Source organism: Neomonachus schauinslandi, chromosome 2, assembly GCF_002201575.2.
Source record: "Neomonachus schauinslandi chromosome 2, ASM220157v2, whole genome shotgun sequence".
Classification (NCBI taxonomy): Eukaryota; Metazoa; Chordata; class Mammalia; order Carnivora; family Phocidae; genus Neomonachus; species Neomonachus schauinslandi.
Window position 1 is genome coordinate 114375763 of NC_058404.1, and position 72089 is coordinate 114447851.

General features: G+C 42.8%; 2 protein-coding genes across 4 annotated transcripts in view; one reads left to right on the forward strand and one right to left on the reverse strand.

Moving 5' to 3' along the window:
* Positions 1-10397: 10397 nt before the first annotated feature.
* On the forward strand, positions 10398-29310 carry ETNPPL (ethanolamine-phosphate phospho-lyase). Of its 2 annotated transcripts, none has more exons than XM_021684501.1 (13): positions 10398-10663; positions 13733-13851; positions 14118-14277; positions 16069-16143; positions 18827-18917; positions 19870-19986; positions 22135-22217; positions 22819-23044; positions 23951-24105; positions 24960-25049; positions 25482-25612; positions 27804-27871; positions 29010-29310. In XM_021684501.1, the coding sequence occupies exons 1-13, from the start codon at positions 10608-10610 to the stop codon at positions 29136-29138; spliced, it is 1500 nt and encodes a 499-aa protein (XP_021540176.1). In that variant the 5' UTR covers positions 10398-10607; the 3' UTR covers positions 29139-29310. The 2 variants fall into 2 exon arrangements, with proteins under 2 accessions (XP_021540176.1, XP_021540177.1); XM_021684502.2 differs by having other exon boundaries at positions 10608-10663; positions 14136-14277.
* A 42137-nt stretch (positions 29311-71447) lies between these two features.
* The window catches only part of OSTC (oligosaccharyltransferase complex non-catalytic subunit), an 11090-nt gene continuing 10448 nt past the window's right edge, over positions 71448-72089 (reverse strand). For both annotated transcript variants that reach the window (XM_044912644.1, XM_021684503.2), the window contains one exon: positions 71448-72025. In XM_044912644.1, coding sequence (XP_044768579.1) covers positions 72007-72025 — 19 coding nt within the window. In that variant the 3' untranslated portion in view covers positions 71448-72006. The remainder of the gene's footprint in view (positions 72026-72089) is intronic.

Genomic DNA, 72089 nt, shown 5'->3' on the forward strand with positions numbered 1-72089 from the left:
TGGCTAAATCTCAAAAACATAACGCTGAGGAAAAGCAGAAATTACAGAATTATATGTATTGGATGGTGGCATTGATGTATAGTTGAACACAAAGCAATACTACATTGTTATGGATGAGGAATAAAGCAAATATAAAAGCTGGGCTGTAAAGACAGTCTTGGAGTTCAGGATAGGAGTTACTTCCGGGGGTGAGAGAAAGGAATGGGGGGAGCGGGATTGGAACAAAGGAAGCTTCGACTGTATGGTAACAATACAAGGAAGGAAGGAAGGAAAGATGGATAGACAGAAGGAAGGAAGGAAGGAAGGAGGGAAGGAGGGAAGAAAAAGACAGGAAGAAGAAAGGGATGGCAATACCTTACTGTCAGACATTGTACCACCAGAGCAGGGACCTGTCCGGGAACGGACTGGAGTCCTAGGGCTGGTCTCTGAAACCATGGGTGGCTCTGGGCCCTGGTGACCCCCAAAGTCAGAAGAATTTGAAAGGAGTTTTCCCAGCAAATGGAACATCTAATAGTTCTGCTCAGACTTACAAACACTCCAGGACAAGAGTATAGTTAAACTAAGGCAAAGAGCATGTACTTTCTCCCTCAACCTCAACTAATTATTAGCTGTGTTTACTAAGGTACAAAAGAGAAAGTGGATCGAGAATTCAGAAAAAAAAAAAAAAACAACAACCCAGACATTTGGAAATAAAGGAAAGTGTATTTGCATTCATTTCTGAGCTTGAAATCAAGGATCTATAATATGTTGCCTATATGAAGTCCCTTCTACACTCTCCAAAGTCATCCAAATTAAAGCACATGGATAGTTTAACTTCACATCATAATCCCCCCCAAAATCTCTGTTTTTCTCCTTCAGATCATTTACTGTGGCTAATAATTAGCAAAATTTGACTAATATGCATTTTATAGCCTTTCTTGTATCTAGGACCTTGCCCGAACGTCACAACACTGTAAAAGGAAAAGATGAGGTGCCTAAAATCACCTGCATCATTCCCAAGGGAAGAAAAACAAGTTCTAGGCAAGCCTGAGTATTTATTTCTATAAACATCTGTATCAACTTATTACAAAATAACATATCTTTGTAATATTTCCCAATTTAAAAATCATTTCACATCAATTATGTCAGCTGAATTTTACAGAAGCAATAAAAACAAGCTCAGGAAAGTGAACCCTTGGCTCTAAGTCGCTACTAGAAAGTGAGAGGTAGGGACTGGAATCCAACTCCAGGCAGAGGGATTTCAGATGTCTGACGAGATCCTTCCCCAAGCTGCAGCTGTCTGCTGGGGAGTCGGGAGTCCCAGCACTACTATCAGGGGATTCAGAACCATCAAATTCAAGATCACAACAGGGTGCAGGGTGGCAACTTTTCATGGCTGTGGAATACAACCAGCCCCTTGCGCTCAACCCTTCCCAGTAATTCAGCACGGGGGACTGGATTAATTATTTCCTGAACGAGGGGTGAGAAAGAGTCTGATTTGGAGCCTAAAATCATTCCCTAAAGTATCCTAGCAAGTAAGCAGTAAGAACCAGCACTTACAGAGCATTTACTGTATTGTCAGGACGATATAGGTAATTTACCCACCCTCCTCCCAGAATCAGCTGCTCTATTCCAAATGAGGAAACCAAAGAGAAAAATTAAGTGATTTGCCTGTGATCATATGCATAAGCTCAGAGCCAGGACTTGACCCCAGATCCCCTGCCATCAAAGCCCTAACTCTCCCACCAAGCTGTGCCTGTGCTCTGCCGTGGGAGGGGGGTCTCAAAGTCAGCACTAAACAGTTCTGCTCCACAGGGACAAGGGGTAGAAAGATTACTTTTCCAGAACCTGCCTTTTTTTTAGCTTGTTTCAATTTATTTATTTATTTATTTATTTTAGAGATGTATTTATTTATTTGAGAGAGGGAGAGAGCACAGATGGACAGTGAGAGGGAGAAGACGACTCCCTGCTGAGCAGAGAGCCCAACGTGGGTCTCGATCCCAGGACCCCAGGATCATGACCCAAACCGAAGGCAGACGCTTAACTGACTGAGGCACCCAGGTGCCCCTTCATTTATTTTTTTAAAAAGACTTGAGAGAGAGAGAGCGTGTGAGTAGGGTGGCGGGCAGAAGGAGAGAGAAAAGCAGAGAAGCAGACTCCCCACTGAGTAGGGAGCCCCATGTTGGGCTCAATCTCACAACCCTGAGATCATGACCTGAGCTGAAATCAAGAGTCAGATGCTTGACCACTGAGCCATCCAGGCACCCCCATTTTATTTTTTTATTATTAGTTTCAGAGGTAGAACTTAGTGATTCATCAGTTGCCTATAACACGTGCTCATTACATCAAGTGCCCTCCTTAATGCCTGTCACCCAACTACCCCATTCCCCACCCACCTCCCCTCCAGCAACCCTGTTTGTTTCCTATAGTTAAGGGTCTCTTATGGTCTGCCTCCCTCTCTGTTTTCATCTTGTTTTATTTTTCCTTCCCTTCCCCTAGGTTCATCTGTTTTGTCTCTTAAATTTTTAAATTCCACATATCAGTGAAATCATATGGTATTTGTCTTTCTCTGACTAACTTATTTCACTTAGCATAATACCTTCTAGTTCCATCCACATCATTGCAAATGGCAAGATTTCATTCTTTTTGATGGCTGAGTAATATTCCAGTGTGTGTGTGTGTGTGTGTGTGTATACACACACCACATCTTCTTTATGCATTCATACAAAGATAAAGAGAAAATCCTGAAAGCAGCTCGGGGATAAGAGGTCCTTAACCTACAAGGGTAGACACATAAGGGGGCAGCAGACCTGTCCACAGAGACCTGGCAGGCCAGAAGGGACTGGCATGACATATTCAACATGCTAAATGGGAAAACATGCAGCCAAGAATACTTTATCCAGCAAGCCTGTCATTCAGAATAGAAGGAGAGATCAAGAGTTTCCAGGACAAACAAAAACTAAAGGAATTTGTGATCATGAAACCAGCACTGCAAGAAATATTTAAGGGGGTCCTTTGAGCAGAGAGAGCCCGCAAACAACAAAGACCAGAAAGGAACAATCTATAGGAACAGCGACTTTACAGAACCTGCATTTTAAACCCCTTTATTTAGTATGGCATTCAAAATTCTGGCATGTGGATGTATACTGCAAATAACAATGGAAAGTCGTTAACAATCAACCTAAAGCAATACTAAGAAAATGAATGTACATGGGAGGAAACTGAGGAGCATTAAGTCAGAGCATCCTCTCGCAGGGAGAGGCTGAACACTGGCCATTCAATTTACAAGGAGATTGTTGAAGTTCAAGGAAAAACAAAGTATATTTCTTAGAACTGATGGCATTTTTTTGCAGGTAAAATATACTTATATATCAACAGCATTTAAAATCTCTATAGTCAGAAGTCTTTATACAGGATAAAGTAAGGGGAGAGAGGTTTAAGGCTTCTATGAACCTTCATCACTGATGTTCACAATCATTTGGTTCTCTTTTAGTTAACACTTCTGGGGAAAAGAGGTGTTGGTAGCATAGGAATTCCCAGATCTTTATTTCTATAAAATTAACAGCAGAAGTCAGCAATTAATATTCTACCAAGACCAGACATTTTATATATGTAATAATAATAACAATAGTAATGGAGTTAGCACTTACTAAACATTTGCTGTAATGTCAGGCACTGGTCTAAATGCTTTACTGTATTATCTCATTTGATCTTCCCAACGACCTACTATTTGCCCTATTTTCCACAAGAGGAAGTTGAATAACTCACCCAGACCTCATGCAGCCAACAAATGGTGGAATCAAGCAATCTGACTCCAGGCCCTGAGCTCTAACCCAAGCCATTTAATTTGAGCATCTCCAGGGCGCCTGGGTGGCTCAGTCCATTAAGTGTCTGACTCTTGATCTCGGCTCAGGTCTTGATCTCAGGGCCATAAGTTGAAGCCCCACAGTGGGCTCCATGCTGGGTGGGCGTGGAGCCTACTTAATAAAAAGAGAGATATGATCATTTGAATGGCCCCATAATCCTGTATCCTGTAAGATCCTTTTTACGGCTAACAAAATTGCCCCTCAAGTGGGTTAAGCAGTTGAAACAGAGCTCAGCTTCAAATGCGGGTCAGTCTATCTCCAAAACCTTCTACCCCAGTTTTCCTAAAAAGAAATGAGGTGTCAAAGGCGGAGACAAGAAGAGATAGGTCTGGGGAACAAGCTCTATGAACGCCTCCCAGAGGTCAGTGGGGTTTCTCCCGCCCCTCGAAATCTAGACAACTGTGTCTACAAACCCCTCTGCACATCTTGGGAGGAGCCCCAGGAGTGGTCAGGGGTGCTGTTCCGTCCCAGCCACCTTGGCCTCCAGTGTCCTGTCTCTGCTGACCGCTAATCCCGTTCTCCCCTGTGGGCCCGGTTCTGGAATCCAGCCCTGTCCCCACGAGATCCACAGTGGTCCCAGGTACATGTACCGAGAGCCCTGTTCTTCTGTTTAAAAATAGAAAGGTTCGCAGACCTTTTCTCCCACCGCAGCTTCCCATCAGGATGTTCATCTCTTCTTCACCCCCCTGTCCTCTCTCCTTGAGCCCCCATCTCCGGGGCAAGGATTCCTTCCCCTTTTCCAAGTACAGCCATTCAGTCTCAGGGCCCCGTCTATTTAAGATGCCCTCCTGAGGGCTGTAATGTCATATCTAGAAACCTTCTCAAGGGGTTTTTCCTTCCCCAGCGGAGGCACAACTCTGGCTTTGACAGTGGCAATCACACCCAGCTGCCAAGCCGACCGCAGGACTTGATCATCGGGAAAACTATCATGGGGAGTAATGTCAAGGCTACAGACATTGCATGTCAGGAAAGCCTCAGGATACTTCACTTTTTACAAGTTTATAATGTCAAACATCTAACATCCACTTCGACACTGCTTTATCTCCATTGCTAAAATTAAACATACATCTTATATAACTTTGGCTGCAACTGACCTGCCCCCATCTCTCAGTCTCAGAGGTAAGTCAGGAAGAAAGGAATCTTGTTGGCCAAGCACTTGGCAGCCACATGGCTCCCGGGCCTGCCAGTTTCCAGGGACGCCGATCCTGGCAGCCCGCCTGGAAGCCTCGGGGCTCCTGGGTCCCATGCCTAATCTTGCAGGGTCACCCGAATGGCGACTCAAGAGGCTTACTGACATTTCTGGACTTTTTTCACATCAGGGCGAGCTAACACATGGCCGAATGCTGCCTCAGGGATGACCTTAATGATTGTCTTTCGGTGTCACTGTGACCCCCCAACATAGACTTTCTCCAGGAAACACAGCTGATGCTATCAGGCTCCGTCAACCCTGCCAGGAGCCATGTTAACCCTCTATCAGCAGACCAGACTGGCAGTGTGAAGAATCCTGTCCTCACTCTACCCCAAAGCAGCCCTGTGGCCTGGAGCCGAGCCTATGACCTGAGCCTCCATTCCTTTCTCTGATAATGGAGATAAGAATTTGTTAGCTGTAACTGCTGTTACACAGGTAAGCAAATACGATCTTTACTTTAAAAGTATTTATTGAGTACCCTGGACTAGACACAAGGGATACAGCGGGAGAAGGTCAGACCCAGGCTCCAGCCCATGCAACTTTCATTTTAAGGAGGAAAAATAGACCTTCAACACAATGATACAGCTCATTTATTAATTAGTTACGATTGTGACCAGTTCTCCCGAGGGCAAGTATGGGATCCTGTGGAAATACCAGAGATGGGCTGGCTGGAGTAGATTTCCCAAGGGGTTGGAGGGGGTGGGGCGGTGGCTGATGGCGAGCATCGCTGAGGCTGAGGCCTGAGTGAAGGGGGACCCCCACCTCTTGCTCCCTCCCTCATTTGCTATAATATTTTCAACATTCAGATTACCTATATTGGTGTTTTTTAAAATGTGTTCCTTGAAACAGGAGTTTTTGGAGCACCGATAGATACACAGCTGCCAAGAGAAGCGAGAAGCAGGCACTCTTTGACTGCAGAAGCTTCCAAGGGCAGCTGGAACGGAGAGCAACGGAATGGAACATTGGTTTTGTTCTACATTCTGGAAGCGTCCCGCAGAGCAATGCACCTCCCCAGCCCAGAAGTAATTGAACTTGGGACTTTGTCACTTGCCCCCAACTCTTGCCAGCTCTTTGGAGGAAAACAGCAAGACTTCACATAGATTATGTCCTTGGAAAACTCTTTTCGGTCCTGGCATAGTTGCATATTATCCAGTTGGAGTGAGGAGGAACCTGTTTGCAGTCTGTCCAGTTATCCTCTCTATCAATTCGCCCAAGACACATTTGTATTCATTTATGGGGAAGCACACAGGAAAATGTGACTCAACGGGGCAGTTAGAATCTGGAACTTAAATACCATCTTTTCTTTTTTTTTAAAGATTTTATTTATTTATTTGAGAGAGAGATAAAGATAGTGAGAGAGAGCATGAGCAGAGGCAGGGGAGAGGGAGAGGTGTGGGGCTCGATCCCAGGACCCTGGGATCATGACCCGAGCCAAAGTTAGACACTTAACCGACTGAGCCACCCAGGCACCCGTACCATCTTTTTAAAATAAGATTTATTTATTTATCTGAGAGAGAGAGAGAAGGTGGAGGGGCAGAGGGAGAGGGAGAAAGAGTCTTAAGCAGACTCTTTTTTTTTTTTTAAGATTTTATTTATTTATTTGAGAGAGACTGAGAGAGAGAGCACATGAGAGGGGGGAGGGTCAGAGGGAGAAGCAGACTCCCTGCCGAGCAGGGAGCCCGATGCGGGACTCGATCCAGGGACTCCAGGATCATGACCTGAGCCGAAGGCAGTCGCTTAACCAACTGAGCCACCCAGGTGCCCTTAAGCAGACTCCTCATTGAGCATGGAGCCCGGTCCCACAACCTTGAGATCACAACCTGAGTCAAAACCAAGAGCCGGTCACTTAACCAACTGTGCCACCCAGGTGCCCCAGAGCTTATATACCATCTTAATGGGAGAAAGGGAAGGGGAGAAAGAGTATTTATGGGAAAACAAATGACATTTAGGAAAGCTAAATGGGCCCCTAGGAGAAAAATGTATGATACATTCCACGTTGTGAAATAAGTAAAACAATGGGGAAGTCATTTTTTTTGGCAATAGTAACTTGCTTTCCCATAGAAGATAATGAATCTGAGCATTTTTCTCCTAAAGAAATGGTTAAAATGTAAGTTGGCCATCAACTGGCAAATAGAGGGAACAGTTTCAAGGGCTATATGGCCAGTAAGAACTTTCATCTTCAAAATAAGGTATTAAGTCTTTAAATAAGTCTTTGCTGTTTCAGTCAGTCAGTCAGTTAACAAATATTTATCAGTCTACCATAGGTCAAGCGCTGTGATAGGGCTGAGGTACACTGACGAACAAGGCAGATAAAGACCAAAGAGGGGATTCAGACAGAGGAACAGGGCCAAGATTCGTGTTTTCAACTCACTGAGAATTATGTGAGGCAGAGTAGTCAAGAATGACCTCTCTGATGCAGTCTTTGAAGTCATTAAGGACAAGGAATACCGGTGGGGGCCTGGGGGAGGCAAAAATGAACCTGGAGAGGAACGCTGGAAGTCACTGCTGGGTTTTAAGAAGGGAAAGGACAGAATCGTGCCCGCACAGGGTGGGAAGTGGGAAGCAAGGGAATGCGTCTGCATATACCTTGGAGGAGATGCAGAAGGCTTCCCTGCGGTGGTAGTAGATAGGGTGGTAGCAGATAGATTTAGCATATATTTTGAAGTGGAGTCAACAGGGCTTAAAAATAATTTAACATGGGGATGGGGTTGAGAAAAAGAGAGGAATTATCCAGGACGCCTAGGTTTCTGGCTTAGGATCATTTCCCTTAGTTTCCTTCAAGGCCCTTACCACAATTCAGGCAACTTAAGCCTTCACCTTGTTAATTTATTTGTTTATGTGTTTATTCTGTCCATCTAGAATAATCCTGTCCAATAGAAAAGTAATGCAAGGGGCGCCTGGGTGGCTCAGTCGTTAAGTGTCTGCCTTCGGCTCAGGTCATGATCCCAGGGTCCTGGGATCGAGCCCTGCATCGGGCTCCCTGCTCAGTGGGAAGCCTGCTTCTCCCTCTCCCTCTCCCCCTGCTTGTGTTCCTGCTCTCGCTGCATCTCTCTCTGTCAAATAAATAAATAAAATCTTTAAAAAAAAGAAAAAAAAAAGAAAAGTAATGCAAGCCACATATGTAATTTGCTAGTAGTTACATTTAAAAAAGAGGTGAAATTAATATTAATGATATATTTTGCTTAATTCAATATATCTAGAATATTTTTTCCAACAAATAGCCAATATAACACCTAATGAGAAATTTTACAGGTTTTTTTTGTATTAAGTCATCAAAATACAGTGTTGATTTTACACTGAGAACACATCTCAATTCAGATTACCACATTTTAAGTCCTTAAGAATCAGCCGTGGCTAGTGGCCATATGCTGGACAGTGCATATCTAAAATGAGCCACCGAGGGTGCATCCATTCAGTCTAGTTCACTGTTATCTCCTGCAACTGAAACATTCAGGGGCATACAGTGAGCATTTGATATACTTTGAATGAGTCCATAAATGCCTGGTTGGGGGGGCCCTATCGGAGGCAGTCATTTTGGGGGTGGGGATCAAAGCTTTCATTTTGGATTTGTTCAGTGGGAGATATCTATGAAGCATCTAAGTAGAGAAGTCAAAAAAAGAAGTAGATATGAGAGTCTGGGACTGAGAAGATCTGGGAGGAGAGGTAAATTTGGCACCTTGATGGGTCCTCAATCCAAAGGAATCATGGTGGATTACCTTGGGAAAGAGTGCAGAGAAAAGAAAGGGCCTAAGACCTTACCCTCAGAGATACCAACATTTCAATGTTAAGCGACAGAAGAAGAAAATCAGGGAAGTGTGGTGTTGCCAAGAAATCGGAAGAGTAAGTGCTTTAAGGAGAGAGGAGTGGTCAACTGCTGAGAGATCAGGTATTTTAAAAAAAAAAAAAAAAAGGTAGGAGCATCGAGATCCTAACAATGATCCTGCCACACATTCCACAATCATGATCTCTTTTCAGCCCTCCTTATAATGCTTTGAGTCAAAGAGAGTTTTTTGGGTTTTTTTGTTTTTTTAGTACAAAGAAATTTGGCCTCCAAAAGGTCAAGAAGCCCAACTAATTTACGGAAGAACCAGATCTAGGCCCTAAGACTCGGTCCAGCAATATTTACAGAACATATTTTAAAGCACTGGGAATAACAAGAAACCATGAAGGTTTATAGAAAAAGCGTGACTTATCTGTGACTTCACCAGGTTTAGGTGTTTTGAGAATAAATGTACATTTGGCATCATCTTTCAAATATGGAACTAGACGAAGATTACATGATCCGGGTTTCTTGTAAGTTTCCAAGTGCCTTCTGCCCTTCATTCATAACACCTAGAATTTTTACCACACTGTTCCTCATAGGACTCAGTTTCTCAATTTATCTTAGGCAATGCAGTAATACTGCTGCTGCAGTGCATTAATGTAAATTAATAACTTCAGTCAGGAGAAAGATAGTCTGCATACAGTTTTCAAGTGTGTTGTTGTAAGTAAATTAAGCTTTCTTCGCTGCCTTTCAAAACACAGAAAGAATGAAATGATCTAGTTTAAACTCTATGGCTAAGTAGTTGCCTGACCTTGAATAAGACTACCTTTCTTGTGCCTCACTGTTCTTATCTACAGAACAGGGGAGTTTAGTCAGAGGATGTCTAGTTCTTAAAATAACATGCTTAATGTTATAGTTAATTAGGGTTAACTCTGTCCAGATATTGAACTTCCAATTTAATCAGTGTGTGAAGATCATCCCAAAGGAAGTCAAGAAACCTAGAAATGAATTCCAAGGGCACCACCAGGTAGACATGTAATCATGGGACAGGGAATAACCTCACTTTCCCCATATGTTAATGGCATGATAAATCTGATCATCTCTCAGCATTGTTTCAAGGACTGAACCAGGTAAGGTATGCTTTATCATCTCTGAAGTAGAGAAATAAGCAGTGTAAGTACTGTTAAAGTGGATCTTTGAAACACTGTATACATTATCACTCCCAGCAAGTACCAGACTCAGTCCCCTGTTACTTATCCTTTGTTGAGTTATAGGTTATGGTATTGAAATAAGCTCAGTGTGAGAAAGGAGAAAACTGCAGAGTCTGGGTATCTCCAGAGAGCGCCTGTCTCTGAACGGTTACAAGAACATAATGGGATACACCAAAAAGAAACGAGAAAGAAAGGGGGAAGGAAGGAATTCGCGGGCAGAAGAGAAAGAAAGGCAAGGCCACGTTAGGGAAATAAAAGGCGAGTCCGGAGAGGTAGCAAGGATTAGGAGGGGAAATGGGAAGGGCAGGGCAGGAACGGGAGCCAGTCAGACCAAGGACAAGGGTGGTGGCGAATGAGTGGCTAGTCCGGCGACTTGCCAAAGCAGGCACCCGGCGGAGGAGGGGAACGGGAGGGTGGGGCTTGGCGAAGGGCAATGGCAGGGCAAGACTTAAAAGGGGATGACCCCAGCTAGTTGATGCCACCGGTGACTTCCAACGCCCAGGGCAAGGGGACCCCACGAGGGATCACGGCGGAGGCAGCCCGCGGGCTCGCGAGGGAGGCGCGCACACGCGAAAGGGAGCCCCGGCAGCCGCGCCACCATGTGCGAGCTGTACAGCAAGCAGGACACCCTGGCGCTGAGGAGGAAGCACATCGGGTGAGGGCTCCGAAGCCGCGAGGAAAGGCGCAGAGGGGGAAATAACTAGCGCAGGGGACGGGGAGCTGAAGCGCGGCAGGTGACCGGCGAGGCTGAACGCGCCAGGGCTGTGGCCGGCGGGGCCCGGGCGAGACGCCGCCGCCCACCCGCGCCGCACCTGCGCACGCGCGCCGCCGCCCGCCCGCTGCGCCTCCGCCCGCGCTGTCCTGGCGCTCAGCCGCCGGCGGTCGAGTGGGGGCTGCGGGCGGCGGGAGGAGCTGACCCACGAGGGGTCCCCAGCAGGGCAACTCCAGTCCAGGGACGGGCGCTGCGAGGGAAGATGGGTAGCTCTCCGCCGAATCCCACCAACTCGAACGTTTCTCCAAACCATGAACTCAAAAATATTTTTGACAATGGCTATGAAAACGAACTAATTTTGACAGCTTTTGCTTAAAGTGAACTTTTTCTTCTTGCATGCTTGGTTAGATAAAGGGTTAATCCAGGCTGTAAAAAAAAAAAAAAAAAAAAAAAAATCCTTAAAACCCCTTTCGTGGGGCGCCTGGGTGGCTCAGTCGGTTGGATGTCTGCCTTCAGCTCGGGTCATGATCCCAGCCCGGCATCGCATGGGGCTCCCTGCTCAGCGGGGAGCCTGCTTCTCCCTCTGCCTCTGCCTGTCACTCCCCCTGCTTGTGCTCTCTCTCTCTTTCTTTCTCTCGCTCTCTCTCTCTGTCAAATAAATAAAATCTTAAAAAACAAAAACAAAACACTTTCTTAAGGGTAAAATGCCACTTACCCACCTCGGTCTCCCAAGCTGTGCCCTCATTACAATTAAAAAGTGCAGTGTTCTCTCCTGTCTACTTTTGTTTTGCCCGTGTTATAAAAGACTGGGTGAAATACTGGTAAGCCTACAGGACTGAACCTTAAGTCTGACCTGGGCTCTGGTCCTAGTACATTGTCTCGTTACCTGTGTGACCTCTGTCAAATTACTTTAATTTCTTCTTCTGTGGAAGTAGGAATAGTTTTCTGCTTCACAGGAGCGAGCAAATGAGATTAGTAAGCGGCATCTGGTTTTTAAAAAGGCACATCTAAGTATCAGTGATGATTGTGGCCACTGTCAAAGGCCTGCAATAGTCACACGTAATTAACAAACAGTGTCGCGGGTGAACAGAGAGAGGACTGGGCGGGGGCGCATAAGAAAGAAAATAACTGGTATCCTCTCCTGAGAAATGCTGGGCGGCTCCTCCTACTCATCTCCTGGTCTCAACCGGGAAGGTTTCTAGATGGCCTTTTAGGAGACCGGTATTTATCCCACCCCGGGTGGGATAAATAAAATCTTTAAATAATAATAATATATTCCATTTTAGTTTCTACATGTCCATAGGGCCAACATCAGAACATCTCTCATCCCTGCGTAGGGAAAGCCAAAATGATCCGATTCCTCCCTCATTACCCAGTCACCCGCTTGTTCTTTTCTAATCACCACTCCTTTCTGTTAGTTTTCAATCCGATGTAGTTAGATTCCAATGCAAACCCAATGACTTCTAACGTGAACTGAAGAAATTCTGTGAAAGGAGGAATGTAGCCATGGACAGCCTGAAAGAATTTTACCTGAAGTCTGAGTGGCGAGGTGGAAAGTACCGTTAACAAGGGAAGGTGAAGTCTGCAGTTAACAGCCCACATTCATGACGAAGGTTTTCTTTGGCTTTTAACTCAGGGGTATAAACTAACAGCTGGGATTGAGCCAATAAGAAATTCTCACTAAATATTGTTTTCATTTTAACTGATGATGCTTAATCTGAGGCATTTAATTTAAATTTTAAATTAAGATTGCCTATACACAAAATACTTTCTAAACAGTTGCGTATCAATTTAATATACAAGCATCCAGTTACCTTCCAATGCATGTGGCATTTTTTGTGTGTGTGCATGCAAAATCACCAAAATAAAAATAATATATTCCAGGGATGCCTGGGTGGCTCAGTGGGTTAAGCATCTGCCTTCCGCTCAGGTCATGATCCTCGGGTCCTGGGATCGAGCTCCTCATTAGGCTCCTTGCTCAGTGGGGAGCCTGCTTCTCCCTCTCCCTGCCGCTCCCCCTACTTGTGCTCTCTCTCTCTCTCACAAATAAATAAAATCTTTAAATAATAATAATATATTCCATTTTAGTTTCTACATGTCCATAGGGCCAACATCAGAAAACTTTGTGATGTTTCTATGTCGCTAAAATTTATATTCCAGACATTCATCCAAATAACCAAAAATATGGATGACTTTTTATTATGTTCAAAGTAATGGGTTAAGAGGTTAGAAGAATAATTGGATTTCATTATTTGAGAATGGAAAATCCATTTGATACAGGACAAATACCACTCAAAAGACTTGAAAATGGTCTCCTATAAAATCTTTTGTAGTATTTATTACCCATTTATTTGTATTTAGCTTTCAGTGCTATTCATTTCTTTATCAATTAGGTTAGAAGGGGAGAGAGAGGAAGCAAGCAAGCAAGCACTGTCCTGGGCTGTGGTATAGGACCGTCTATTTTCAAATTCTGTTTTTTTCATTTACTGGCTGTGTAATCTTGAACAAGTTTCTTGATTTTTCTGTGTCTCAGTTTCCTCACCTATAAAAATGAGAATGATAATAACCCCTGTTTCATAAGATTATTGGGAGGACTAAATGAAATGATTTTGTAATATTTGTCAGTTCCTGACACATAGTAAACCTCGGGAAAAAAAAGTTTGTTTGTTTGTTTTGTTTTCTGGTAGAACAAAACTTCCCAGAAGAAAATTAGTTATTGGTTTGTGTAATTAGAGTTGTCAGAGTTGATTCATGTGCCTCTAAACAGAGTTGTCAAATCATGGCAAATTTAATATAACAAACATATGAAATGTGAGCAGTGTCACCAATGGGGGGTTAAGGTAAAAGGTTCCAGGCTAATATGAAATTTAAAAAAAATAACGTATGTCACCCAGGTTGTGTTTTCCCTTTCCTTTATGTAACTGTAATTTTCCACTGATCATGACCCTCCTTGAGAAGGAAAAACACTGAGCAGTCCTTCCAGACCAAAGTGTTTCCTTTCATTATTTCTAGACCCTCATGCAAAGTTTTCTTTGCTGCGGATCCCATCAAAATAGTGCGAGCCCAGCGGCAGTACATGTTTGACGAGACAGGTGAACAGTACCTCGACTGCATCAACAACGTTGCCCACGGTAAATGTCCTGTCTCTGTAGTGCTGGGAAGGGTACATTTGTGGAGTAGGGCAGACACGGCGCCACTGATATTTGCCCCAGGAGGTGCAGTAGCTGCTGTTCCTTGGCTGGATGGGCCAGTAGTCCTAGCCGGGAAAAGTTACAGCGCAGCGTGGGACAGAAAGCAGCTCAGCCTTTTTTTTTTTCCCCCTTGCTTCAGAATCCCCATCACTCCAGGAATTTAGAATTGTAATTCCTTTTTTGGGTTTTTGTCTTCTGAATCTTAGTGGGACACTGCCACCCAGAAGTGGTCAAGGCTGCCCTGAAACAGATGGAACTGCTAAACACAAATTCTCGATTCCTCCACGACAATATTGTGGAGTACGCCAGGCGCCTTGCAGCAACCCTGCCGGAGAAACTCTCTGTTTGCTATTTTACAAATTCAGGGTATGTTTCCAGGTTTCGCCCCCACCCCCATTCCCACCAATCTGGTTTTTTTACTCTCTCACGCATACCTTTCTTCTTGATTCCTGGAGGAGCCCAGACATCTAAGGTTTCCTGAGATTTTTGCCATGTACTAAGTGACCACACGATGGGGCCCTGATGGTTCTGGTTCTTCGGCTTTACTTCATGAGATTGTGGTCGATAGGATACCCAACAGCGTTTTCTAGGGGTTTTGACCCAGCCACTGATGATTAACATGTGCATGCAACTCAACTTCTTATTACCATGGCTTCCTTGGTGAAAGATGGGGAAAGCTTACCTAGCATGCTTTAGTATCCCTGAAGGTTAGGTTCATGTGAGAAAACCTAACCGGTCAAATAGCTCTCACCTCCTCAGGAAGTAGAGTAAGTAGCTAAAGAATCAATGGGCCTACATAGTTTCTTTAAGGCATGAATGAGGGGTTTTAGCAAAGAAAGAATTCTACTAAACAAGCTATAACTTTTGTAAGACTTTTGATTGACTTGTTTCTTGGGCAATGTCCTCAACACAAATACAAAAAAGGAAGGAGTAAATTCAAAATAGGTATGTCCCAACTTTTACATTCTGTAAATTCAAGTTATATATCTATTCTGGGGAATATTATGCAGACATTAAAAATAAGTTTTTTGGAAATACACATCTAATGACATGAAAAGCTTGCAATGCAACGTTATATTGGGAGGAAAGCTGTGCATACAGTGTACACTCATATTTTTAAAATTAAGTATATGTATAAATGTATTAAAACTATTAGAAATTCTGTAAATGTTCGATTCTATGATTCTGTGATTCACTTTCATCTTTGCAATGAGATTTTAAAACCAAATTTATAAGCAGAAGATCGTCCTTTTTTCTTTGTAAAGAATTAAGGTATTTTAGGATCTAACTTATTGTTATAAAGCATTTTTGCCTTCAATAAATAAATGCCATAATATTTGACTTTCACTTCTAAAGAATCCTATACTGTCAAAGAGGGATTGCCCCAAGGAGCGCTGTCACCAGAGACTGAAGGTGATAGAGCCTGGGTTAGGACAAAGAGTAATCTTGAAGTTAAATAGACTTCAGTCTGAATGCTGGCTCTACCTCTTATTAGCTGCGAGAACTTATTCTGCCTCCTTAACCTCTCTGAGGCTCTTTCTTCATCCATATAAAGGAGATGGCAACCCTTGCCTTGCAAAGGAGTTACGAGAATAAATGCAAGCAAAACCCTCAGCATGATGTCTGGCAGATAGTAAACATCCCACAAATGATCATTTTCTTCTTCTGTGTCTGAGTTGTATATATAGACTATCTAAGCCAGATAGAAAAATTATGATCTTTATTTTTGTCGGTAAGGAGCTGATCAAATATTGAGTCAGGACAACATAGTTTAGTGGTCAAGTTGATGGGCTCTCGCGCTCCCCTTCCTCCCTTTGAGATCAGGCTTAATGCGGGCTTCCTAACATCCTCCAAGTTAGTCACCTACTCCTGTAGCTGAATTGGGCAGAAGTTTGAAATGAGCAGCGTATCCTTTGCATTGGGTTTCTTCTGTGTGTCTCATTCTTTATTGAAGACATCTGGGGAACTTGTATTAGAAGGATGAAGTGAGATTGCTGGGGCGGGAGGGGAGACTAAAGGGGAAAGAGAGGACTTGCACTTATTTCCCCCACACATTTCTGAAAAACTGGGATCTTACAACTTTTGTAATTAACATTTTGAAATATTTTTAAAAGAGCTTATGTCACCTTGTCCCCTCTCTCTGTGATCTCTTAATAGATCTGAAGCCAATGACTTAGCCTTACGTTTGGCTCGGCAATTCAGAGGCCACCAAGATGTGATTACCCTTGACCAGTAAGTTTGGGATGCAAGACTTCTAAGCAAGAAGCTCTTTCAAGAGACAAAATTGTGTTGATCCTGTCCATACTAATTCTACAAGCACACGGGGAGGAGGGCGGATATATGGCACAATGATTTTATTATGTAGTAAGGTATCAAGGTCAGCTGAGGCCTGAAGGATATGTAATTCCGTCCAAGTTCCTGCAAACGGGGGAGGCTCTCTTGGATGCTCTGTCATGGCCTCATGGGCTTTGCCTGAATCATTATTTATTGAGCCACTCTAATGAGTAACTCAGTATTTTCCAAAATAAAAATATAATTGATTTCTTCAAACTCTCTACGTTCACATCACTGTTGTGACTACCCACTGTAATCATTTTAAAAGATAATAATTTAGAGCAAATTTTAAAGAAAATAAGAAACCAAGAAAAAGATCATACTTTCTTGTTAGTCTGAGACTATTACCAGCCATTATTTAGTCTCATCTCCTTAACATGAATTTAGTACATTTTAAACAAGAAAGCTGACAACCCCCATCTTTATTAAGATTTTTTCTTTTAATTTTTTTTCTACCTCTCCACCCCACTCATCTCAGTCACAGAGGATTAAATTGAACACATACCTCATTTCTTGCCCTTTTATAGGCTTCTCTTGTTTTATGTGTCGGATCATCTCTTCATTTTCTACTGCTGCGGTAACAAATTACCACAAACGTAGTGGCTGAATTACCACAAACATAGTGGCTTAAGCAACGCAAATTTATTTCCTCACAGTTCTGTAGGTCAGAAATCCAAATGGGTCTTCACCGGGCCAAAACCAAGGTGTCAGCAGGACTGTGCTCCTTCTGGAGGCTTCTTCTGTTTGCTTGCTTTGCCCGGCTTGTAGAGGCTGCCCGCATTCCTTGCTCGGGGTCACCCCTTCATCATCAAAGCAGCCATTCTGCCGGTCCTGCCGTGGCCCCCATCCTCACCTCGCTTCCTCTGCCTCTGACCACCATCCCCCTGCCTCCTCCTTTCACTTGTAAAGACTCTTGTGATTCCACTGGACCCCGCAGGATTATCTCTCCACCTCAAGATTCTTAATTTAATCACACCTGCAAGGGCTCCTTTGCCCTGTAACATAGTCCTAGGTTCCCAGGACTAGAATGTGTATTCCTTGCCCATTTTTCTATTGGGATTCCCACCTGTTTCTTGTTGGTTTGTGTTTGCTTATATAGTCTAGATCAAAAGATCTCAACCTTGACTGTGTCTTAAAATTATCTGGGAAAAATTTATTTAAATGCCAATGCCCAGGCCCCACCCCAGACCAATTAAAGAAAATCAGTGGTGGGGGCACCTGGGTGGCTCAGCGGTTAAGCGTCTGCCTTCGGCTCAGGTCATGATCCCAGGGTCCTGGGATTGAGCCCCGCATCGGGCTCCCTGCTCCGCGGGAAGCCTGCTTCTCCCTCTCCCACTGCCCCTGCTTGTGTTCCCTCTCTCGCTGTGTCTCTCTCTGTCAAATAAATAAATAAAATCTTAAAAAAAAAAGAAAAAAGAAAATCAGTGGTGGATCCCCGGAAACAGTATATATTTTTAAGTTTCCCAAGTGATTCTACTATGCAGGCAGAGTTGAGAACCACCATTGTGAGCATTAATCCTTTTGTAGTTTGAAACATTTTAAATATCTTTTCCCATACTATCATCTATCTTTTAGCTTTGTCCATGGTATCCTTCAACCAAAATCTTTAATTTTCATCAAATCAAATAGATAAAGTTTTCATCATATGGTTTATGTGATATAAGTTTTGTGAATATCTCTCCCCCTACACCCACCACACCCCCCAGATCACAAAGATGTTTTCTCTATTTTCTTCTACTACCTCATATGAAATCCACCTAGTGTCCACTGTGTTAAATCTATGTGTGGAGGTGTCTCTGAGCTGGCCTTCTGTCCCAGTCTTCTCTTTGTTCTCATGCTGATAGATACTTACTGATACATACGTATCATTCTGATACTTACTGTGGTGCATCTTTAGTCTTGCTAAGGGAAGTCCTCTCTCTCTGTTTTATCTATTCGTGGGCTTTTTAAAATTTCTTTTCCAGATCTCCCACTTATGCCTCTGGGCAAGAAACAGAAAAGGGAATATTATAGCCACCTGTATTTTAAGCAAGCGAAAAGAATCTCATAGCCACTTGGTCATCTCTCAATCTTAGTTCTTCCTGAGGAGACCTCCTGCCCTTACCAACTTGTATTTGCCCAGCATATGCAATCCGACATCCCATAGAAACTGTTCCAGACAGAAACACAGCCCATTCTGTGATATAAAGTTGTTTTAAAATTCACTAGAATGTAACTGTCGAATACATTTAAAGCATACTTACTTGGCAAGTTTTCCATAAAGCTATAGAAAATAATTTTTGCATTTAGACAATCTAATTTAGCACATCTAATATCATCCTAAGAAATTAAGTTTTCTTTTCCTGCTTAAAAAAAAAATTGTCTATGAGGATCCATATTTGGTTTCCTATGTGTTTTATCACATGAATAAGGAGAACTGGACAAATTAAATGGCCAGTCTTGCCATGAAGAATTAGATCTTGTATAGTTAAGTCTGGCACTAAGGTTGAGATTCTCCTAGATGCTGTACACTGCTGTTTTTCATATACTACAAAAACTTCCTTCTCTGAGTGATTTTGGTTCCTGTTCTTTTTCTTTCCAGTGCTTATCATGGTCACCTATCATCTTTAATTGAGATCAGTCCATATAAATTCCGAAAGGGCAAAGATGTCAAGAAAGCATTTGTGCATGTGGTAAGTATCTTAAGAGTCCAAGAATCAGAAAGCTGGTACTGGAAGAATGCCTAATGATAATCCAGTCCAATCCTTTCATCAAAATGAAACTACGAAAAAGAAAATAAAATCTAGAGCAGTTACTTTGACTTACTAAAGTCAAAAAGCTGGTTAATGACAGGATGTGGCTTAAAATCCATCGATGAGTATCACAATTAGCAAATTAATGTGGTATTAGTGAAGGCTATTATTCACAGCTATCATTTTATTTTTCTTGCCTTTTGGTCTTTAATTACTTTTCCTATCTACTGATGCTAGCTTCAATTTGGAGTTGAATCTAGTGTGTATGAATGTCTCAAAATTATACTGCTCTATGCTAAAGTATTATGTAGAGTTATGAAGTAAAATAAATAGTGAAGAAAATAAAGAAACCAATCAAGTTATTGTTGAAATATTAAAACCCCTTTGGTTTAATTAAGGATCAGTAGACTTTCTTAAGCGAGTCATCAATTCCTTCTTTCAAAATGGTAAGACCTGATATCTGTGCTAAGGCATTCTAGTTTTCAGAATGATTACAATTTGCTATATAGTTGGTAAGTGTTGGTTTATTTTCAGTATAGAATAATTAATACAATTTTCATCCATTGAAATTTTCAAATACAATAATCACACTTGTCATGTGAATTTGCTCTTGATTCAAATAGGGATGTAGTCTTGACTTATAAAGGTCTAGGAGCAAATCCAAGCTCCTGTTCACAAATGCAAAGATCTTAGTTTTCACAGAATTCAGAAATGTTAAGGAAAAAGAACAAAAGAACCTAGAGTCACTTAAACCTACATGGTCACCTTTCCAGTATGCTCTTGTGGGGAAATGCCGTTTTGTTGTTGTTGTTGTTGTTGTTTGTTTGTTTGTTTTAAGTTCATTTGTCTGAGAGGTAAATCTTGAGAAACTCTACCTTTTGGTTGTTTCCAGGCACCAACTCCAGATACTTACAGAGGCAAATACAGAGAAGATCATGCAGACCCAGCCAGCGCTTATGCAGAGGAAGTAAAGGAAATTATTGAAGAAGCTCATAACAGTGGAAGGAAGGTGTGTATTTACAGCTTTGGAAACAGTGTAACATCTTTTATAAAGTGGATGGAAATCACTGTGACACATTGGAGAGGTGGAAAAAGATTAGATCTCCATCCCCGTTCTGTTTTTCTCTGCTTGCTTTTCACTAGATTCATATTTCAAAAAGTGTGTTATTATGATCATACCTCTAAGACTATTTTTATTTATTCTGAAAATGCAGTCATTATGCCTGTTTCAGAACTGGTGGCCTAATTTCTCACTTTCCCAGTGGGTTGCTGACTCTGGCCCAAAGGGGGAGGGGGAGTGGGGATTAGAAAAGGCCCATGGACAGACTCTTCCAAATGCAAGTAGCATTGGGGGGTGGGCTGATATATGAGGAAGGGAAGGGAAAAGGCACAGTGGCCCTGGGACCTCTGAGCCAGTGCAGGCTCCCGGGCCCAGGAAGCCATGCTGCTTCCCTCGAACTGGTCCAACTTACCCAAAGCTGCAGAGCCTGGGTTAGCCAAGGCAGGTGTTTCTCCAACCTGAGCCTGGGCTTCGAAGACAGAACCAGAATCCTCCAGAGTAAGAAAAAAGAGTTTCCATTTTCTCGGTCTTCACCCTACTCTCTTCAGCCTAACATAAATTTTCAGCCCGTTTGGGGGTTACTTATGTGGAGTTTTAAAGTGATTTGACACATGCTTTGCCTTTAAACTGGCTTATAGCATCAACAGGGCAATAAAATAAAAAAAAATCTTAAACTTTTTTTAAAGATTTTATTTATTCATTTGAGACACAGAGATACAGAGAGAGAGAGAGAGAGAGCGCGCATGAGCAGGGGCAGAGGCAGAGGGATTGGGAGAAGCAGGCTCCCCACCGAGCCAGGAGCCCGATGTGGGGCCCGATCCCAGGACCCCGGGATCATGACCTGGGCCTAAGGCAGATGCTTAACCATCTGGGCCACCCAGGCGCCCCCCAAAAAATCTTAATTGAGATAAAAATGAAGCCTTTCCTTTTTCCAATGCAAATACTTTTATCTTAGTGATTGGAGAGTCATTTGCGTTTCTTAACGGGATGTTTTCTTCCCATCCCAGTCATTTTTTGTATCTTCAGATGTGACATCTGTGCAACTAGCCCTAAGCGCTACCTGTTCTGGAGACCTTCATATGCTTTTCTTTTTCAAGGGTAGCCCATCCCTCCTTACACAAACGGTAAAGAGTGCTTCCAGAAAAAAGTTTACATTACCAAGATCACATGGTCTTTTTGCTGCCAAAAGGGTTCGGAGAACTTTTTGAGAACATTAACATTCAGTAGTTATGGACCCGATGCTGTCCTGTTAACAATGCTGAAAGCAATGAGCAAATATAAGATGGAAGCTTCAGAATATTAGATGTGCTTGAAAAGTCAGGGGATTTTAGAGAAGCAATCTCTTAGGTCCAGTGGCTTCATTTTATAGCTAATAAATGAAATATTTAAAAGTGAAGAACTTAAGCCAAGGTAATCTAGTTACTGAGATGTAGTCTGGACGGAAACTTCGGTTCTCTTGACTTCATATCTCATCTTGTCTATGCTTTCTCTTCTTGATTTAGTGTTACCTATCTTCTACTCCTCCTTTCTTCCCCTCTAGAGCATTCCCTCTGCAATTCCTCTTGTGAATTGCCTGATTCCGTTAAGTCCGGTTCAGGGTAAGAACTAGAAATACAGCACAGTAACTAACCTGTGTGGCCACCAGTCACCCTCCCCTTTCCCGAGAGCAAATTCCAGGCTCAGGCAGTCCTCATCACCCAGCTGAGGGAACAGGCACCTCGGTAATGGGGTTAGAACCTGGGTAATTTTTTTAGAAGTTGATGTCAAAGACTGATCAGCGTTCTTGCTCAGTTGATCCTAATGAAAACACTGCGTTTGAATTAATAATGGAGAACCGGAGGTTGCTCTCTCTTCCATTTCTCATGGTGGTGTCACTGGTACTCTAGAATTTCAGAAACGGATGAATTTCAGATCAGTTGCTCTTCCAGCACGGACATCTCTTCTCATCTTTGTCACCAAGTGGCCTACTTGCGACTTGCCACCTTCCACAGGCCCATTCCCAACCATTTTGAAAATAACCTGCTCTGTAAGAAGTCCTCTTTTTTAGGGGGCTCAAGGGGCACCTAATGGACTTTGACCCCATCTTCTCTTGTATAGATTGCTGCCTTTATTGCTGAATCCATGCAGAGTTGTGGCGGACAAATAATTCCTCCAGCAGGCTACTTCCAGAAAGTGGCAGAGTATGTACTTGACTTGGGCACTCTGGGTCAAACTGAAGGCTCTGTGACAGTTCTGCAAGGCCATACTGGTTAAAATATTGAAGTACTTCCAGACTAGCTGGTAAATAGCCACTTCAGCATGCCTGCCATGCCAGGACCCCGCGAAACCCTCCACCTTCCCAAGATCCAGCAAATAAAGGGTTTACACATGGTCCACCGAGGGGGGGCCTCCGGGCTCTGCCCCAGTTCCCAGCCTGACATCGTCTCTGGCTGGTGCCCATGCCTTACCAATGAGTAAACATTTGAAGATTAACCCTGCTAAACACTACTTCTTGTTCACGTCTTTCTCTTCCCACTTAAAATGCCACAGTAGAGCTTAACTGAAGCAGCACAAACCTGAATAATAAGAATATGTCTACTCTGGAAAGTATGTGATTATATTTCAAAGTCAGTGACATCACATAGGTGTCACTGGGGGTTTGAGCACAGAACTGTTTTTGACAACGATTCCAGACCTCAAATTAACAACATTTTTTTAAGTCCTCCATAATCTGTATCTTTGTGGGTGGGTTTGGGGACTCTCAGTGACCTGAAGACGTTAGACTTCCCTTTCGCTTTTCAGATACGTACACAGAGCAGGAGGTGTGTTTATAGCTGATGAAGTTCAGGTGGGCTTTGGCCGAGTTGGGAAACATTTCTGGAGCTTCCAAATGCATGGTGAAGACTTTGTTCCAGACATCGTCACAATGGGAAAACCAATGGGCAATGGCCACCCAATGGCATGCGTGGTAACAACCAAAGAAATCGCAGAAGCCTTCAGCAGTTCTGGGATGGAATATTTCAATACGGTAAATGTTGGCCTCCCGGTTTATGCTTACAGGGAAAAATACTGTGTGTTCTTACACTTCTTGCCAATGTAGTAAAGAATAAAGAATAAAGTGATTGCCAGCTAACCACCCCAGGACCTAAGCCAAATTTTGATCTAACCATATTTCATTCTATCTGGCATAATTCTCCTTGTATTTTTCCTTGTGTATCTTTCCCCTTTCTAAAATGACTAATTGTTCCAGTGATAAATGGTTGCCTTGCTAACTCTAGAGGTTATGATGTTTCATCCACAGATGATATGATCTTCTTTATTTTATATCACATTTAAATTCCCCAAACATTTCTAAAGTGTTTGGATGATACAGAACTATAAATGTTATATGACTGTCACAGAAGATACTAAATTTTCTATCTTTGGGAAATTTTATTTCCTTGGTTTTACCCCCATAAGTCGTGAACTTTAAGCTTGGAAAAATTATTATAGTTTGTGCTGTATGTGTAGTAGGACTTGTGACAACTAAAAGTAAGATTCGAATCTAAGGACATAAATTATTCGGAGAAAATGTCATTGTTTAGCTGTTTTCACACAACTGTTCAGGGGCAGAAGCCCATATCCCCCTCACTGAACCACACTCTGAAATCCTTAGTTCCCAAAGCAGTGTCTGGTTTTTGTTTGGATGAACTAACAAATTCCCTGATAGTCCTCCATACCAATTATGCAGCATAGAAAATATAATTCGGGGTGAATTTTTACTCAGTTGTAAGCAAATAGAATCACATTATATTCTGAATCTAAAAAGTTTATAGCACAAGGGAAAAACTTATTGAAATTATAGCTCTACCTGCCTATGTGTGAGCCAAATTTCTCATGGATGAAGCAATACCACTAACTCAACTATTATGCTTTTTCAATCTTTTTTCTGCAGTATGGAGGAAATCCAGTATCTTCTGCTGTTGGTTTGGCTGTCCTGAATATAATCGAAAATGAAGACCTTCAAGGAAATGCCACTAGAGTAGGGGATTATCTTACTGAGTTACTCAATAAACAGAAGGCTAAACATACTTTGATAGGAGACATCAGGTATGTTTATCATGAACTTGTCATGTGCTTATTCATTTTTCCAATGAAAATAGCTTAAATTTTATCTTACAAATTTAAAATAAATTCCATAAAACCAAATCTAGAAAACACTGAAAAACATAAAAAAAAACAAAACTCATTCTTAATCCAGAATCCTGATATCACCACTGTTAACTTTTGGGTGTATATCTTTCTCAATTTTATACTTAAAAAAAAAAAATAAAGCCAATATAATTTCAGCCCCTGAAAGATGAGAAGAAGGAACTTAAAGTAACTCTAAATGATTTGTTAAAAATTATTTAAAATGGGGCGCCTGGGTGGCTCAGTCGTTAAGCGGCTGCCTTCAGCTCAGGTCACGATCCCAGGGTCCTGGGATCAAGCCCTGCACCGGGCTCCCTGCTCCGCAAGAAGCCTGCTTCTCCCTCTCCGACTCCCCCTCCTTGTGTTCCTGCTCTCACTGTCTCTGTCAAATAAATAAATAAAAATCTTTAAAAAAAAATTATTTAAAATGACATCCTGGAAAACTTGATGTTTTTCATAGATATATGTAAACATTAAACATAATCATTAATGTCCTGAGAAACTAAATAACATAAAAGATTGTTTTTAAGATTTTTTCTCTTACAATTAAGTAAAGAAAAAAACTGGACGACAAAACCAGCTTGGTTCAAAAACTGGACAGACCTGTGACACTGAATTGATATCTTGGATTAGTTAGAATCAATAACAGTTACCCCTATGGGGAATCATATCCAGCGTTGAATTAAACTGAAGTTTGGGAACAGTGTTAATATTTTATGACAATGCGGTGTCTGATAGAGCATCTGTCAAGTTTCTTTCTTTACCTTCTTCAGAGGCATTGGCCTGTTTATTGGAATTGACTTGGTGAAGGACCGTCAGAAGAGGACCCCCGCCACAGATGAAGCTCAACATGTCATCTACGAGTAAGTGCACCCCCACACCTGACTGATGTCCCGGTTTGAAACATGCCCCTCCCCCTCCTTGAAAGCGTCTCTTATTTCTTCGCATCTCTCCAAATAAGGGAAGTTGGAGATGCATGCAATTTATAAATGTGGGCTGCTTACATGAGAATACTTAACTGGTCTATGTTCACATCATTCTTTTTTTTTTTAAGATTTTATTTCTTTATTTGAGAGAGAAAGAGAGCACAAGCGGGAGGAGGAGCAGAAGGAGAGGGAGAAGCAGGCTTCCCGCTGAGCAGGGAGCCCAATGCGCCCCAGGACCCGGGGACCATGACCTGAGTGGAAGGCAGACGCCTAACCAGCTGAGCCCCCCAGGCACCCCTCTTCACATCATTCTTACGTAACCTTAGTTACCAGTTGTATGCACTCACGCATATTTCCTGCCCAAATTAGGATGAAAGAAAAGCGAGTCCTTCTCAGTGCCGACGGACCTCATCGAAATGTGCTTAAAATAAAACCACCTATGTGCTTCACGGAAGAAGATGCGAAGTTTATGGTGGACAAACTCGATGAGATTCTAACAGGTCTGTTCAAAGACATTTCAGATGCCTCCCCATCTCACACCCGGTCATACATGATGGTGCGTGTTGTTCTTCATGACAGAATGGAAGGCGCTTGGAAATGAATGTGTAACTTTGTAGGTAGCACTAGAAAAAGCTGAAAAGTAATACCTATGTAGACTCTTAGTTAACTCTAAATTTTCTGTTTGCCCTCCCACAGCTCCAGATCTGGGTTTTTAAGGACCTGACACAGCCTTATTTTTTCCCTATTTTCACTTTTTAAAAAAACTGCATGTCTGCCTCGCACCGTGCCTACAGATGCTGCAGTGTATAGGGTTTTAGCCTTCTACCAGGGAAATTTGAGAAACATTAGTAATAAAAATTACAGGATACAGGTTAACAGTTCTTTGCTATACGCTGAATCGTTTGACTTGTGTGTATATTTCACTTATTACATTTAACTTTTGAGGCTTTTTGTTTGTCATTCAGAACTATCCCTGTCACAGGAATTTATCTTTTGCTTACCTATATTATATAATTAGGTTCATTTGGTTTTTTGTTATGAGCATAAATTGAGCTTAAAAAGTGAACTAGCAACATAAAACCCTGTTGGAAAACATAACAAACTGTCAAATGTTAGAATACTTTGGTTTTGCTTTAGTTATAGTTTTAAATTAAAACAGTAAAGAATGATTCCTTCGTATTTTAAGACACTAAGTCTCCAAAATTAAGGAACCTATTGTGCTTTGCTCTCTCATTTCAAACATTAAAACACACGAAGTAAAACTGCCAACTTCATTTTCAATTTGAAGCATAAATTTAGTAGAATAAATAAAACACTTTCAGAAATCTCAAGTCAGGAATTAACAGGCTAGAGGCTGAACTAATCATCTTGACATGGTTTGATTATCACTTGCTCCCTTCTCAGACTTTTGGGGGTTAGGGTAAGGCTGATAAGCCAGGAATCGATATAGCATACAAAATAGGTTGTCAGTGTTGGAAAACTTGGGAGTCAGCCCAAGTTATCTGTAGTATGGTCACTGTCTTTGGATCAAGATCACACCCACACCTGGCAAGCATTCCTCACACACCTGCACTTCCTCCGGTCCTCTGAAGGGCCAGGTGGAAGGAAGAGTATAGGATGAGGCAAGTCTGTCACCATTGCTTCAAAGGCATCTCAGAGCTTGGGCATTAATAACGGTGGGCCGAAGAATTTCCTTTGAATAAAGGGAACGAGGCATACCTAACCCAGGTTCAGTGCCCCTTGTAAATGACAATGATGAAATGTGGCAATAAAAGTTTAAAAGCAGCAATTCTTTTTTTTTTAATTATTCTTATGTTAATCCCCATCATTAGTTTTAGATGTAGTGTTCCATGATTCATTGTTTGTGCATAACACCCAGTGCTCCATGCAGAATGTGCCTTCCTTAATACCCATCACCGGGCTAACCCATCCCCCCACCTCCCTCCCCTCTAGAGCCCTCAGTTTGTTTTTCAGAGTCCATCGTCTCTCATGGTTCATCTACCCCTCCGATTTCCCCCGCTTCATTCTTCCCCTCCTGCTACCTTCTTCTTTTTTTTTTTCTTAACATATATTGCATTATTTGTTTCAGAGGTACAGATCTGAGATTCAACAGTCTTGCACAATTCACAGCACTTACCAGAGCACATACCCTCCCCAGTGTCTATCACCCAGTCACCCCATCCCTCCCACCCCACCCCCCACTCCAGCAACCCTCAGTTTGTTTCCTGTGATTAAGAATTCCTCATATCAGTGAGATCATATGATACATGTCTTTCTCTGTTTGACTTATTTCGCTCAACATAATACCCTCCAGTTCCATCCACGTCGTTGCAAATGGCAAGATCTCGTTCCTTTTGATGGCTGCATAATATTCCATTGTCTATATATACCACTTCTTCTTTATCCATTCATCTGTCGTTGGACATCTTGGCTCTTTCCACAGTTTGGCTATTGTAGACATTGCTGCTATAAACATCGGGGTGCACGTACCCTTTCGGATCCCTACTTTTGTATCTTTGGGGTAAATACCCAGTAGTTAAAAGCAGCAATTCTAATAGGGACATGTTTTAAACACATTACATTTACTTCTCAGTTCTTCATTAAAGGTATTTCTAAAGATACCAGAAAGGTTTTTTTTTTTTAAGATTTTTATGTTATTCTGTCTTCTCCATTGTATCTTCCTTGATGTAGTTTTAGAAGAAGCCATCGGAGTCCAAAGTGAGAGTATGATCTCTGAGAATGCTCCATGCAGAGCAAAGGTAAGAAAGAGTCTGTTACTCTGTTTTTAGGGGAAAAGTTTAAAACTTTGGAAAATTGACTAAAAGGAAGACAAATTTTAAAAAGTTGTACAATAACCTTTAGAATAAAATCCACCTTTGCTGGGGTTGGCTTACTGTGGCAATTTTGAGTGCACGATTACATTTCAAAGCAAGTGTCATACCGTTTGAAAGAAATAAAGTCAAAGAGCCATTCTTACAGGATCATTCCCATACTCCCCCCCCAAAACCCTCAGACCTGTCAAGGAAACCGGCAAAATATAGAGAGAAATGGTAACAAATGTCCTCAGCTCCTTCCTGTCTGAGGGCCACCTGACACTGGCTCGGATTCCCACACATCACTCTTTAAAATCAGCAGAATCCTTAGCAGTGTGGCTCCAGAAGGCCCGGGTTCGGTCTCAGATGGCCGCCGGGGCCTGGGAACCCTCTGGCACCGAGTGGCCTAGTTTCTGCATTTGATGTGCTTCCAGCAGAGGGCCTTTCCATTCTCTCCCCGAGCTGCCCAGGGTGTGAGAAAGCGCTCCCCGGCTCAGGAAACAGAAAGGCGAACACTCAAGAGGCTTTGTTGCATAATTTGCTATTTGTTTATGACTCCGATGCATAAAGGAACACTCAGTGCCTCGAGCCCGCCTGCACGTACGGAGCAGTCAGCAAAGCCCTTTTCCTGGTGCAAAAACATTAGGCTCTTTGAGAGCAAATGGTTTGCTAACAGGACTGCTTCTGTCTCTTGGTGGAACACAAACCAATTCTAGAAATCAATTCTTATCTGTAGTTTGAGATTCGCTTATCACGTCCCGGACAGAATCATAGCTGAGAACTGAGCACGCATTGACAAGGAGCTTACAGAAGAAGAGAGTTCATGGGAAATCGCACATTGGAGTTAGCACACATGTTCCTGAAATTTTGGCTGGGAGTCCCGGATTTTATGTTGACGTTGCATTTCAGATGTCTATGGAAGAGAGTAGCCAGGGTTCGGGAGGACGGCACAGCACTGTGGTGTTGTGTGGGGTTGAGCTGCCCCACTGGCCCGCTGAGTCAGCCCCGCGGAGGCTGGGGGGTGCGGGGGGGGGTGGGGGGCGGGGAGTCCTGGCCCGCTGCAGTCTATGCATCTGTCTTGCAGTTGCCGAATGAAGCACACTCAGAACTGCTCAGTGACGGCACCTCGGACCCCAGGGAAAATCCCAGCCCAAAGAGGAACGGACTGTGCACAGATAAACATTCCCTGCTCAGTAAGAGGCTCAAGACATGAGAGATCAACACTGTAAAGCAGGACAAATGTCCAGGGGTATAGAGAATCATTGGAAGTGTTTCTTCTCTTAGCAGCTCTATCGTACCTACTCTAACGGTAGAATTTGCGTTCCGTTTCGGTGTGTTGATAAAAAGGTAACGGAGTGAAAAGAATAAGCCAAGTGATAATCAAACCATGTCAAGATGATTAGTTCAGCCTCTAGCCTGTTAATTCCTGACTTGAGATTTCTGAAAGTGTTTTATTTATTCTACTAAATTTATGCTTCAAATTGAAAATGAAGTTGGCAGTTTTACTTCGTGTGTTTTAATGTTTGAAATGAGAGAGCAAAGCACAATAGGTTCCTTAATTTTGGAGACTTAGTGTCTTAAAATACGAAGGAATCATTCTTTACTGTTTTAATTTATATATATTTGGGGGGCTATAATAAACGATGATGTACACCAAAACATTTTTACTAGAAAAATGTACCCTTCTTTCGCAGAGAATATTAGGGCTGGTAAAATCAAAGCCATTTGGAAAAAATCACATACAGCAAGTGTTAAGAAGTAAGTGGATAAATCAGACCTCTGGCTGAGGACCAGGTTAGTCAAGATCCTGTGGAATCGTGGTGGGGGCCTGGCGGCAGCCAGGAACACAAAGAGTCAACTCAGAAGCACACAGACGTAGCTAGAACAGAGGCAGTAGCCAAAGCACCGTGTTCAGTCAGGAGACCTCAGCTCTGTCTACGTCAGATTGTGTCACCTTGACAAGTCACCAAACTGTCAGGTAGGAAGTTACCTTCCAACCAGCCATCTTCCTTTCTCATCAAGTTTATCAGTAGCCAGCACACACACCACCCTTACCCCCCGCCCCCCTGTGCACGTGCACACACACACACACACACATTTGTAACCAGACATTGGCCAAGGGAAGTGAGGAAATCTGGAACCTCAAGGGTCTCTTTGTAACATGCTGGTACCATGAGATGTTCACTTGGAGGCCAATGTACTGAACCGGAAGAAATTTGACTTTTACCATTCACTTCCCATTCTGTCCCTGTGGCCTTCCTAAGACTTATTAAACTTTGTATTTTGGTTTTTGTTCCATACAGGAGAGAGAATAATTTTGCTATGGCTGTTTCATGACAACTGAGAGGGATGTTGAGAGGAAAATTAATTGTAAAATCTTCCTTTCTGAGTTCATCATTAATTAAAATGCTATTTAAAAAAGCAGGGTCTTGTTATTAAGTACTTTTTCCTCCTAAAAATATCACTGAGTCTGTGAGTTCTGGCTGGATAATACTGAAGTTGGTGCCCAGAAGCTGGCAAAAACAAGGGAGTAGAGAGGTCTCTGTGGCTGGCTTCTAAGGGACAGCCAATCAGATCTTTCACAACACAGATCAGCACCCCCAGCACACCACTTGTGCGCAAGCTCAGACAGTACTTGTCCTCTTCTCTTTTTGGAGCGGGTATGTATGTTCAAGAGAGGAAGGAGAAAACCACCCATACCTGTGTTACAAGTTTTCCAAATATAAAATAATAGAAAATTAAGACTTTCTTCTTTGATATACTCCACTCTTCTTCGTTGCCTATAAGTTAGGTTTCCATAATAAGGAGGAGAGATCTAGAAATAAGTGACACCTTCCGGAATGCAACAGTGATTACCTGTGTGTGAGGTTCCTGGTACCTGCCGCATTTCTGTGGCGTCACAACTGAGGCTGTGTCAGTTCGGGTCCCCTGGGTCTCTAGATCGAGTCCCAAGGTAGATCTAACACCAAGATCGCCGGGCGCACAAGCGATGGACTAGGGGTAGCCCCTGTGGAAGATAAAGGAGCAAGGAAGCAGGACTTGTCAGGAAAATCTTCCGGGTCTGACACATACGAAAAGAGAAGAGCCAGAGAGGAGATCTGAGCGGGAAGAGCCTCAGACTGAGACGCAGCTCTGTGGAAAGTCTCTGCCAGTACGCTGGGGACCCATGGATGCGCATACAGAACCGCAGGCCGAGATGACAGGGCCCTGGGTGGCCCTACTGACTTCCCTCCCCGACTGGGAGTGCCCAGGGAGCACATACCCAGCTCGAATGCGGCTGTGGATCTTGAAGACGCTGTAGCTGGAGGCTGTCAGCGGACTGCACTCCTCACCACAGGCTCCCTCTTGAAGGGGAGCTGAGCAGCACACCCCCTTGGCTGCCATGGTCGGCCCCTTGTGCCGCACGGATCCACTTCCCCACACGTTTGGGAAGTAGCTCTTCAATGGTTCCTGCGCATCTCTCTTCCTCAGGGGAGACTTAGAATTCTGGGTGAGCTTAGTGGGGCAAACTGCAACTCCTGTCGCTGCCAGTAGTCTCAGGGCCACGCCTGGTACTCATTACCTCCCTTCTCCACGACTGAAATTCCACTCAGGCTCGGCCATCGCTTCTGGATGTCCTAGTAGTAGTGCATCTCAAGCCCTCCTTCCTAAGACGTGTGAGCCTCTAGAAACCATGCCTTCCTCGGGCCAGGGCTGAGGCACAGTCCATCCACAGTTACAGTTAGGTAAGGCATACCAAGAGGCCTCGAAGCGTACCACCCGAGCTCCACGCACATGTATCCTGCCTGCCCCACTGTGGAACAGTAGCCCTGCCTGCTCCTGCAGGTCAGAGTCATGAGGCCTGATGAATGTGCTCCAGCAACACCCCCACGCCTAGCATGGCACCTGCAGCTGGGGCCACTTACTGATGGGGCTACCAGTGGTGTAGAGTCTTTTCCCACTTGGCACCTCGTTTCTGTAGAAGCAAGTCAGCTAATTAAGAGGAGAGATGATAGGCACAGCCACCCCTGCATCCTTGAGATTTTCTTTAAATTTTCTTTCTTTCTTTATTTAGGTGGACATACAGTTGACTTTTGCATATTGACTTTGGTTTCAGCAAACTCACTAAGCTCACTTGCAAATTCCAAAAGTTCGTGAATTCTTTTGGATTTGTACATATGTAATCATATCACCTGAGAATAACGACAGTTTTACTTATTCCTGTGGGAGGCTTCTATGTTTTCCGTCAATGCTCCAGTCTTCTCTTTACGGAATTTCTTTAATTATGTATTCTCTTAAAGTCATTTTACATTAACCCTTGGGTTTCATTGTTAATTTCCTTGACGTCAATAAGCACTTTATATTTTGTTACATCATTTTTTTGTATTTTACATTTTATTCTACATTTTCCCCCAAGTTTTTATTTTGAAAAATTTTAAACCTTCAAGAAAGTTTCACACAGTAATGCAAATGCCATCTATCTTTCACCTGGATTCACCGATCGTAATATTTTGCCCCACTTCGTTTCCTATCTATATACTGTTACACACAAACTTTTTGGCTTTGGTTAAGCCATTTGAGATTTGTGGCTGATATCAAGGCAACTTACCCTAAATATTTCACCTTGTTTTTCCCCTAAACAAGGGCATCTTCCTACAAATCAATTATCACATTAAGAACATTTAGCATTAATTTATAATATTATCTAATATACAACTCATATGCAAATTTCCTAAATTGTGTCAATAATGTCCTTTATAGCCTTTTTTAAAAATTCAGAATCCTATCACAGATCCTGCAAAGCATTTAGTTGTCACTGCTCTTTAGTCTTTTTTTTTTTTTTTAAGATTTTATTTATTTATTTATTTGACAGAGAGAGACACAGTAAGAGATGGAACACAAGCAGAGGGAGTGGGAGAGGGAGAAGCAGGCTTTCGGCCAAGCAGGGAGCCCAATGTGGGGCTCGATCCCAGGACCCTGGGATCATGACCTGAGCCGAAGGCAGACGCTTAATGATTGAGCCACCCAGGCGCCCCCTGTTTAGTCTTTTTTAATCTAGAATATTTTTCTATTTTTTTCCTCTCATCACACTGACATTTTTGAAGAATCCAAGCCAGTTGGACATTTTGAAGAATGTCTTTCAATTTGAATTTGTATAATTTTGCTCATGATTAAATTCAAATTAAACATTTTGACCGAAAAATTAAATAGGTCATATACCCAGATTTATTTTCAAGTGTAAAACTAACCTGAAATAAACTCAACTTCATCATGATGCATTGTTTCATATAGAGAGACTATATGTAGAATTATATATATATATACTTATACATGTATTATATATTTTGTATTTTATTTTATATTTATATATATTCTATATATAGGCATATATAGAATTTGAGAGAGCTATATATCTCAAATACATACATGTGCAAAAATCCTAAACTAAATTCTGGCAAACCAAACCTGTACTTATTAAAATTCAACGAGGGACGCCTGGATGGTTCAGCCAGTTAAGTGTCTGCCTCAGCTCAGGTCATGATTCCAGGGTCCTGGGATCGAGTCCCAAATGGGGGCTCCCTGCTCAGCAGGGGGCCTGCTTCTCCCTCTCCCCTGCCCTTCCCCCTATTTGTGCTCTGTCTCTGTCTCTCTCTGTCTGACAAATAAATAAAATTTTTTTTAAAAAAATCCAGCAATGCAGTAATGACTAGAATTTTTATCCCCTTCCTGTTCAATGCAGAGACTTTAGAATATTTTTATTTCGTTTATCTCTCTGAATGTTACTGTTTTATATTTTTAAGTCCATAATTTTAGACATATATGTGTATATATGTATTAACATTGTTTTATATATGTACTTTTTGTTGTTCTTCATTTCTTCCTTCCCTCTGCAATTATTTTCCTTTTCCCTTGTAGAACACCCTTTTAATATTTCCTTTAGAGTGGGTCCTTGGTTCAGCTCCTTTGTTTGATCAATGGATAAACTGAAGGCCATAGATGTTAAGTGACTGAATGAAGTACAGTCTTTATAGGCCAAGCTGGGCTTGGCACCCAGATCACTCTGACTCTTAGGCCAGTGCTTTTTCCTCCACATCATTTTTTTTTTTAAGATTTTATTTATTTATTTGAGACAGAGACAGTGAGAGGGAGGAGGGTCAGAGGGAGAAGCAGACTCCCTGCCGAGCAGGGAGCCCAATGCGGGACTCGATCCCGGGACTCCAGGATCATGACCTGAGCCGAAGGCAGTCGCTTAACCAACTGAGCCACCCAGGCGCCCCTTCCTCCACATCATTTTTAAGTGTTGGGATCAGGGGCGCCTGGGTGGCTTAGTCGGTTAAGTGTCTGCCTTTGGCTCGGGTCATGATCTCAGGGCCCTGGGATCAAGCTCCACATCGGGATCCCTGCTCAGCAGGGAGTCTGCTTCTCCCTCTCCCTCTTTCCCTCCCCTGCTCATGCTCTCTCTCTCACTCTGACAAATAAATAAATAAAATCTTTTTTAAAAAATAAAAATAATAAAATGTTGGGATCAGAGGCATAATATTGACAATTTTAACATAGATGGTTGGATCTCCTAATGAGATGTAAAACCAGTTATTTTGATGAATTGGCTTTGAAGTACTAGAAGCAAATGAAAAACACAGTTTATCAGTCAGTGACAGACACAAAAATATTAATTACGGGAACTCACTCAAGTGATACAGTTACAAATACACAATAATTTTACTAGGTAATATTGACCTGAACATAACATTGGCCACCAAATGCTGGCTTATGCATCCTTGCTACTTTTTATACCAATAACAATATCATCTGTGAATGGAAATAAACAGCTACCCCCAAGGAAAGTAGAAATCCAGGATGCATTTCCCACCCCCAGAAGGAAGAAAACTGCAGTCGTAACACAGGATTTGAAGGAGAAACAGGACTCTGGGAGCAGAAAATGCAGATTTAGAAAGCAAGAATGATTTGCAGGGAGCCATGGTCCCCTAACATCTGCTCCCTTCAGAACACGCTGAGGACTCTCTGAGTGTAACCATATCCCCTTATGTTTCACACATGGTTTCTGGTCTTCTTGGTGTAAGAATTATAAAAGAAGAACGAGAAGAGATAGAGAGAGAAAAATAATCACCCATTCCTTTCAAATATTCAATAATTTGCTTTTCTTCTTTACTGATAATATTGCCATGTGATATTCCTGAGATTACTAACCTATGGTATCTATCTAGATCCTAAGTTTGTTTCTTTTCCTTTTTTCTTCTAAAACTGCTTTTTTATTTAATCCCTCTTTTCTAAAGGGTTTCAAGTATACAGATTGGTTTTATAGAAACACCAATTTCCTCGTGATTGTGTGATTTGGTCACTCCAGTCATTGCCCAATGGGGTCATGAAAGAAATGGCCATGGCAGCAGGGATAGGGGTTACATATGGACCCTGCAACATGGACTTCTGTTTATCAGGGTCAGTCTGGCTACAGCCGCTCCTGATTGCCCAATCTGCCAACAGCAGAAGTCAATGCTGAACCTCCAGGATGACACCATTCCCCAGAGAATCCGCCAAATATCTAGTGGCAGGTTGATTAAATTATACTGCTTCAACCACGGAAGGGTAGTGCTTTATTTTTCCCGGAGGAGATAGTTAACTCTGGATGTGGATTTTCCTTCCCTGCCTGCAGTGCTCCTACCAAAACATAGACTTCCAGAATAAGTCCACTGTCATGGCACCACACACGGTACTATACACTACATGACGACTTCTGACACAGAACTCATTTCGCAGAAAATAAAATGTGGAAAAGCATCCGTGATTGTAGAGTTCACTGGTCTTCCAACGTTTTCCATCATCCTGAAACAATTAGCTTACAAGAATGGGGGAGTGGCCTTTTTATTACCCGATTATGGTGCCAACATCTTGCGAGGCTGGAGAAATGCCCTTAGGAGTGGAGTAAATGGTTTATATTAGTGACTGATATACGGTGTTCTTTCTCCTGCAGCCAGGATTCATGGGACTGGGAATCATGGGGTGGAAATGAAAGTGAATCCTCTCACTATTAACAACAGAGATCCATTAGAACAATTTTTGCTTCCTATCCCTGTAGCTTTAGGCTTTGCTGGTCTGGAAGTCTTGGTTCCAAAGAAAATAATCCTTCCACTAGAGGACACAACAATGTTTCCTCCTAAAAATGGAGACTGCCACCTGGCCGCTTTGGGTTTGTCATGCCATTGAATCAACAGGCAAAGAGGATGGTTGCTTTAATTCATTGGGGTGATGGATACGGATCGTTAAGGGGAACAAGTGTTGCTAGGATGCAATCAGGGTAAGGAAGAGTATTTCTGGAATGCAAGAGAAAAGTAAACATCACCCAAAGATTTTTTTGCAGGGGCGGGGCAGAGGAAGAGGGAGAGAGAGAATATTAAGCAGACTCCATGTCCAGTGCAGAGTCCAATGTGGGGCTTGATCTCACGACCCCGAGATCGTGACCTGAGCCAAAATCAAGAGTCAGACACTCAACCCACTGAGCTACCCAAGCGCCCCTCACCCAAAGATTTTTAAAAGAGAAGATGTGGTCCATATATACAATGGAATACTACTCAGCCATCAGAAAGGATGAATACCCAACTTTTACATCAACATGGATGGGACTGGAGGAGATTACGCTAAGTGAAATAAGTCAGGCAGAGAAAGTCAATTATCGTATGGTTTCACATATTTGTGGAACATAAGGAATAGCATGAAGGACATTAGGAGAAGGAAGGGAAAAATGAAGGGGGGGAATCGGAGGGGGAGACAAACCATGAGAGACTATGGAGACCAAGAAACAAACTGAGGGTTCTAGAGAGGAGGGGGGTGGGGGGATGGGTTAGCCTGGTGATGGGTATTAAGGAGGGCACGTATTGCATGAGCACTGGGTGTTATACGCAAACAATGAATCATGGAACACTACATCAAAAACTAATGATGTATTGTATGGTGACTAACATAACATAATAAAATAAAATAAAATATTTTAAAAAGTGTGTGTTGGAGTGGATTTTGTATCCTTTTCTGGGGAAAGGGGTGTGTGTTTGGGGTTGCATGGTGGTATAGTTGTGTCATGGTCAGTGGAAATATGAAGTTGCTATGGTCTTTATTTGGAGATTAAATACAGTTTAAGGAGATGTGCATAGCTTCCAAGCTGAAGAAGGAAGGACCGTGGTGGCTTTGTAATGTGTCAACTTGCCTAGTATGAGCTGTATTTCCAAGAATTCCTTTTCTGGTGTGTTTTTGGTTAGGGTAAGCCATAAGATAGATTTGGGTTTGAGACTTCGAAGGAGGCAGCAAAGCAGAAGTCACTTTGAAGCTAACACCCATCGTCACCAATGTGCTAACTCACCTCCCCGATGTGAGGCAGTGACTGGGCTGCAGCTGCCCCTCTTCCCCTGGGTTCCCCTTAGTTCCTCCAACTCCTGGATTTGAGGTACATGTTGGGAGCCATGATTAAGGACCAGGCTAATTCATGACACTCACACCACTAGGGTCAGAGGCAACAAAAACCGACATGGGTTTCAGCCTGTCCTCGTGGGCTTATGCTTTGGATTCCAGATGTTGCTCTTCCCATATTACATCTGCCTTCCCTTTCCAAATAAACGCTTGTCCTGCCTTACGGAGATTGTTCAACAGTTGCACAAGGTCAGATCCCTGTAACAAATCCTTATAAATATAAATGTAATATAAGCATAAACATATGTGTATGTATATGAAAAGCAGACTCACTAGGATATATATGTGTGTGTGTATGTGTGTGTATATATATACACACACACACTCTACTAGATATAATATATAGATATATATCCTAGTGGTTCTGCTTTTATTATTGGACCATGACTGATACATGCTACAGAGTATGTTCTCTTATCATAATGGAATTAATCTAAAAATTCTTAAAAGAATGATTACAGGAAAATCTCCAAACACTAGGAAATTAAACAACACACTTTTATTTATTTTTGGACAGAGGGAGAGAGAAAGAAAGCACAAGCAGGGGTGGGGAGGGGCTGAGGAAGAGGGAGAGAAAAATCTTAAGCAGGCTCCATGGTCAGTGTGGAGGGACATGGGGCTCAATCTTATGACCCTGAGATCATGATCTGAGCTGAAATCAAGAGTTGGATGTTTAATCAACGAGCCACCCAGGCGCCCCAAAACAACACACTTTTAAATCATAGGTCAAAGAAGTGAAGAAGTCTCAAAAAGAAATGGTAAATGTTGAACCAAATTCTATGTTGAATCAAATATACCAAGTTTTCAATGCTACTCTAGAGCATCTAGAATGCATTAATACATTCTCTGTGTATTGAAGGGTATCTTGGGAGGGGTTCCCCAGAAGCAGAGCTGAGACAGGGATTCTTGTGCAAGTGATTTATTGGAGGGGCTCTCAGGAGGAATGGATTAAGGAAGTAAGGGGAGAGGAGAAGTCAGGGAAAGAGGCAGCAAAGCTATTCTCCTTAGCAGAAGCCAGCAGTACCTTTGGAACACGAATGACACCATACAGTTAACCCCCTTTCAGACAAGTGGCTGGGGCCTTTACGGTATCAGGTTAGCTGCAAGCCGATGAGGGGGCTGTTTCTAGACATCCCTGGGAGAGCCAGCTCCCTTGGGCAGAGGTCACTTCTCCAGAGAAAAGGAAGCCCTGAGCCATCAGGAGTCAACACTTAAGAGAAGTTGGGGCGGCTGGGTGTATTAGCCTGATAAGAGGGTCTGTCCGGGCAGGGCATCAGCGGCATCCATTAAAAAGGGTTTCAGAAGAGATTTATTTGTCGTGAGACCTCTAACACATTATCTTTTATTTTGAGACACAGGGGCATGAGCCTTCACTATGATGTCTGAGCATGTAGACAGCATTTTAAAACATGGCTTCCTTCTCCTGTCACAAAAAAACAATTCTTAAAAAAAAAAAAAAATCTAACAAGAGAGCACCTGTGGACTGGCCACGGCAAGAAAGCTGTCTTTACATAAGACACACATCTAAGGAGACCGTGAGGTGCGCTCAGCGGCCTTAGGTGGCCTGTGCAGGTGAGGTGAGTGTGGGAGGGCTGCTGCCCACCAGCCCCGGGAGGGTTTGGGGGCGATGCTCAGGCTCCCGGCTCCCAGAGGTCACAGCAGCGCTCCCCCAACCAGGTGGGCGCCAGAGCGTCTCCTCAGGTCTGCCACTTAATCACCGTGTGACCTTGGTGACCCAGGTTTTACTACTGTTGACTCCTAGGACCAAGTCTGCAAACTCCCACACAGCTGGCCCGCATTGATGAGTGATCGTTGATCCTTCCCCCAGAGCCCGGAGTTGAAGGAACCACGAGAGGAAACTGAAATTTGCGTGGGTGGGGGTGCTTTGACCTTGGTGTCTGGAGGGGGAGGGACAGGGTGGTGGAGGAAGGAGGCCCGCTCAGCTGCTCAGCTCCGTGGAGAAAAGAGGAAACCCGAGGGGCAATCGTTGGGCTCCGCGCTCGCCCGCCCTGGCCGTTGCCTTGGGTCACCCGGTGAGTGTCTTCAGACCTCAGCTCCGGGGGTCCCTGGCACGAGAGTCATGGTTTGAAAGGTCACTAGGAGAACTGAGAACTGTAGGTGGGGACTCACTGACCTCAGACAGCTCTTTTACCACCCCGCTTCCTCTTCCAAACCTTGGGCTAGGAATGACAATCTAACTGTTTCTTCCTTTCAGAACTGCACCTCCCCTCAAGCAAAGCCAGGGGGAGTCCTTGTGAGGGGTGGCAGTGGGGGCCTGGATTTGTGACCCCCCCCATGCTGGACCTCAGGCTCTTCCACTCCCAACCCCACCCCACCCCATTCCCTGAGTTTGAGGGTTCCAAACTTGTCCCAAATACACCACTCCACCGTTCTGGATGTTCATCTATACATCTCCGATTGCACATTGCCATAGTTTCTGTTGAGTGTGTGCTTAGGGGTGGAATTGCTGAGTCCATAGGGTATGTGAACGCCCAGCTGGGGTAGATGATGCCAAACTATTCCTACCAAAGTCATTACCTCAATATCCATTCTCACCGGCAAGTTGGAAGAGGTCCTGCAGACCCACCTCCTCTCCTGTATTTCATGTTGTCACTAGTGCTGTTCATAACAGCAAAAACCTGGAAACACACAAATGCCCCCTCAGCGGTTGAGTGGATTAATAAGCTATGAAATATGTACACAGTGGAATATAATACAGCATTTAAAAATGATCAGCTGCAATGCCACACAATATGGAATAACCTTATCAATATAATCATAGGTGAAAAATATGTCTGAAAGATTCCAGACAACGTGAGACCCCTTCCTATAAACACTATACACACACACAATGTATTCTTTAATAATACATTTAGATACCAAAAAGAAGTCTAGAGAAATCAAAACAGGTAGTGATGAGCAGAGGATGAGGGTGAGGGATGACAAAGGATAGTTTGATAAAAGGTATCATGTGGTTAATTGTAAGTTATTGTTAGGGTCCTAGCTTTCGATTTAGGTGTTATGTTCTTGGGTATTTATTGCATTATTTAAAATATCTAATTAAATAACTGACTAAAGACCATGCATGAACCAATGATGAGGCTATTCACAAACCAAGGATAATGTTCATTCAGTTCTATACATATATACACCTAAGTTTTTTAAATGGAAGAAAGGTGGGAAGGAAGAAAGAACAGATGGATAGAACGAAGAAACCACCAACCTTAGAGAACTAGACAGAAATCATTCAAGGCAGTGCCCTAGCCAAACGCCCTACACACATGGGTTGGTGGCCGTTTGTGCCCCATCTATTCCTTTGCCTCCCTTCGTGCTTGGCCCCCCTTGTGTCATTTCATAAAAATGGGCATCCACCTCCATAAGGAATCTTTAGAATACACGAACTACTCAATTTTGCAAGTCATTCCTAGGACCACACTATCTCCAAACTAAAATGGTGGCAGGGAGAGTTTGCTCTTGTTTTGTATCCAGTAGAAAGAGAAAAAAGTTAATCCTTTCCTAATAGTTAAAATGGGTGTTCTCAAGTCTTGGTGGTTTAATAATCACTGGGGACTTTTTTTTTTAGGGAAGGAGTAGGGGGAGGGGCAGAAGAAGAGGGAAGGAGAGAGAATCTTAAGCAGGCTCCATGCCCAGCACAGAGCCCGATCTCCCAACACTTAACCCACTGAACCGCCCAGGTATCCCCTGGGGACTTTTTAATATACAGATTCCTTAGAAATTCACTTTCAGGTATCTGCACTTTTAACCACCATTCCAAATAATTCTGAGCAGGTAGTCTGAGGACCATATTTTGAGAAATATCTGGTTAAAGAATTGAAACAAGTGGAGTTTGTATAGCTAAGGAAGTTGCCATTAAGGGGTCAGTAATGGAGCAATTAAGGCCAATTCTATTGTGAACATACAAAACCTTGTAAGTTATGAGTCAATTAGAGAAATGACTTTCTTTTTATGTGTTTAGTACATATTATTTCTGAGAATTTGTATTGGTCCTTGGGAGGTGTGTGTGTGTGTGTGTGTGTGTGTGTTTATTTTCCAACAGGTACCTCAAGGACACTTAAAAGTATACCAGCATATCTGCAAAATTTATCCAGGAATCCTTAAAAAGGATTAGATTTAAAGGGATCAACAGCCCCCCCCCCCACCATGGGGGACTTTTGGACTGGCATGCCAAGCCCACTGCACACTGTCTGAAGCCAATAAACTAGTCATGGCTGAATGTCACTTTTCCCCCTTTTTACCAAATATAATGGTGCAGAATGACCCTTAAAGTGGAGGAGAAAACTGGAATTTGGATTTCCAATATTGTTAAAATGCTTCCAAATTTATCTTTTTTAAATTAAATAAGCCCAGTTATTCCAGGCTTTTCTCATAGAAACCTGTTTCTTAAGCATTGATTTTTTAAAATTCAAGGTTAATTATAATATAGTAAATATAATTTATACACAGTAAAATTGACCCACACTTCACATTTGACAAACATACATGAAGAGTATAGAAGCGGCCCAAACCCCTTCCTTCTGGTCTGTGGTCAATGTGTGTTTGATTCCAGGAGCCATGGTTGTCAGGATAACTATATGTTTTATAAAAAGTCTCAAAGAGAGAGGTAAGAATATTTGAGTTCTCTACATGTCTAAGTGGTACTTCTGGAGTTTATATTCACTATTATTCAGCTCAGGCTGCCCCACAACAAAATACCATAGACTAGATGGCTTAAACAACAAAAATTTATTTTCTCACAGTTTTGGAAGCTGGAATTCCAAGATCAGGGTAGAAGCGTGATTGGTTTCTAGTGAGACCCTCTTCCTGTCTTACAGATAGCTGCTTTTTCACTGTGTCTTCACATGATAGGGAGAGAGAGACAGCAAGCTCTCTGGTATCTCTTCTTACAAGGGCACTAATCCCATCAGGAAGGCCCCACTGTGATGACCTCCTCTAAACTTAATTCTCCCTAAGACCCCATCTCCAAATACCATTACGCTGGGGGTTAGGACTTTCACATAGGAATTTGTTGGGGGTGGGGAGAGTTCAGTTTGGTCTATGGCATACCCATGGAGTATATTTCTGGCTCAAATCTTCAGACCTAGACTGGGTTTGGGAGAGGAAGGGTAAAGAACCTCCTACTTCTACAGAAGCGCTCAGAGACACTCTTTGCCCATGATCAAGTCTTAATGGGGAAATGTGAGGATCAACTCTCTCTGTGGGCAACACAAGAGCTGCGTGTTTTCTGACCCCTTTCCAGGTCAAAGCGTGTCAGGTTGAGACTTCACTTAAGTCCTCAGTGTCATCACTTGAGTCAAGAGTCAAAGTTCTGTCCTTCAGAAAGTCAGGATCTTCACTGCCCTTGGAGTCCACAGTCAGATGCACAACAACCTGAGGTTAATTTTAGCATCTTTATTATAACCACTGAGGTCTTGATGCATCTGCTTTAAAAGGAACAGTGTGATGAATTTTTTCTGATATTAAAAGTTATAAAAATAAATCTCAAGAAAGTCAAGATGCCTCTGATGTATTAGAATAAAGAATAAAGCCTCTATAGCTGGTACTTTACAGGTAGTTGGCCTTTCCATGAAAATGTGACAAAATTCCAACTGAACTGTTGAACTGAGTCACTTTATCTCTACCAAATAATAATAATAATAAATTATTGAATAAGAAATCTGTAGCTCTGAAAAGAAAACCTACGAGTTTCTTTAAACGCTTCTAATGTGATGGGATCCAAATATAACGATAATTTGAATAAATAAGCTTTGCTCCAAAAATGCATGAAATCCTTTCCTTGTGATTATTTCCATGTGTCTTTCTGAAAGCTTCACAGGTCAAGTCCAAGAATGATAGAAAACAGTCTTTTTTTTTTTTCTTTTAATGGCATGTTTGCATTAGATAGTCCTACATTAGTTTTATATCTGATCTGGCTTGATTCTGGGGATTATAACTTGGGAGTGCGGACTGACAGGGCCCCTAGAGGGGGAATTGCTGCCAGTCAGGGGGAAGAGAAGCAGAGCATTGTCTAACTTACCAGATGCTTAGGATAGGCAGTGAAACCTCAGAATGAAAGAGCAACATTTTCTTATCTCCATCCCGTAATTAAGTCATAAAAGTCTTGACTTTCCCTAATGGGTAGCCATGTGCTTTTAAACAGTGACTTAGTTTGCGTTTTCCTAAAAAGCGGACCCTGAGACAAGGACCTGGGGATGGAGAGTTTGCTTTGGAGATAATCCCAGGAAGCCGAAGTGGGGAAATGGGGAATATGAGCCTGGGAAGTGAGAAAAAACAATAATGAAGGGATCACCACCCTCACGTGGGGTTTTGTTTTGTTTTTTTCAAAGTACTTTCAAATCATTAGCTAAAGGCCAAATATTAACTCTAACAAACATCCCATGATTTGTAATTTTTGTCTATCTTTTCTTCTAAAAATAGTTCCATGCTGGGCCCGCTGTCCCTGTATTTGTGTCCACATGTATGATGGTTGCGTTCCAACTACGGGCATCCATGGGTCTGATCTCCCACCCCAGCCTCTCCTGGAGCATTTTCTCTGGCTTGAAAGCCTGTGACTGAAATGTAGGTCTGTTTGGTAAATGCCAGCCCCGAGGAACCATTTTAAAGTCCATCTGCAGTGTGCTAGAGGGGGAACGGAGAGGCGGCCTGGCTCCCCGGAGACCAGGCTGGGATGATGCAGGCATGAGCACTGACACCTTTGGCAAATGTTTCTGGGATTCTTCCCGGGCTCCTGCTTGGGCTCAGTCCCTGCCAGGAGACGGAAACAGCACAGGGACAACACAAGCCGCCGTGTGCTACGTATCAGCAAGATGCACAGAGAGTGTGCCCGGCTCCCTCAAAAGGGAGCAGTCGACTCTGTCCAGGGCAGTCCAGGAGTCTGCCTAGGCCAAGAGATGTGCAAAGGGCAGAGGAGGGTAGACACCCCCTTCCAGACGGCGAGACAGCACGTGCAAAAGCCCCGGGGTCTAGAGTGAGAACCAATGAAAGAGCAAGGGAAGAAGGAAGACCAGAGGACGAAGAGAAGGGTTGTTGTGGAAGGCGAGGAAGGAATTGTAAAGGAATTTGGACATTATCTCCTAAACTGTAAGGGGCCTTTGAAGAGCTGTAAGCAAACAGATGTGCATTCTACAAAGATCTCTGAGGCAGCCTCAGGGTAGAGAGCAAAGAGTTGAGTCTGGAAATAGGGAAGAGAGGCTGGATGGTTCATTTCCTTTGCTGCTATAACGAACTACCACAAACATAGTGGCTTAAAACACACTTAAAACCCTTAGGGTTCTGGAGGTCAGAAGCCCACAGTGAATCCTACGGGATTAAAAAGCGAGATATTGGCAGGGGTGGTTGCTTCCGCAGGCTCTGGGGAAGAAACTGTTTCCTTGCCTTTCCTTGTCTCCTTCCGGCCCTTAGAGACCACCTGCATTGCCTGGCTCCTGGTCCACTTCCTCCACCTTCGAAGTGCATCACCCCAACTTCCAGATCTCCTCCTGTCTCCTCCTCCTCTGACCTGCCGGCTGTCCTCATCTGAGGACCCTTGTGATTACCGTCAGATTCACTGGATAATCTAGGATAATTTCCCCCATCTCAAAATCCCTAATTTAGTCACATCCGCACAGTCCCTTTGGATATAAGGTAATACTGACAGTTTCAGGCACTGGGACAGGACATCCCTGGGGGACCATTACTCAGTCTGCCACAATGATAGTTTCCGAATGACAGGCAAGTCCAATGAACCCGTAAGATACATGGGAATATCTTAAAGTAAGGAGACTCTAGGGAGGAAGAATATCATGTTTTATTTTCTTTTTACCGATGCAGAATGTGTGTGTGTGCATGCGCGCACACATGTGTGTGTTCATTATGTAAAGTGCTGTGATTCCGGGGTGGCAGTGCCTACGAATCATGCAAAATATAACAGTGCTCTCTCTCATGAGGCTTTGATAACAGCATTCAAGTTCAGCCACGTGAGGGAAGCACAGTGATGTGTCGGTACTCGGGGAATGTGTCTTCTCTCCACTACTTCCCTTTGAGGTCCTTGAGAGCACTAGTCGCTCTGATACACATTTTTTATCTCCCACAGAGTGGAGCGCACATTCTACGCTAGATATTTGTTGTCGGCTGACCCAGCGTGCCTTCCCGCTCCCTTCGTTTTAACAACGCTTGATTTTCACGTGGATATCTAACACCCACGCACGCACACACACATACACGCATGCGCGCGCGTTGGTGTAGTCAATCAGTTTTCTGTTCCTTGGCCCACGGTCCGCAGACCATTGGCCTAAGCTGTTCCCAGTAGAATGCGTGCTGGGACAGAAGAAATCTCGTGGTGTAAAGATACGAATCTGGAACTTCTGTAGACACTTAACCAGCAAGAGGATAAAAGTAATACCTCTATGGAGAGAAGCACATTGCCGAACTACTGAAAAAAAGCAACCCTAAAACCTGCTCTTCCTCTGGATATTCCAGTTAAATGAGCCAATAAATCCTTTTTGTCGTTCAGCTAGTTTGAATTGGGTTTTCTACTTTGCACGCTAACATTACTTAATAGGTACATATGTATTCCTTGCTGAATGAATGTGAATGTATAAATGAATAGCAAGAAAAACCACCTCATTACAACATTCTCTTTAATGCTACTCAGAACATTTTTAGTGTTGATATCATAAAAATATCTGGGTTTTTTTCTGGGCTTGCCCTAACTGGGAAAATATGGTTACATAATTTTAGAATCATACATATCGAATAGAGATGTATAGGCATGGTTTTCTAGATGGAGGCTTTGAGGGGCAGCAATCCCAATTAGATTGCTGAGAATTCAGGTCCTGGTCTTGGAGGGGCTTTTGCAAGGTAAGCACCTTGTTGTCCCTTAGCTTAACCGAGTTTAGAGCTTGGCTTTGGGGGGCTGGTGGAGATGATGAGGGTGTCAAGGCCACTCCTTGATGCCTTTACAGCTCAAGATTGCTCCTCACTCCTTTCCAAACATCATCTAGTGTAATGTAGTATTAACTAAGGAAATAGTAAAATTAGTTGTGGAGCTGAAAAGGAATCCCATCCCTTGGTTACTTATAATTATGTTGAAAAGGCAGCTAAGGGGAAATAGCTGAATGAAGGGAGAATAAACAGGGTAGAGTTCCACCCTCGCACCCCAAGTCCTTCTCCCATCACCAAATCAACGTAATTCCCTCCATTTCTATGAACATCCATATGGGGCAGAGAACTGAGCATTTCTGACTCCTCTAAAGGAACAGAATTGGCCTAAGCCACCTACATGGTGACCTGAGAAAGCCCTCTAACATTTAAACTGTTTCTCTAAACTCTCATCTGTCCCTCTCTTCTGCCTGATTTGTCAGTTTGTCTCACTCTACTGACTCTCAGAAGAAAGTGCAAAACATAGCCCACCCCAGCCTGGGCTGGTCTTTGGCTCTTTGTCTTTCTGTATACATTGTAAGATCAGCCCGTCCATGTAATTGCCGGAATTTTTATTGGGATTGCTGAATCTATACACCACTTTGGGGAGAATTGACATACATATAGTATGCTTGCATTTATACAAAGTTGAAAACTAAGAAAAACTAATCTGTAGTGTTTAGATACTGATAAATTTAAAATATAGCAAGGAATTGATTACCACAAAAGTCAGTGGAGTGATTATCTCTAAGAGAGAAATAAGGAGGGATGATTTCAAAGGGATACATAAGGAGCCTTTGTTTTGTTTCTTGACCTGATTGTAGTTATGTGGGTCTCTGCCTAATTTTTGTATGTGGATTTCACAATAAAATATTTTAACAGTTCTAATTCTGCCTCTTGTTAGTTGTTGCATTAGTCTTGGTTACATTAGTCTCCTTCTCTCTCTCTCTCTCCCTCCCCACCCTGGCCCGTTTTTCCCATTTGTAAAATAGAGTTCATACCTGCATCACAGATTTGTCTCTTCTTACATCATAGCAAACAGTACACAGTACAGTGCTTACTTAGCACATGCTAGAGAATAAAAGATGCTGATTTCCTTCCCCCTCCGCAGCAAGCTCAAATAGTATCAGCCAGAGACGAGAGGACAACCTCTATGAGGGTTACGTACTCAGGCGTCCCCTGCAGGCAGCCTTGGACTTAGACCCTGTCCCGTACTGGACAGTGACGTTATCTCCTGCTGTTTCTGGAAATCATGACATCTGTCAGTTTCATCACCCTAGGTGGAGGGCAAAGTGAAACTCGTTCAATAATGCTTATCTCTACACTAGATCTCTGCCAGAGTCACGCACTGGCAATGCGCTTTCTCCCCACCCCTTTCACTCTGTCCTCTGTCACTCTGTCCTTGGCTCTAGAGAAAGTGGACCTGTAGCCTTTGACCACCCCCCCCGTAAGCACTGCCAAATTGTATCAAATCATTCTGAACTGATACCACTTTAAAATAATGCCACTGAGCACACTTCACAACTTCTAGGAATTAGGCACCAAAGTTAGTCCCTTAATAATAAAAATTAAAACAATAATATCTAAGATATTTGGAGTGATTGCTATATATGCCAAACCTTTTGCTCAGCACTTCAGGTGTATTATTTTATTTACCCCTCACAAGATAGTATTATCTTTATCCCCCATTTCATAGATCGGTAAACCAGATCTTAGAGAAGTGAATTACCCAATGTCTCTTAACTAGTAAATCGTGGAGATCTTTACTGTATATCTAAATTTGTGTATGGACAAGTTTCGGACAGAAATAGTGGAGATACACACACACTCATGCATACAAACCGGCTCACGTCGTATCTTCTATTTCCACAATGAATGACGGTCACAATAGTGGTATGTTCTCCAGCCTGTGTAATTTTTATGACTAATGACCACTAACCCTGCTCAGCCTGGCTCAATGACTATTAATTTCTCCTGGTAAAAATGGGATGAAAGAAGAAGAGCACACAGCTTACAACCTTAGTTATCACAAGTGCATTTTATAACCAAATTGTTCCACAACTGAAGGAAATGAAATCACCAACGGCGCACAAAAGTAGTTGCTGGTTGAGAGTCAGAGAAAGTAATTGTCTGTGGTCACAATAAATACCTGCCCGGAAACCAGTCATCCTCTGCTGCAAAATTTGGAATTGGAACAAAGAGTTGAGTCTCCTGGTTAGCCACGAGTGTTTTTTAAAGATTTTATTTATTTATTTGAGAGAGAAAGAGAGAGCGCACGCGAGAGAGTGTGAGCATGAGTGGGGGGAGGGCAGAGGGAGAGGGACAGAGAATCCCAAACTGACTCTGCGGAGCCCCCTACTGGGGGCTTGATCTCCCGACCCTGAGATCCTAATCCGAGCCGAAATCAAGAGTTGGGTGCTTACCTGACTGAGCCACCCAGGTGCTCCTGTTTGGCCAGAAATTTAAGACATAAACTCAGGAGCTGTGAGGGAGCAATGTGCCCTGTGCCCAGTAGAGCACCTGCTCCCCAAAGAAAGAGCAGTGAAACAGTGGTGCAAAGAGAAGTGGACAAACGAGGTTAAGGGGCGGTTGAGCGTCGGACTCCTGATTTCAGCTCAGGCCATGATCTTAGGGTCAGGAGATTGAGTTTCCTGTGGGGCTCCAACCTCAAGGTGGAGTCTGCTTGGGATTCTCTCTCCCTGTCCCTCTGCTCCTGCCTCCCCCCCCCCCCCCCCCCCCACTGCACGCTCGCTAGAGCATGCTCTCTGTCTCAAAAAAACAAAAACAAAAACAGAAAAACGAGGTTAAGAGAAAGAGCTCTGAGGGCTTGGTAGCGCCTCATAGTTCCTGGAACTCGCCGCACACCTGTTCTGGGTTTCTCAAATATCCCATTCTCCTTCTCATTCATATCCATAGTTGTTGGTTGGTTGGCTTTTGTCTCAAAGTAGTTTAAGTGCGGAAGAGGGGTTTAAGAGGAAAGGTCCCCCCTTTTCCTACAGTAAAGCTTAGAGAATTTTCATTTGTCAATCCTCTGTCAGCAGAGCTTCCCTCAGCGTCTGTCCCTGTTATGGGTCCTCGAGCTCTGCTCATAGCTTCCCTTTCTAGCTCCACCTGGGATCTTCAAAGGTTGCTCATAACATTTCTCACCAGCGCTGTCCTGTGACCCTAATCCCAGATTTACCATATGGTTCCCATTTTATCCCTCGCAATAACAGGATAGGCCCCAGAACCTGCCCCTTAAAAACAACCAAAAAGTGCATTCCTCTAGATCACTACAAGGGGCATGACAGAGCCATGGGCTGTTTTCTCAAAAAGAACTTGAGGGCTCGAGTGTATCATTAGACACGGACGAAGGGAACGGGACAGAATGAGGGAAATGTAGACCAGATGCACACTGGAATCACTTGAGGAATTTTCAAAGTCATGATGCGTGGTCCCACCCCCAGGGACTTGGATGGAATTGGTAGGGGGCCCTGGCATCAGGATTTTAAAAATTGCCTGGCCTCCCACGTGATTCTAATGAGCAGCCCAGGCTGAGAACCACTGATGTACAGGAGAAGCATTGGTTTTAGGAAAGGTAAAGGTGATGAGAATCACGCTGACTAAATTTTTTTATCCTCCAGAGCAACAACTACTAAGCACCTGCTGTGGGCCAGAAACGGTGCTTTGCCTTTATTATCTCCCTCCCTCACAGTGACCCTGGAGTTTCTCTAACTGAGAAAGCTAAAATTCAGGAGCTGACATCATTCCACTAAGGACAGAGACTGCTGGGTCACAGAATTTCTCTTTTCCCTGATACACCATCGAAGTCACCAGGGGCATTCGCTAACAATGCATTCCTGGCCTTCTCCAACAGGGATTAAATTCAACAGGATTGGACTGGTTCAAGTCTTTCCCCAAAAGCACTCCAGCTTAGTCTGATGCACGCGGTTCACAGACAGCTTTTGAGAAAGAGTTTCCCAACTATACTGTTTCCTCAAGCATGGGCCCCCACTACTGGGCCTCCCAATATAGTAGATGCTCAAGAAAAAATTACCAGATGGGGTGCCTGGGTGGCTCAGATGGTTAAGCGTCTGCCTTCGGCTCAGGTCATGATCCCAGGGTCCTGGGATCGAGCCCCGCGTCGGGCTCCCTGCTCAGCGGGAAGCCTGCTTCTCCCTCTCCCACTCCCCCTGCTTGTGTTCCCCCTCTCTCTCTCTCTCTGTCAAATAAATAAATAAAATCTTTAAAAAAAAAAAAAGAAAAGAAAAAAAAGAAAAAATTACCAGAGGGAGAGGAGAGAGAAAGAGGAAGGAAGGATAAATTTGGGACTATAGTAATATAGTAGTATATAGTATAGGATATACTAATACAGTTAATATAGTTGAGTAATCATTATTGAGTAACTGAGTACTAACTGAGGTGACTGTGACAAAATAGTTAAAAATGTTAATGGAGGGACGCCTGGGTGGCTCAGTCGTTAAGCGTCTGCCTTCGGCTCAGGTCATGATCCCAGTATCCTGGGGTTGAGCCCCACATCGGGCTCCCTGCTCTGCGGGAAGCCTGCTTCTCCCTCTCCCACTCCCCCTGCTTGTATTCCCTCTCTCGCCGTGTCTCTCCCTGTCAAATAAATAAATAAATAAAATCTTTAAAAAAAATGTTAAGAGATACTTCATGTATCTGTGGGGCTTGTTTGTCAGCTTTCTTCCTTGTTGATGTCAAAGAGCTAAAATGAGAAACCCTGAAGGTTGGGGGGATAGCGGCAGAGAGGGGGCAGGGCCAGCGTGGGAAGCAGGCAGCGGGGGGTGGGGGGGGGAGGGGGGGAGATACGTTCTCCTGCAGAACCACCAGCGTGGCCCTGACAGCCACAGCAGAGGCACCCAGGTCCAGAGACGGTGCTCTTGAGCACAGAGGCACTTTCTTGTCCACACACCTACTCTATTGAACTTGAGTTTGACACCTGTGAGTAAAAACATCCATGAACACACACAAACTTGCAGAGGGTCAAGCCTACCATTTCAGCTGGAATTTCAGCTCTGCTTAATAAATAGTACCGTCCAACAAGAAGGATTCTATCCTTAAACCAAAGATCGTAGGCAAAGTGCAAGAACAAATTAGATTGGGAGACTGCATGACCCTTCCTGCACAAGAATGACTCTGCGTTCCATACCACTGTCCCCAAAATCTCTGTAGTGAAAAAGCAATAATTACCGAGCCCTAGTAGCACATCATATTTTACGCAACCACACTCGTGGCCCGTAAAGGAATCCGGACAGCCCCTTGGAGTCTGTTCACTGCCAAGGGCAGGACTCTATTGTAATACTGACAAAGGGCCAAGTCCCATGCTTCCTGCTCCTCCCTTCTCCGCCGTCCTGCACCTCACCAGAAATTGCCTGTCAAACCCAATGACCACAGCCGAACAGGGACCCAGAGAAAAAACTTCAGTGAACATTTGCTCTTTCACCCGAACGTATCTGGACACCACTGGCCTTGGATGGACTTGCAACATGTGTTTGTTGAATCAATGAACAGGTGAAAGGATTCATTAACCTAAAGACAGCCTAGGAATCGATGTAAACAATGTGACATAATGGGAAAAAGACAAATGCTTGGTATTGACTCAGAAATTCTATAGTAGTTGCTCAATAAATGAGTGTGAAATGACCGTGGAAAAAAAGTACGCTTTGAGACACCGACCAGGTGAAGGGTATTTATTCAAAACCCCAGGGCCGTGTTTCAAAAATGTGCCTAATACTAAGAAACGTCTGGTGTTTTTATTAAAAATACAAATTCCCCAAGCTCCTGCCATGTAGGTTTTAGTTCTGCAGATCTACTGCAAGGTCTGGAAATCTCTATTTGTAAAATTCCTAAATACCCTAGGGCCAAGCTGTTAAGCTAGTTTGCTATTTCTCTTCCATTTAGTAGAGTTTGACATTCTCATTCACTCAGCAAACATTTATTGAGTTTCTACTGTATACCAGGCAGAGAGTTAGGTGCTGGGCGTATGCAGCATGACCAACAAAGACAAGATGCCCGTCCTCACGGGGCTTACCCTAAGTGGGATTTGAAGCACATTGGATGAAACAAGATAACAACTCAAGAACATCCGAGACCAAAACAGACACACAAAAACGGGCTGGTAGATGAGAAAGGGAGGAAGATAAACAGAAAACTCTCTAAAAAGGATTGAAATTCAAAGTTTAGGAAGATGCTGGAATTGGTGCCAATGCGCCGTCCCCAGCACCTGGGGTGGTGAGGCTGAGAAGAGCAACATTCCAGTGGTTTGCTCAGGGTCACTTCAGTGACGAGAAGTAACAATGTGGCCAGGGCTAACACTCTTGTCTGACATCCAGAACAGGAATGTGTCTTTCCCTGGGGCCTGTGGGATTTGACTTAGAAGAGCTTTCCGAAAATAAATGTTGTAATTACTGCACCAGATGAGTGAAGCTTTCGTTGCTTTCTGAAGAGCATTTGCTGCGAAGGTCTCCTCAGGGAGCCTGTGGAGAGCCTGGGGCCATGCGTGTCTCCATCTGCTCACCGGTAGAGAGTACATGGGTTACAGGGCTGAAGGACCAAGAAGCACCTGTTTTGGAGTTAGGGAGAATGAACTGGAACTCTGGCTTCTCCACGTATTTATTGTGTTCGTCAAGGTCCCTACTAGCCTGTTGTCTTGTCCCTCAGGATCCTTGTGCACATTATATCACAAAATACATAAGAAATGATTAGCTGAATTACTGGGCCATTGCTCTTATTATTCTCATAGATGTGCAAAAAGGATAGCAAAGACCTACATCTTTATGGATATCAGTGTTTGTGGCTTTTATCTTGACAAGTTCTCTACCTATGGAAGCTGGGAGTTTCCACACTTGCCTTCCAGATTTTCTACATAGAAGATACTTATTAAAGCTGTCCTCATTCAGGGGTTCTGAGCATGACGACCTAGGGGCTTCCACACCATCAAAGGAGGATCCCCAGGAAAGACCTAGCTGAAGACATATTTCTAGGGACTCCACTTTTGCCTCTTATCCCTGCCAAGTGAGAATCGTTTCCAGTGGGCACATTTTGACTGCAGGTGTTAAGGATTCAAGTATTAGCAGTATTGATTTTTAGCTAAGGTGAGAATAGAAAGAGGGTTGAGGGAATCGGTGGATCGTTGAATTTAAACTTTGAGAAAAAGATGCTTTCAGTGGGTGAGGGAAACACATAAGGAGCTGGGGTCAGGATGAAAGCAATGGAAACTGGGGTGAGGAGAATCCCAAAGGAAGAAAAGGTGATTAAGAGGGGCCAGAATACCTCAGTTGGGACCTTGGGTATTTTTAGCATTAACTGGGTATTACCCTGGCATTGAACTCTGCCAGGTCATTGATTCACTGGTTCATTCATTCATTCATTCAAATGGTGTTTATTACGGATCTAATATGTAGCTGCTCATCATAGCAGGTACATAATAAATCCCTGAACAGGATTAACAGGATGGTCCATGCAATGTCTGACCTTGGGCCAGTTACTTTACCTCCATGCCTTAAATTGCTAATCGGAGAAGTGAGTATAATAGTAGTACTTACCTTGTAGATATGCGGGAAGGATTGAATTAATACATGTAAAGTGCTAAGAAGAGTACCTGGAAAATGGTAAATTCTCAATAAATATTAGCTGCTGCTTAGTATTAACAGAAGGCTATTTGGATGTCAAATTAGGAATTGTTATTTTTAGGAGATTATCAATTTTTTCCATCACCCCACTACGCCCCCCCACCCCTCCCCCAGCCGCCCCCCACACACAGACACACACACTCCGGTCAGTTCAAGATCGTAGGATTTATAGTACGCTCAGCTTTCCCAGACCTCAAAACTTCAGAGTCTTTTCCCTTTCCTTCCATTATACATCTCACATAAGATTCTTCTGTTTCACCTCATTCACATTCCTTTCTCTAATTTAGCAACTTTAGAATTCCTGTTTTTGTTCAGTCTTCATTTTATTCTCATACTTGTTGCTCTCTCTAATAAGCACTTGCTTCTCGAACACCTATAACTGGAGACAGTTTAAAAGATCCAAATAAAAAGTGCTGGATAAAATTCTCTTTCTTCTACCTTTACTCCCTCCATGTTTTCTAACAAGATTTTCTATTCTTGAGATCTATGGTATAAGTTAAAAATGACTGGCTCATCTTACTGTGATTAATAGACTTTAATTCATTCTCATGCCCCTAAACTGATGACTCTCACAGGACTCAACACAAGATTTACTTATATTTGAGCTATGTCTACAATTTTCTTCAAATCTCCCTGTCTCCATTTGCCCACTCTAGAGAATGGAAATCTCATCAAATTCCTGCCGACCCCACAAGGGTATTATAAAGGTTAATGAGGCAATTTCCCAGCAGTGCTTTGAATGCTGAGAGTGTATGACCACTATTATTGCAAGATTATTGAGGACTTCCAGTGCTTATAAAGAGCACACATTCACCTCAGGCTATTAGATAAGAATTCTTAATTTTAATTTTTCAGATTTTAATAAATTCAGGGTTTTTTCATCTTTAGAGTTTTGTTAGGCATTTTCCTGAGATTTCGATGAGATGGATTTCTGGACGTCTTATGTAAATTAGAATGTGTATATAGACACAAATTCTTATATGTATTTATACATAAGCATAAATACTTATATTTCTATACCACACCAGTGATTTTATATGTAATACAAAAAAAAAAAAATCCTTGCAGACGTAAGTTTCTGAAAGAAGTCCTTGCAATGTCCTACCAAGCCCAGCGTGATATGATCCTATGTTATTTTTCTGACCGCCCCTCTCCCACTGCTTTCCCCCTGAGTTCACTGAACTCCAGCTACAGGGGCTTCTTACTGATCCCCTGAACTCACAAGGCCCACAGTGACCGCAGAGCCCCCAAATTGCCTCATGGCTCCCTCACTTCCTTCATTTCCTCACCCAAGAGTGACCTTCTCAGGAAGGCCTTCCTTGGCCACCCTATCAAAAATTGCAAGGACCCTCCCCCCAATTCATATCCCCCTTTTCTGTTTTTCTCCTTCCTTCGCATTCCTCCTATCTACCCCTATTGTACGCATTTGTTTATCCTGTTTTCCACACTGGAATGTAAGGTCCACGAGGATAGGGAATTCCTTGTCTATTTTGTTTACTGTGTTATCCGGTGCCTAGAGCAATGTCTGGGAAATAATAAGTGTTCAATATAAATATTTGCTGAATAAGCTGTGCATGAAACAAACTGATAAATCCATTCATTATAATTGGTAAATTGCGAGGAAGATAAAAATCAAATATTGGCATCCAAACACCTCTTTGCTGTGAATTAGGCCATCTATGTGCCTGTGTGCTCCTGGTGTTGATGATGACCCTCACCTCAACCCCAGAGCAGCAGGGCTGATGACAGTCTTCCCTGGAAGCTTACTCTGGGCTCAGAGAGGACTGGCTCTTCGCCAGAAGAGGTTTGTCGAGCTCGCCGTTGTTAATTTATCAACGGAGGCAAATAGGATTTTGTCCTTTTTCAATATGCTGTGAGGTTATCAGGCCTCAATCTTCTTGGGTTTTGCCTCTTAGTTTTGTTCCCGAATGCAACTGGAGGAAGATTCTATTCCAACTTAATTAAACTCAGGGAACTGGCTGTATTATGATTGTCTGCTCCTGTAGTCTGTCTCTCAGTGTCGGCCTGAGCGTAAACATTTAAGTAAGATATCATTCCTCATGCCACAAACGTTCAGAGGCTTTCAAGGTTCCAAGTATAGTATAATGGATGCAAAAATAAATAAGGCCCAGTTCTTGCCTTTGAGGAGATCAAAGTCTAATGCGGGAGGGAAACTTTTGACTAATTCAACACAATGTAGTAAGCTCAGTAATGGACAAAGGTTAAGGGAGGAACAAGAGCAAGGAAGTCTGCGGGGACAACGGAACTTTGAAGGATGAGAAGGTGCTTGCTGAAAAGGGAAAGCGCATTATATCGGAATAACTACAGGAGATTTTCCCCACCCCCACAGTGATCTCTGTTTCTCCCACTATGACACAAAACAAGTCACCTTCCTCTTGTCTTGAGGCTGAACAATGCTCCGGTTAAAAAATGACTTGATTTATTACAAAATTTCATATGTTTCAAATTCATGTCATTCGATCCATCTCTAGGAATCTGCTGTGGCGATCATCAGGCTGAATCCAGTGTCATAGGATAAAGTAATCCTAGGTTCCTACTTGGTGGGGTTTCCACCTTGGGCTCACAGATTATTGGAGCTGTGACTTTAGAGACTAGCTCTGCCCCAGCTTGAGCCTCTCCACTGCGGAGGAAGCCAAGCCCTGAGGCGGTGCCTGCTCTCCCCAGGTGAGCACGGTGAGTTAGGTCACCCTTTCCCTCAACGGGACCTAATTTGAGCACATATCAGGTAAATGAATCAATTCTTGCAGATTACTTCCTGCATTTCCCAAGGCAGCCTTACGGCACCCCACACCTAAAATAGGCAATATCTCTCTGACCTATTACCCTCCCCACTTGTCATGTTGGATGCAGGAGAAGCCAGGGCCAAGAGGTCCAACCTGACCACTCTCCCACATCTAAAAGCAGTCCTTGCATGGCGCCAAGCTTTGCCTTTAAAGAGGCTCAAGTGGCTTTCAAGGGCTGTGAATCAAGCTCTGAAACTAGGTCTTTGTTAGAGTGTTAAAACCTATCACATCTTGGCACTGAAGATTTTTTTCCGATTCCCCAGCAGATTCTCCAGAATTTGTCCTGATCTAGAACAACAAAGGAGATGGCAAGAATGACGTGTTCTCTGCTCATACTTTGTCTTCCTTACCTGGTCATAGCTCCGTTGAGCAAATATTCATAGCTGCGTGTAGATAAGCATCATCCAGTGGGTATTTGACTCTTTCAACTTCAGTTAAGAGGGAGTTATTTTAAAGTATCAGAGGAAAGTGAAAACCAGAAACCCTCCTGGCTGTAAAATAGTTGGCCTTGTGCAGCCACTCAGGATAGCACAGAGGATGGACAGTCCCCCAGGTTACTGTGGCATCTCTACTCTCTGCCCTCAACTACTCTCGTCCCCTCTGCCTGCTTCTGTAGCTTTTTGTTAAGGCTCTAGCTACCTCTCCTGCTGCCACCAACCACCATTAAAAAATATTTGATTGCTGGGTGCCTGGGTGGCTTAGTCGGTTAAGCGTCTGCCTTCTGCTCAGGTCGTGATCCCAGGGTCCGGGGATTGAGCCCCTTGTCGGGCTCTCTGCTCAGTGGGAGTCTGTTTCTCCCTCTCCCACTCCTACTCTCCCTGCTTGGGCTCTCTCTCTGTCAAATAAATTTTTAAAAATTTAAAAAAAATTGATCGCATCATTTTTCACAATCTAATTTCATCTCTGCTGGTCTCAATATAGGCCAATAGTAAGTCTCTCGATAGCTGCCTTGGGCTTGGGAAACATCTGCAGATCAGTTGAGATCAGGGCAGCCAAACTATGGGATTCAGAACATGAAGGCCTGGGCATCAAGAACTACCTGTAATCAATTACCTCAGGCGAGGGGTGGTGTAACTGGCAGGCCAAATGGCCTGTCCCGTACACATAGTTTCAAACTCTTTGGCCTCTTTGGACCATTGCACGAAAAAGCATCCTTGATAAATATCATGTAGAAGAAACTACAAGAGCTCTGAACAGGCATGAAGTAGGCCAGGAACTTCCTCGTCTTTTTCAGTTTTGTCTTCTTAAAACCTGGCTTAAAATACCCAACTTACAGAACTGTTTGAAGGAGTTAAAAGTGCTGAACACAAGGCCAAGTCCATAATCACAATTTGTCATGAATTTGTCGTGAATTTTCCTCTTCCTCTAAAGCATACAAGCAAGCACGGAGAGTCTTTAAGGTCGGTTCCTCCTTAGCTAAGCCATGGCGCTGGCCACTCCTTTGAACCTAGATTAATAGAAGCAATAATAACACCTAGTTGAGAGCTTTCCCTGTATTACTCTTACTCTTACCCTTACTCTGATTCATTTTCCTTCCTAATACTTGTCTACCTGATACTATATATTTCTTTGTTTCAATATGTCTCCCCCTCTAGAATATAATCTCCACAAGGACAGGATATTTTGTTTACTGTTATGTCACCAGCATCTGAAAGAATACTTGACAATTAGTAGCATTCTTTAAATACTTGTTGAATAAATCAATGTAATCCCCTCACATGCTATGATATAGGTAATATGATTAGCTCTTCTTTCAGGTAAGAAAACAGGCTCCGGGGGGGGGGGTCAAGTAAATTGGCCAAGGTCACACAGTAGGTCGATGGTGGAGGCCAGATTAAAACCCGGACTGGCCCAGCCTCTCTAGGCTTTGCCCGGTGCTCTGCTGCCTCTCGGCTCCCGGCCTGTGCACTCTGGGACGAGAGCCTTCTTTTGAGCCCCTGCCTATAGGAAGCAGACCCAGACTGGGTTTAAATAAAAAAAGAATAAAATGATAAGATAAAATAAAATAAAACAAAATAAGATAAAATAAAATAAGATAAAACAAAATAGGATAAAACAAAACAAGATAAAATAAAATAAGATAAAACAAAACAAGATAAAATAAAATAAGATAAAACAAAATAAGATAAAACAAAATAGGATAAAACAAAATAAGATAAAATAAAATAAGATAAAACAAAATAGGATAAAACAAAATAAGATAAAATAAAATAAGATAAAACAAAATAAAATAAAATAAGATAAAACAAAATAAGACAAAATAAAATAAGATAAGATAAAATAAGATAAAACAAAATAAGATAAATAAAATAAAATAAGATAAAATAATTGTTCCCTTTGGAACTGATGCCGTTTATGATGAGCAGCAGCACAACTTCTAGAAGGGGGAATAGCAGAAATGTATCTGCTCAGGGGCCACTGGCAGGTGCAGAGAAGCAAGCTACCAGGGCAGCCCTGGAAGGCTGGCGGCACTGATCCCAGACCAGCATCTCCGAAAGCGAAGGCGGATGATCCCACACAGTGGTTGCCCAGTGGGCTGTAATCCAAACTATGGTACAAAAAGGACCTTTTGACAGCTGATTCCTGTTTTGCCAAAAGATGAACCATCAGCTCTTCAGAAACCATATGGACGCCAGAGTGAAGAGTGTCAGGCTGACTTCATTCGTAGCCGGTGGGAAGTGTCATGTGCCAAGACTCTCTCCCAGGACAAAAACCCCAGGTACAGCTCGGTCAACATGAAACCTGTAAGGACCAGAAGTGGCTGGAGGCGCAGGTATGATGGTTGGGCAAGAATGCTGGGGTCACAAGGGAACATGTCAAGAGAAGAGTGATAGAATTCAAATAGGATCCAAATTATAGTATTCGAACCAGACTTATATAATATAACACTTCTCTTTCATGGCAACTTGTGAAATGTGACTGATATTTACAGAATCGGAAGTGAATTCTGTGGTTCTGGTCTAACAACTAGTTGCTAATATATTTATATGTTTTTAAAGATTTCTTTACAGATAAAAGTATATCTCATTCTCTGGAACTAACTGCAAATTAACCTGGGATGGAAGCTGGGGACTGGGGCTGGGCCCTGATGAACAAGACTTGCCATGAGTTCGTAATAGGTGAAGCTAAACAATGGCTGAGCGGAGGCTTCGGTTTACTATTCACTCTTCTTTTGCCTGCGTTTAAAGTTTCCATGATAAAAGTGAAAAGGTAAGCAAATAATGAAAATAACCTTTACGTAAGACACACTGACCCCTCCAATGTGCACAGAACTATGCGATGTGCAGTAGGCTGTGCAAGACCGGGCTCTCTCTCAAGTAGCTCAAAGTCCTAGCAAGGGAAAGAGAGCCTGCCCTCCATGAACCCAAATCCTGAGCGGGTGTTGGTACCTTGAGAGAAGGTAAGAGAAAATCCAAGAGGGTTCAAGTTCCAGTTGCCTGGCTAGTACTGTGATAATTGAAACAGCCCTGTCATTAAGATCTGAAATACCATTCCAACCTAACTTACAGAGCCCACAAGGCTGGTCACATAGAATCAACATCTGTCATCTTAAGCATCATGGGATATGGCGGAAAAGCAGAGAAACTATTTTCCTTCCTGGACGAGACATAGCTGTGCCCCAGCATACCATTTTAAATGAAATGCAAATATTTGGCTAGGAAAGAAGCTGGGGATTTTAAGGCTGGACATAATAGGTACAGTCACGGTGGTGTTGGATGGAGAAGGTTTTCCAGTGATTAGGTGATCCCAACAATGTCTCTCAAAGAAGAGTTTGAGGCACTTTTCTCCTTTATTGAAGTCATCTTGCCAAACAGGTAGATATTCAAGCCTATTGGGCAGAAGTTTCTTCTATCCTGGACAGTACAGGAGAAATCTTACCAACTGGTGTTAGAGGATTTTCTTTTTCATGGACCAGGATGATCCTCCCCTATTTTATCCCTTATCCACCTGCCGACCAATCACAGCACAGGTGGACAAGTCTCCAGGATTATACCTTGACCACTTTGATTGGAGTTGGTGTCTCCAGCCTTCAGTTCTACAGTTAGTTTCCTGCTTTATGATCTAAGATGACCAACTACCTCCATCCAGGGAATCTTCTTCCAGCTTACTTAAAGTGCTCTCATTTTCCATCTTCCTAAGGTCTTAATAGCTCACCTCATTGTTGAAGCCATGAACCACCTACATGAGCAAATTCCTTGATGTATTCTGTTCCCATACCTGAACTTAATAACACGAAATGCAGAAGCTACGTTATGAAAAGGAAGTCGGGGACGTACATATAATCTGGTACATAGAATTTGTGTAGGATTTAACTAACATGCTTTCAAAGGAAAACTGTATAAAAACTATACTTTTCCAAATTCCCAAGAAATGGAGGCTATGTTTAAAACTGTAAGTAGTAATGAATGGAGCAATGTACATGTACTTTGTGAAATTTAGAGCATTCTCCAAAAGGTATTTCTACTTAAGTCCCCTAAAATAAATCAAGCTCCTGTTATAAGTTCTGTGCGCATTTCTCAGATGCAAATGAGTGAGACTAAACTGACAAAATGTAGTGAGTGCTGCGGCAGGTGAATATGAACATAGCTGTGGTGCAGAAATTTGTGTAAAGGAGTAAACGAGGAACAGAATCAGATCCTGAACTCAAGCAATTTCTAAACTAGTTGACTCAATCGCATTAAAAGTTTCCTAATCCTTTGAGGTCAAATAAGGACACATTCCTGGGGAACATTCCCTCTTGGTTCAGAGCAGAGGCTCGGGAGCCAGGTGTCCCATTGAGTATCTGTGCAAACTATGGCAAGTGACTTGACCTGTTTGACCCTCAGTTTCCTCATCTACAAAATGGGCGTAATCAGTTTACCTCATCCACTGTGCTGATGCAGAGTTCATACACTGAGGGTTCTTGGAACGACACTGGAGCACAGCATGCTCTCCATAAATACTCGCTATGTTTCATACCTATCCTTCCTTGAACAACAAAGCTTTCGACAGTAAAAGAAAATCCCCTCAAGGACAAGATTTAGATATTTAAAGAGTTAACAGTCCTAGAGAATCTAGTGCTGAGACTCTAGGACTAGTGAATCAGCACTTTCCTCTCCCTTGTTTAGGCCCTGTTTTGTAAATCAGAAACACTGATTAACTCGCTCAGGGGAAGAGATCCAAAATGATTTTGAATGACAAGGAAAACAACAAACCTTGAAATAGGCAATTTCCTTGTTAAGACTTTACTTCAGTAATAACCAGGCTCTGTGACATTTGGGGAGTTGGAGGGGGAAGGGGAGAGAGAGAAAAAGCAGATCTGCCTGTACTAGACCCAGAAGACCCAGAGACACAGGTTAGTATCCCGCCTTTTCTGGCACATCTGTCTGCTCTTCTCAAAATGCTGACCAGGCGTGGCCTGGGCCAGAGGACACCCAGCCACGGGGTCAAGACAGATGACCGGTTTGTTGTGAAGACCTGCCCAGATTACTCAACCTCTGGGTCCCTCAAGGAAGACACCCTCACAGGAAGGGGGAGCATGACCTTTCATGAGGGGACACATGTCCAAGCTTAAGTGGAAAACCCTTGAGAGTTTATTTAAATATTTGACAAATCTTTTATTTGATGGTTGACACAGTTTTAAGTGGTGTTGCCAGCTTCAGTGCAGCTCCTGTCTTGAGAAATCTCTTACTTAGAAATGTTGAAGTACAGTACGGTATAACCACCCCACCCTAAGTGAATGTGGCTGTTTATAAAATAGTAATCACTGATATCGGAAAATTGTAAGAGAGCTTTGAGAGAAACAGAGATAAAACAAAGTTTCAGAAACGTTTGGATTTTTTTTAAAGATTTTATTTATTCATTTGAGAGAGAGAGAGTGATCCAGAGAGAGCACAAGCCGGGAGAGGGGCAAAGGGAGAAGGAGGAGTAGACTCCCCTCTGAGCAGAGAGCCTGAGGGGCCCCTCCGGACAGGACCCTGGGATCGTGACCTGAGCTGAGGCGAGACGCTTAACTGACTGAGCCACCCAGGCGTCCAACATTTGGATTTTTATACTTCCTGTTTTGAAACATCGTTTAGTTGATACTTTAAAAAAAAAAAAAGATATTAGTATTAGTATCAATTTCTAGATCAAATCTATTAAGTGTTGAAAATGTATGTATAAATTGAAAATATTCTTGAACACTCTTTGGCTTCTCTATATACCACTTATGATCACAACAGCCTTAAGAAGATGCAGTTTCCAGCTCCTGAGTTCCTGGGAGGCGTTTGACATATCAGATCCGTCACAAAGGAGTCATGGACTCCCAGGGTCACTTAACTCTGGGCTTCATAACATAAAACAACAACAACAACAACAACAACAACAACAAAACCTGTGGGCTTCAAATCAGGCGCTGAAACACTGGGAGAGATCTCCATCCAGTATTCCACAGGGAGCTTTTTTCTTGGTAAAATAGTATGTGTTTTTTTTTTTTAAACCTTTCCCCCATGTAAAAACAATACTTTGTGATAGGCCTGATAGAGATAGAACATGATTATATAAATCTGAAGCAGCCGCAGGCTTGTGCTTGGGCGGAGACCTGGCCACATGCGGCAGACACACAAGAAATGCATCTTCTATTCAATTATCAAGAGCTCCCTCTGCTGGTCAAATGGAATTCCTTTGTAGCCCCGCAGATACGGATGAGAAAACCCATGTGTCGGAAAATTAGAAAAGACAAAAGACAAAGAGTACCCATGGTGAAAGAGGCTTTACAGGTCATCTGATCCAAATCCTTTACACACGAAGACGCTTATTATACTACTGGTATATTCCTTACTAGACGAAATGGAGAAAGTCAAATAATTCGTTGAAATTAGGGTTGACATATAGGTAGTCTAAAAAATATTGACTGTGAGAGATAGCAAGTATGAAATTTGATAAGGTGAAAGTAATGCACATCGCAGATGCTTTTTGGTTTTAAGCTGCTCCCTGCTCTTTTCAGAGAAAAAGGTAAAAGACGACTTTGGACTTGGAGTCAAACTAACGTTCGAATCGAGGTTCCACCTCTACTAGCTGTTTCTTGGTAGATATTTAGCTCTCTGGCTTCATATCCCTCTTCCTTAAATCGTAAGTCGTAATACTCCACTAGGTGGAGGAGAGATCACCTGTCTAAAGCATATCAGCGGGCACACAGCAGGAGCCCCAAAATTGAAGGAGAAGGAAGGATTGGCTGTGGTTGTTGCTCTGATCAACATTGTAGGGTAAGGGTAGTTTCCTATATGCCCAACTGCTTTGTACCTTGAAAACATGCAGTACAACTAAGAGTTATGAATAAGAGACATGGCATACTAGGAACTACACTTTAACCATCAATTTAACACAAAATCTTTTCAAGAGGATAAATGAGGAACATTTCTTGGATAAACTGTGTTTTAAAAACACAAGCTTTTGGAGGGCCTGGGTGGCTCAGTTGGTTAAGCATCCGACTCTTGATTTCAGCTCAGGTACTGATTTCAGGGTTGTGGGATGGAGCTCCATGTGTGGGGCTCTGAGCTGAGCATGGAGCTTCCTTGGGATTCTCTCTCTCCCTCTCCCTCTGTCCCTCCCGCCCTTTGTAGCCCCGCAGATACGGATGAGAAAACCCATGTGTCGGAAAATTAGAAAAGACAAAGAGTACCCATGGTGAAAGAGGCTTTACAGGTCATCTGATCCAAACCCTTTACACACGAAGACGCTTATTATACTACTGGTATAACGCCCTCTGTCCCTCCCTCTGTCCCTCTCCCTCTCTCTCCCTCTCCCTCTTTCCCTCCCGCCCTCTCTCTCTTTCCCTCTCTAAAAAATAAATAAATAAAAACACAAGTTTTTATTTGCTACCTGGAAAGACACTTCTGGCCTATTGCTCTAAACTGAGCTCAAAAAGAGAACAACTCCTCTGGTTTCTCTCTTCTCACGGGTCATTATGTGCAGCTAGAAGAAGCCAGTTGACACTTGGTGCTTTGCCTGGAAATCTCCCCATGGGATTCATGAGTGCATTAGGTGCCTTTTCTGTTTTCCACATTAGTAAACTTATTTGTTTATTTATTTATTTCTTTCCGGTGGTATTGGTAATATTTTAATGCTTGTGTTGGGTTATGGGTTCTCGGGACTTTGTTCATTTTATTATGCTTCTCAATTTACATGTCTGTTTCATATATTCCTTTGAATATATTACATATTATATATTAAAATGTTAACATGAAAAATGACATGAATCAATGTAAGATATCAAAACCACAACCTCATCAAATAATGATCTGAGTGTTTTCCCATGGTCTAGTCCTCTTTGAAAAAGTTTCTTCTGTCCTATTTTTCAACCTGAAAGTTTTCTTAAATTGGTTCTTACTCTGTCTATGGATGATGTAGTTCAGGTTTTCGAGCTTCCTGAAATAACAGGCAACAGTGTGCGTATGTGTGTGTGTGTGTGTGTATTGGAGGGGGTGAGAGAGAGGGAAGAGTCCATTCTTTTGGCAAGAGTATCTAGAGATAAGCAGTGTACAGTAGATAAGGGAATGGATTGAGGAGGCAGGAAAACTTGGGTTTGACTCTTGGATTAAATATTCCTAGATCACTAGTGTGTGATCTTGGTCAGGTTGTTTTTGTCTCTGAGATTTAATTCCCGTATCTATAAAATGAGAATAATAATGCCCACCTAACAGTGTGTGGTGCAGGTAAAATAAAACCATATAAAGAGTTTGGCACAGTGCCTGATATAGAATGTATATGCTTTGATTATTACTTTTTTTTTTTTTTTTTTTTTTTAAAGATTTTATTTATTTATTTGAGAGAGAGAGAATGAGAGACAGAGAGCATGAGAGGGAGGAGGGTCAGAGGGAGAAGCAGACTCCCTGCCGAGCAGGGAGCCCGATGCGGGACTCGATCCAGGGACTCCAGGATCATGACCTGAGCCGAAGGCAGTCGCTTAACCAACTGAGCCACCCAGGCGCCCCGATTATTACTTTTTATTATAATTTCAATCCGATCCTCAACTGGTCTATGACCCAAAAGATTGAGCAGCACTCTTAGAAGCAATAATTTCCTTTGAGTCTATGTATTTAGCACTCACTTATCCACAATAAATGAGCAAAATGCACATGAGCTAAATTTGTTCACTGCAACAAACAAGCACAGTGTTAGATTCTGGGGATAAGTAAAGAGCTCGCTTTCAAAAGAAAAGCTGGATTCAAAAAACCTTTTTATTGAGGGGCTCCTGGGTGGCTCAGTTGTTAAGCATCTGCCTTTGGCTCAGGTCATGATCCCGGGATCCTGGGATCGAACCCCGCATCGGGCTCCCTGCTCCGCGGGAGGCCTGCTTCTCCCTCTCCCACTCCCCCTGCTTGTGTTCCCCCTCTCGCTGTGTCTCTCTCTGTCAAATAAATAAATAAAATCTAAAAACTTTATTGAAATGTAATATTCATAAAGGACACAGATCCTAGGCGTACAGCTCAATTCATTTTCCCAAAGTGTATACTCCCTACGACATGGGGCCCAAATCGAGAAATAACATTAGCAACTCAGGCAGTGCCCCCCATCTCCCCTCTGGTCACTATCCCACTTCTCAAGGCAACCACCACCCTGACCTCCACCATTAGGGGAGACACGGACTTTTAAAATGCTTGTGTTTCCTCTCTCACTGTCTCTCTCTCTCTGTCAAATAAATAAATAAAATCTTTAAAAAAATAAAATAAAAAGATGAATTAAAATATAGGATGATGTCCTAGTAGAAAGTACATGAAATTTAGAGGTAGGCACACTTTAGTTCCATCCCAGCTGATCCCTGTGAAATGGAGACGCACTATTTACTAGACTGAACTGTTGTACGGATTGGAAATACTATGGATCGAATGCCCAGCACAGTACCTCCCCTTGCTGACTCAGCCTATTTCTTCTTATGAACTAAGAGACCCAAAAGATAGCTGGGGGACCTCGTCACTACTTACATGAGATAGCAGATGTGAGGGCACTGCGAAAAGATGAAATATGTTCTACAAATATAAAGTGTTATGTGAAAAGATACAGTACAGCGTGTGCGCTCTGGGCTTAAAATTGTTAGATAATTTCCTGTCATCTCAGTTAAAATAGTACCACAGTCCAGGGTACTCCGAATTACAGCTGTTCCAACCTATGAACCAGGTCAGACCTTGAGCGCTCTGTGTTTAGACTGGCGCCCACACTCTGCTGTCAAGAGAAAACCCGTTTTCTGAGGTGGGACGATGGCCAACATAAGCACTTAATGGCACGTGTGAAGGTTCATCCTCATCAGGACGCATCTGAAGAAATGGACTTTCTGAAGAGGCAACACACCATCTATTAACCAAAGGCAGCTCCTTGGCCTTCAGTAGATGGTGGCGTCATGCTGTCTGCCGCGTGGAACTGTTTCCACCCTGCCATGGATACAACGCAAGTCGTAAAAACACTTTTTTAAATGGACATAAAAAGCAGACATTCCGTGCTTCAATTATAGTGCTCACACATGCCTATGTGTGCACATATCCACCACTCCTATCCCCGGGGAGGAGAATGCATAATCATGCATTAAATAAAACTACAGGGGGTGAAGGGAAAATAACTAAAGATAAGTACAGACCTAACATTGCTAGAGCATCTAGAGCACCTGACAGGTTCCAGAGGCTGTGCATTATCTCATTTAATTCTCAGAACATTCCTATAAGGTGGGTATTGCTATCTTTATTTTACTAAGAAGAAGATGAGGCTCAGAGAATCTGGGTAACTTGGCCATGGCGACACAGCTGGTGATTGGCAGAGCTGAAATAGGAATCCAAATCTGACTTGACCCCCCTTCTGAGCTCCTGAGAACTCGTGGTATCGTCCGTCGAGATCCACAGTAACTATTGTGGAAATCCTGATAATTAATAAAGCTTATGAGAAGTATGTAGCCACCAAAATGGCTATGTCAATCTAAGAACCCATAATCTTTCAGGGAACTTATTTTAAAGGAATATAAACAACCTAGAGTGCAGTGAGAGAGAGTGATCCTAAAGGAACTAGACCCCACGTTTCTGAGCCTGAAAAGCTAGTAACAATAGGCCTGAAAGCATGGAGGCTCGTAAGAGTTTCAATATTGGAACTGTTGGCTGTCATTACAGTACAGTTAGATATGCCTCGATACAGACACAAGCAGTGGACCTGAAGCCAACGAACTAAAGCAAAGAGATCTGAGGGTGGCTCAGTCGGTTAAGCATTCAACTCTTGATTCAGCTCAGGTCATGATCTCAGGATTGTGGATTGAGTCCCACCCCGGGCTCATGCGCTAGGCATGGAACCTGCTTAAGATTCTCTCTCCCTCTCCCTCTGCCCCTCCTCACTCCCCCCCCCGTCTCCCCCCCACTAAAAAAAAAAAAAGAGAGAGAGAGAGAGATCTGAAAATGGAATGGGCTGCCTTGAGAGGTAAAAAGATTTCCATCACTGGCAGGTTCAACAGAAGCTAGAGGACATCTCATCATGAACAATGAAATTAGGACTTGAATTGTCTCACATAATTTATGGCAAATTATATGAACTAAACTCCATTAATTTAATAACAACTGGACTTTGGATAACCTTGCAAAGAGGCAGCTTGTCAACTGGGTGCAGCTGGGGCAGGAAGGCCAAAGATGAGGGAAAAGGTAGGGTTTCCTTTGAAAGAGGCGCCTTTAAAAAGATCACTGTAAATGTCATCTAAAGCGGCTGAAGCTGTCAAGTGTAAGGATCAAGCTAGGTTGACAGGAATGATTCCCACCACTCTCAACTAGAGGAATAGAAGTGACCAGTTGTATATAGAGAAAAGCATAGAGCAGATAGATCATAGAATATGTCAGAAATAAACACGAGTCCTTATAGTAGTATCTCCTCAATTCTGGCACTCCTAATGCCCAGCAGCATCCCTACCTTGAGTGTCGTGACACTCTAGTGTCCTGATAAATGACCCTTTGCTTCAGATAGCCTCGCTTTCTCTCATTGCAATTAAGAGTCTTAGTACATGTTGTATATTGTACATTAAGCAAAACAAGGAAAACAAAGCAGCTTTGGGAAAAGTGTAGTTGTATTTCAAACTTTTAGGCCCACTGTTCCAACAAATTAAGCCTTTCCTTCTCCCAAATCTGGGTTTAGGTGCTCCTCCCATGTGCTCCTATAAGCAGAGAGGATTGGCCAATTTGTATATACTCACTAGATTATAAATTCCACATTAACAAGCTTTTGTATTTTTTATATAACCCCTGATTTTCGATATAACCTCTCATTGATCTAACCCAGCATCTGGCATTATGTCTTTCATCAACAAATGTAGACTTATTACTATGTTCAAAGACTGACCTTCTGTACCAGAAGATAGCAGCATGTGCTCGCTTCAGCAGCACATATACCAGAAGATAGCAGCACATAATGGAAACAAGTGGTCTGCTATGTGGAGGCAAGCACTGCAGCAAATGAATCTCAATTTACTTACTAGCGAAACGGGAAAACAATCTTTATTCCAGCTCTACATTTCAGGTATGCACCATTTACTAAGAACCTAAGTCACCTCACACTTCCCAATTCAAGTACTGGCAATCAGAGTACAATTTCTTTTACTATCTAGATACACAGGATTTCTGCTCGTTTTAATCCTATGATGTTTTCTTCATGAATCTGTGGCAGAGGCGTGCCACTCAGATCCCTTTGACCGACTCACTGCTAACTGCAAGGCATGGGGCTAGGTGGCAGCCTCCAGTTGTTGGCTTTGTCAGGGTTCACATCTCAGCTTTCTGGCCACGATCCTGCTAATCTCGAGGTGGCCTCAGGCCAAAGACCCAGCAGTGATAGCAGGGGCTGGCCATTTCCACCCAACTGCTCCAACAGGCAGGCTCTTCTCCGGAGTTTCCCATGGGCCTGACGGCTACTTTGTCAGCTCCGCATCACCGAATGGCAGCATCCCCTGGTTAGCCTTCCATGTCTGCTTTACCCTTCACTGGACCATTCTGCACTCCTCACTCCATGTTAGCATCGACTCCTGGAGAATCCTGGAGTAAAATCAGACTAGTTTGTTTCCAATCTAGCCTATCAGTATAGTCTCTTTCTCATTCACTTAACTTCTGCTGATGTTAATAATGATAATACTTGAAAGGCTTTCCTTCAGCCTGTGCCATTTTAATTTGTATCCTAAAAGCATTTTAAGTCCAATACAAGACACAATGATTTGTTTCTTCACATAAAACCCTGCACTTTTATCAGCAGTTATTTAAATATATTTCATTGTATTCAGCAAAGATACATTTATGATAAAAACAAAAACAGGGGCGCCTGGGTGGCTCAGTCGGTTAAGCGACTGCCTTCGGCTCAGGTCATGATCCTGGAGTCCTGGGATCGAGTCCCACATCAGGCTCCCTGCTCAGCGGCGAGTGTGCTTCTCCCTCTGACCCTCCCCCCTCTCATGCTCTCTCTATCTCATTCTCTCTCTCAAATAAATAAATAAAATCTTTAAAAAAAAACAAACAAAAACAAAACCTTGAAAGAGCAGACAAAAACACACCAAACTTCAATAGCGCCATCTTGTGGTGTTTAACAGGAACTGTTCACTACTCAGTTTAGGAAAAGGCCTTTTGGAAGTCCTAAGTTATCTTCTGTCCATCTGGTTTAACCAAAGTTTTAAAATACGGCCAAATAACAGAAAATACAATTAAAGTTAAATCAAGCCTTTAAAGTTGGTGAGTAAATGCAGGTCTTGTTTTCCTTTTTCTGAGCCTTGAGGTAGAACAACCGCCTCTCCCCACGTCTCTCATCACTACAGCCAGACGAGGAACTTCGTTTATTTTTGGTTTTGGCATTTATCAGTATCTGACATTTCACAATCATTTTCTGTCTTTTATTTATCTGGCTTCCCTACAAGAATATAAGCTCTATGAATACAGAGTCTTTATCTGTCTTATTCACCCCTGTAGTCCTCAAGGCCACTTGGCATATAGTAAGTACTTAAAACTTTTTGAATAAATGAATCTTAACTTAATGAATGGCTACACATAAATCATCCTTGGAATTAGAAAAAAAATCGCCTGAGAGAATTTTCCTGTAAACTTAAAGATCTTGGGATAAGAAGTAATGGAGCCACTAGAGAAGTGACGTTCACGGCTAGTCAGGGAGAACCAAAAGGCCTGCATAAAAGAAGGGCAAGACCCGACTGGTGTAGAGATGTTTTTAGATGTGCTCAAAATTGTGTTAATTACCGAAAATGAATGCCTGAAGGGAGTTTTCATCTCATACAACCGCATTTACAACATATATATGCAGCCTGTGCTTGAATATTTATAGGGATACAGAACTGCAACCTCACAAGACAACCTGTCAACTACATTTTGAGACCTTAGACCTACGAAGAGTAGCTTGAGAGAGTCACAAGAATGAATAATTATGGACCAAAAAGTTCATACCATCAGTTAATTAAATCACATACATAGGGGCGGCTGGGTGGCTCAGTCAGTTAAGTATCTGCCTTCCACTAAGGTCAGGATCCCAGAGTCCTGGGATCGAGCCCCGCATCGGGCTCCCGGCTCCGCGGGGAGCCTGCTTCTCCCTCTCCCACTCCCCCTGCTTGTGTTCCCTCTCTCGCTGTGTCTCTCTCTGTCAAATACATACATACATACATAAAATCTTTAAAAAAATAAATCACACACATAAGCGGCCTTCTTGGCGCTGTGGGCAGCACATCAGTCTCATAAAACACAAATATAAAAGTTATTAATTAGAAAAATTATTTATTTCTGCTCCTTTCATACATCTTACTGTGCACGAAAACAGTCTTGCATACATATCTGAATAATGTACTGTCACACACTCTGTTTAAAGGCAAAGCACCATAGGTAAAGCTGATCATCTGTCCAGAGTTCTCAGCTTTTGGGATCTTGCTACCTGATTTTACACTAATTTTTGAAAGCTGGAAATGTCATCTCCGAAAAATGTTAAGGGGGCTGTAAAAAATAATCACTTTATTCAATATTATAGTTGTAGAAATGGAGTATATTTTAAGAAATGAAAAACTAAGAAGAAAATGTCACTTAACATCGTTGGGACATCAGCACAGGCCAGCAGGAAAAAATACTGTGATCAGCTTGTCTCTTTGATACCAAGCAGACATTCTAGTTCAAGCAGTAATATGCTTCCGATTTTTCATTAGATGCTTCTTTTCTGCTGTTTCACTCTTTTTCCATATTTTACATCAGAGGATTGGTACAGCCTTTAAAAGTTCATTAACAGGAGCAAATCCAATATCCACTGATTTCTTCTCAAAAGGCATTTTTTAACCCATCAGATAGCCCCTGTAGGAATAAAATTTATAAACCACAAAAAGTGAATACAAAGCAACATTTCGAAGCGCCCGAA

Coding starts and splice junctions, on each gene's coding strand:
- ETNPPL (XM_021684501.1), top strand. CDS start 10,608: ATGTGCGAGCTGTACAGCAAGCAGGACACCCTGGCGCTGAGGAGGAAG. Junction 18,918..19,869: donor AGAAAGCATTTGTGCATGTG/GTAAGTATCTTA, acceptor GGTTGTTTCCAG/GCACCAACTCCAGATACTTA. Junction 27,872..29,009: donor ATGCTCCATGCAGAGCAAAG/GTAAGAAAGAGT, acceptor TCTGTCTTGCAG/TTGCCGAATGAAGCACACTC.